This window comes from Spinacia oleracea, chromosome 6 (genome assembly GCF_020520425.1).
Source record: "Spinacia oleracea cultivar Varoflay chromosome 6, BTI_SOV_V1, whole genome shotgun sequence".
NCBI classification, from domain to species: Eukaryota; Viridiplantae; Streptophyta; class Magnoliopsida; order Caryophyllales; family Amaranthaceae; genus Spinacia; species Spinacia oleracea.
In genome coordinates this window covers 130,430,639-130,488,842 of record NC_079492.1, presented here as the reverse complement: position 1 = coordinate 130,488,842, position 58,204 = coordinate 130,430,639, and the positions used below count along the sequence as shown (strand labels likewise).

Sequence of the window (58,204 nt, the reverse complement as noted above, 5' to 3'; positions counted from 1 at the left end):
ATCGGATGTCCTTTATGTGAATGTCGTTCGCAAATGATAGAGGAGAATTATTTTGCAATGATTGTTGCACCTTCGTAAATGATTTTATGTGAATATTGTTTATTGAGGCGATCTCTATGGTCAAATCAAATATTGCTTGATATAGAATGACATGTAAGTGAGGTTTAGAACCTAAGATAGAGTATATTAATTTCAGGCCGTGTTATAGAATGACCAACAATAATGACTTAGTTGTTGTTATTCGCCTCTTGGCGGAAAAGCTGATCCAAGAGGGAACTGACCATCCCGATCCTGCCGGGGGCATGTTTGAGAGACTAGCCAAAGCTAAGTCACCATACTTTAAGGGGCTAACTGATCTTACTTTTTAGAGAACTAGGTTAGAGAGTTTGAGAAATTATTTGGGCCTGTGAACTGTCCTGAGAATATGAGAGTGGGTCAAGTTGTCATGTATTTGAAAGATGAAGCTGATTTATGGTGGAGAGAGAATAAAGTTAGGCTTAGCGCTGCTGAGAGATTCAATTAGGATTCAATTGGTTACTGCCTTAAGGAAACTCCTTTTATGAGAAAGCAAAAGGCACAAGAATTCATAAACCTTAGGATGAAATTGACTAAGTTTGTACAAGGCTAAGATAGACGTACTGTGAAATTCAGAAAGTAAATGTAAGGAACCATATTGGAAGATTGACCTCGTATAGATGTTTTGGGTAGTCCAAGAACCTTTGGTTATTTCTGTAATGCGAGTGAGGAAATTGATGAATAGGGAGCGTGAACTATTTTTCTGTAGTGTGTTAGAGGTGAATAAAGAACTTGGAGTCAAAATCGAAGATGTTGCCATTGTGAGTGAATTCATTGATGTGTTTCCGAGTGAAATTGCAAGTATGTTACCTGTTGGAGCCTTTGAGTCCACTATAAACTTAGTTCCTGGAACGACACCTATAACTAAAGCACCATATAGAATGACACCTCTCGAAATGAGCAAATTAAGACACAATTGCAAGAGTTGTTTCGTTAAGGGGTATATTAGGCCTAGTGCATCACCGCGGGAAGCTCCTGCGTTGTTTGTTAAGGAGAAAGATAAGAGTATCGAATTATGCATTGATTTTAGGAAATTAATCACCATCAAGAACATGTATCCTTTGCATAGGAGAGATGAAATATTGGATCAATTGAATTGGGCGAGTGTGTTCTCGAAGATTGATTTGTGTTCGAAGTATCACCAATTAAGGATAGCTGATAAGGGCCTAAGACCTCATTAGGACTCGTTATTGTCATTATGGGTTTAGAATAATGTCTTTTGGGTTAAACAATGCACCTGCCATAATTATGGATGTGATGAATAAGATTTTCCACGAATTCCGAATTAAGTTCGTTATTATATTGATGATATCCTGATTTATTCAAGGAATGAGAAAGAGCATGACAAACACTTGGGAATTATATTGGAGACGCTTAGAAAGAATTTATTTTATATGAATTAAGTATACGGATCTTGAAGTCATGTGTGTATAAGTAACATCGACGGAAAAGTGAAGACTAAATTGATTGAAAACTACGTTACTTAAGGGAATAAAATTAAGAGAAGATTCGAGTGGTCCAGGATCGTTAGAAATCATTTGTTGTCTTAAAAAGATGGGAATGTATGAATTGGTGGAAGTGCTAAGAGTTAAGACCAAGAGTTATGACATAAGGAGGTTTGGTAAAAAGGAAAAGTTGACCAGAAAGAGTCTCTGTAGATCCTGCTAAGATTCAAGATGTGAGTGAGTGACCTACTCCAAAGAACGTGTCCGATATTTGAAGTTCTCTAAGCCTAGACGACTATTATAGGAAGTTGTGAAAGAGTTTTCGAAGTAAGCAAAACCAATGACCAACTTGTTGAAAAAGGAATCGAAATTCAAGTGAAGTGAGAAATGGAGGAAGCTTTCTAGATTTAGTAATTGTCGCGTCAATTGAAACCTTATAAGGCTAACTATCAAACCCATGACCTAGAGTTAGATGTTATGGTGTTATCTACGAATATTTGGAGACATTACCTTTATAGAGCAACATGTAAGATCCTTACCGAGAACAAAAGTCTGAAATTTTGGCAATAAGGTCCAGTTGAATCTTTGGGACAACATTGAAAATGAATATTTCTTTCCACCCTGCAACCGATAGACAGATTGAGATTACTAACGGAATTTATGTTGAAAACCGGTGTTATTGACTTTAAGGGTAATTGGGAAGGCCACCTAGGTTCGATTGAATTTTCGTGCATCAATAGTTACCATGCAAGCATTACGATGTCACATGTTGAGGCACTGTATGGAAAGAATTGTAGAAGTCTTACTTGTTGGAATGAGTTTAGTGAGAATATTGTATTGAGGACATAATTCGTTGAGGAAGAAATACCCAAAGTTATTCCCTGAGATGAGTTACGAGGGCGTAACTCGTTTTCTTTAAGAGGGGTAGAATGCGATATAAATTCGCGCTTTTTACCTAATTTTATGGTGTTTTTATGCATTTTTATGCTTATTTTAGCAAATTATACATGTCGATGCAAGTAAATAGATTCTCCGCGTAAGAAAAAGGTGTTCATGAGTAATTCAAGAAACTTTAAGTTGGCAAAAGAGTGTACATAAATGCCACAAGTACTTCTACAATAAGAATAAGTTCAAAAGTTTGGAAAGATATGTGAATTTTCGTGTCAAGTTTCGGGACGAAACTTCTTTTAAGAGGGGTAGATTGTAATCCCCCGTAATTTTATAAATCTTATTAATACATTTTAACGTATAGTTAATTATATTTAAATAGAATTTACGAATTTTAGAAATAAAATGTAATTAACGAATATTTATTTTTATACGTTTTAAATATTTCAACGATTTATGAAATTAAAATAATTTTAGAATTTCATGTTGAAAATAAATCGAATTACGAAACCGATTGAATTTAGAGAACGTTCCTAATCGATTTTGGAATGAAATCCTAAAACTAAGTTCCTAATTCTAGCCCACTTTGGTAAAGCCCATTGTGATAAACCTAAACCCCCATAATCTCATCTCACGTGAAACCAAAGAAACAACAAAAGAAAAATCTCTCTCCTTCATCCTTCACCCTTCACGTGAACCCTCAAACCCTCAAACCTTGCAGCCGCCAGCCACCAGCCACCGCACACCGCCTGCACCACCCTCGCCGTCGGCGTCTCCTCCTTCGTCCGGTAAACCTCCCTCCTCTCTTATCTCTTTCGTTCTCCTCCGTTCTCCTTCTCCTCTCACGTTTTCCTTTTCGTGATTGGTTTTTCTTTCGTTCCTCTCCTCCTTAATGCTCGTGGTTTTGTGCAGCAACCACCACCCACCTGCGAAACTGACCGCGACAGCCACCGTCCTGTGTCGTCGCCGACCAACCAGCACCAACTTCGCAATCCTTCCACACGCAAACAGTCCTCCCTTTGGCTTGCTCCTTGCTCACGGCACCACCACCAACGACCCGAGCAACCCTCGCTGCCACCATCGACAGCCGCCACCGCCGCTGCCGCGCCATCTCCGACCGCCGTCCAACCACTCTTCATTCTTTCTTTTGGTTAATTCTTAACCCTTAAATTAATTAATGTTTTAATTACGTTTTAATGATTTAATTATGTTTCTTGAATTTAAATTATAAGTTTTATGATTTGATTATGAATTTCAAGAATTATATGTTTGCATAATTAGATTATTAATTTCAGATTATATAAATGCATTGAACTATTAATTTTTAATTATTTAAAGAATGAATTTTAAGGTTTTTAATGATTTAAATCATGGTAGGATGTTTAGGAATTATTAAATTTATTGTTTTTATGATTTCAAACATGTTAATTATGTTTCGGAGTAGTTTGAAAGTAGTTATATTGCTGGAAATTTAAAGTATGATGCTTTGAAGAGTTTTCAACGAATTTCAATAATTAATATAATAATTATGATGCTAGAAATCAAATATTCAAGTTTCGATATTGGAAAATGTTCTAATTATGTTTATGAAGGGTTTGAAGCTCCCTAATGTTGCTGAAAATTCAATATGAATTGATATGAGTCTATATTGGTTGTTGTTAGGTGGAGAATTCTCCGTAGGCGACTTTTGAATTATTAAAGTGGTCTTGCAGTTTGTTTACACAAGGTACGTACATACCTGTGTGCTTGGAATGTGTGCTAATTGTTGAAACCATGTTGAACTTGTTGGTGAACTTGGTTGTGTTGAGATTGTTGTTGAACTTAGTTATGTTGATATTATTGACGAACTCGGTTAGGTTGAAATTGCATGTTTAATATTGTTGGACGGACATATTGAACTTATATTGCATTATGAGAATTGTAACATGTTAGTATGGAAGATTGATGCAAACATGTTTGATTGGGAACACTAGATTATTTAGTATATAATTCAGATCAGTTAATTGTTGTTCCCTTTTAGCTTTTCACTACTTTATGAGGGCGGAGGACCTCATTTAGTAAGTTGAAACCTTATACCCATATACAGGGGTTGATCAGTATTAGAGAAAAGATTGGAGTTAATTGGAATGAGTCTTGTTTGATGCCTCTGTGATCACTTACTCAATTCCAAGATAAAAACAGTTATAAATAAATGTGAGTTGCATGCCTTATGTGATTGTTGAGTCATAACAGGGTGTCAATTTGTAAATCATGTAAAGTGAAACTGAGTAGCAATAGCTTTAGACTGTGCACGTCTAAAGTGACGGACAAACAGGAGTTGGGGTTCATGGTGGTAGCCCATGGCCTTTCATTCGGACCGGATTGATCACCGCGTCCTATTTTCAGTCAAACGTTCCTCGATATCGCAGGTCACTGAGGTTACGGAGTCGCGCCCGTACCTCGTCTAGCTAGAAAACTCGGTCCATTGCCTATTTCAATTAAAATAATATTATTGTTATAAAAGTCTAGTCCAGTCTAGCCTAGTCTAGTTAAGTATGGTCGTCAGATTATCATGCTTTGTCTGCCCTTAATTATGTTTAATAGTATCATGTTAGGATTATTATTGCTTTAGTATGTAGTACTCAGCTTTGCTGATTACGTGCTTTGTTTGTGTGTGTTGATCATGGCTATGCCTTATTGATCCTGTGATGACCCATCTTTGGTGAGCAGTCTCTAAGGATCAATAAGCGTTGCCCATCTACAGGTTTGAAGATGATGCATCATTGGGATCGGGATTAGAGAGCTTGTTGTTCATTTGATTTTCTAAGTTGGATTTGGTTTGTTTAAGTGGACTCTAAAACTTATTGAATTAGTAACATTAACTTTGTTTTTCGTTGATTGGTTTTTGGGATTTATTCTGAAAATGATTATTTATAAACCTACAGTTAGTTTTATGTTTTCCGCTGCAAAATTCTGAATAAGCCGTTACGTTTTCACACGGGCGATAATGCCTTGATAATTCTCTACGTTTTATATTAAAATGTTCTTTTAGAAAAGAGAGAATTGTCGGGGTGTTACAGGCGTACAATTAAGCAATAAACAACGGTCATATATTGACTATTTGGTGAAAATGACTGGTTATATACCTTGACTAAAGAATCCTCAAGTATACATCTTACTTATTCTTACCCATCACAATTAACCCCTAAAAATCAATATCTACATTAATTAATAAGAAACTCTAACAATTGGAGTAGAGAAAGAAAGATAGACCTGTTTAAAAACCAGTTTATGCGACTTCAAGTGCATGTTTCAGTTGATCAATCTCAAATGACTTCATCATGCTGCAGAAAATATATAAAAAGCTATTAGTTTAATTGACCATACACAGAAATGTAAGAAACAAACCTCGTAATTAAAAACAGACTGCTCATCATCATGATAATTAACATTATCATCATTTATATCCAATGGAATCATATCTTCTTATGAACTGCAATTTATCGCAAATCATCAAAACCCACACATTGCAGATCAAACTATATAACACAGCGGAAAGGAGGAAGCAAGAAACTATGCTCTCCCAATGTTACATACAGTTCTACTGATCGAAGATACTTCGTATATTGTTAATTAGCAGTTAGAAACATAGAGGTCCTATATACAATTTGATTTATTTTTCCATGTTTGTGAGACAGAGAGCTATAGGTTTCGCTTGATGTATATGGGCTTACATGTGTTCAAATTAAACATGTGTGAGGTGTACCAAAAAAGTACGAATCTCAAAAATTCCAGATCAAAAATTCCAGATCAAAAATTCTCCAGACCCTTATATCATCAGAGATGGGGAATCAGATAAAAAATTCCAGATCAAATTCAAGAAACAATCTCAAATTTTGGAAAAAAAAACCAAGAGCAAAATTAAAAGCAAAAATCAAATTCCAGAAACATCTCCATTTTGAAGAAAAATCATCTAATCAAGGTAAATCATCTAATCAATTGATAAAAAAAATGGCTAAGAAAAATCCCAAAATCCCTAGGAAAAAATTTTAGATTTATCGGAAACCCTAGTCAATTGATAAAAAAATTGACTAAGAACTGTAACCTAATCAATCAAATCTCCAACTCTAAGAACTGTAACCTAATCAATCAATTCCCCAAGACCTCATATCAAAACCAAATTGATCCTCATTTCTATTGACTATCACTACCCAAGACCTTGGATCAAATCCCTTTTACAACATTGTCTTTTTATTCCTCTTTTCACACAACATACCGCAAAAAAACTATACATTTTAATAACTTCCATTCCCATCAAATAACATACACCAAAAAGCATATAATAAACTTGATTCAACCAAAATACATACTAACTAAATCTAACAACAAAAATTCCCAAACAAACCAGCTCAACAATAATCAACTTTTCAAAAAATTCATACCTTGTATTTGGCAATCTCCTCCCTAACTTCCTTCAAATCACCCTTGGTAAAGATCAACCCAACATTTCCCTATAAAAATCCAAACAAAATCCAGTTAAATTAAATCAATTCCAAACAGAACCCAGTCAAATTCCATCAATTCCAAAAAAAAAAAGGTTCAAAAAAATATACCACCAACAATTGCTCGAGCTTGCGCAAGTTATCGTTACCAGTTTTCTCCGGATGAAGACGAATAGACCTCTTCATCATAGTATTCTTCCCCATCAAAACAACGGAGTCACCTCTTAGACCACTCCCGATCCCCTGGAGCTGATTCGAACCCACATTGTCGGCAGACGATCAACACTTGGCTGTACTCGTCCAAGAGTGGGCATAGCTTCTGGTCATATGCGATCGTCTTCTCAGCCTTCGTTGGTTTCACGGCCATTGTTGATGAATGATGTTTTCAAACTTTTGAACAAATCTGGGAAATTAGAGTTACTGTCTTGATTTTGTCGGGGGATTTAAACAAAATCGAGGGCAAGCAAAGTTGTGAGAACGGATTTGTCAAGGCGGACATCGAAACGGGATTTGTCAAAGCGGACATCGAAACGGCGCCGTCTCTTTAACCTCCGGTAGATTTGTTTGTCACCAAAAAGCATATAATCAAGAAGATCGAAGGAGATGATGAAGAAGATCGAAGAGGATTTGAGGAAGAAGATTGAAGAAGATCCGTAGAGGAAGAAGATCCGAGAGAGACAACGGGAGGGAGGAAGGAGAGAGAAAACGGTGGTTCAGAAAGGGTTAGGGTAGTTTAGAATAGGGGGTACATTAGTCTTTTTAATTAGGGACACGAAAAGTGTGATTACGAAAGTAACCTCAGCTGTTCCTTTATATAATAGAGATGGAATCATACATTTAATTACCCTTCTAATTGAAGACACAATAACTCAAAACAATTAGATCATCAATTATTAATGTTTACTTTTCATGTTAATAGCAGAATATTTGTAAAGATCTTCCCACATAGAAAAAATATAGAAGTCTCGCCATGTTATTATATTTAGTAAAAATGCAAAATATTTGCCGGGCTCATTCACGAGGGCCTGTGACCCATGTGGGGGCATTAAAATGGTGGAACAGCTACAGTCAAATCGTGCTGTTTGGGGACCATCCTATTATAGTTGATGCTTAGGAGCGCTCTACAACCCAACCCAACTCAGCGCGATTGACTTGTAGTGATTGGACCATCCTTTTTTTTAGGCCTATTTTCACAATGTTCTTTTTTACATGTGTAATTATTTTAATATTTATGAACACTAACTTAAACTTTGAAGATATAATGGTATTGAACACTCGGAGTACGTATTACAAAATGCAATGTATATTTTGAAAATATACCTCAACAATTAATTACACAGTAAAAAAAAAAAAGGTGGTCAAAGTTAGTGTTCATATTATTGTAAAAGTCGAATATAAATAGATGTGTGGGGATTCGAATATAAATAGATGTGTGGGGATTCGAATATAAATATGGTGCGAATGAGCCACAAGGTTATACAAATATTCTACTATTAACATGAAAGGTGTTTTTTTGGTGCGAATGAGCCACGAAGCAATACAGATTAATAATGGAGGTGCGGGGATTCAAATCTGAGAGCAATTGCACACTAACCATTAGGCAAAGAATTAATTGGTATTAAGAAGAAAGTGTGCATTTGAATTGAAATATCTGATCAAACCCTTCTCAATGTTTAATACTTTTTATGTAGATTACATGGATACTAATTTAGCATTGTAGGGAAAAGGGGCAGGTAACTTCTTGCAGAGAAGTCTAGCTTGGAGACCACCTGCACATGGGGTTCTTAAATTGAACATTGATGGAAGTTGCTGGAGGGGGGGGTATTTAGAAGCGAAACGGGAAGCTGGTACATAGGAATTGTAAGCAAGTACAATGCAGTGACACCTTTAGCTGCAGAATTGTATGCACTCAAAGAAGGACTTCAAATGGCAGTGGACTATGATATTAAAGAGCTAGAGGTAGAAACGGATGCAGAAATCATGGTGAAGCTTCTTGGATCTATGGATGATCAATACCATCACGAGTTGGCTCCAGTCTTAAGAGATGTTGTATGCTTAATGACAAGGTTTGCTTTGTTCAAGATCAATCTTTTACCACGGATGTACAACAAGTTGGCTCACTCTATGGCCCAATATGCAATTACAATGGCCGTGGGGCATAAAATGTTTCTGAACCCACCCCCATTTACTGATCTTATGTATCAAGGTGATTTGCAGCAAGAAAGAAAAGAATTAAGGGAGATGAGGGAGTCTTCCAAGGCACAAGAAGCTTCTGCATCTGTCATAGACCCGGAGGACCACCACCTGTTGAAGGAACATCATCGATGGTAGCTCAGGAGATTTTGTTTGGTACAATCCCTACGAAGGTCACAACCAAGGTTGTTAATGTGGTGAAGGATGCAGGAGGACCATCTAGGGAGAGTTCCAATACAGGGGAGTAGTTGGTTAGTGTATCCTCCTCTCCTGGGTTGGATGTTAGTTATGGGTTGGTCTGATTTGGTCAAGGGGGGGGGGGAGATCTTTTGGGTTTGTATCTTTTGGGTTTTCTTCTTTTGGGTTTGTAATAGGGAGGTTGTAGGGGCTAATACTTTGTTTTTTGTCGGGCTACAAGTTTTTGGTGTTTTGCCCGACTATCTTTTGTAAAGCTTCAACGCTAATTAACTAGTAATATATTTCTCCGTTTATGTGTAAAAAAAAGAATTGAAATATCAACTCGTTTGGGGGTTCTACTAAAGTTTGGAATCTAAATTGTATTTGAATTGAAATATCAACTCGGTCGGGGGTTCTACTAAAAGTTTGGAATCTAAATTATATGTGATGTTCGGATAAATAGGACCAAGAACATGTAATCCTTACACATCATTGATTTGACTATGCTCATGAGTTAACTACTTTTTATTTATATAAAACTTGATTTCTTCATCTAAATACGAGTAATAAATACATTAACATGAAATATTATATTAATATTAATGAATAAAATGGAAAAAAATAAAAAAAAATTACCTATTGTATTAACATGAATTATTTTATTAATATTAATATAAAATATTATATTAATATTAACTTCAAATATTGCAATCCTATTAAATTTCGATCTAGATATTCTGAGCAAATCGATTCTGATCTTAGCAAATTAGTTCTTATCTTAGCAGATCGGTTATGATCTGAGCAAATTGGTTATGATCTGGGCATGTCAGTTATGATCTAGGCATATCAGTTATGATCTCTACGTGATCCAAACACATGGTTCTGGTTTGGACATATTATCTATGACCTGGACATGATCCAGACATATCAGTTCTGATTGGACAACGTGGTTCTGATCTGGACAACTCAGTTCTCATATGAAAGACCATTTCTGATCTGGATAGGTCGATTCTGATATGTACATATTAGTTTTGATCTAGACATATCGATTCTGATCTGGACATATTGATTCTAATCTGAATACGACCTGCACCTGTCGGTTTTGTTGTAGACTGTAGACATGATCTGGGTATTATATGGAAACATCAGCTCTGATATGGGCATGATCTTGACAAGTCGGTAGATGTGGACATGATCGGTATATATCAGTTATGATCTGGACATGAACTAAACATATATAGACATATCAGTTCTCACCTGGACATATCGATTCACCTTTAGACATGATTTGAACAGAACGATTACGATCAAGACATGATCTAAACATATTGGTTTTAATCACGACATGATCTAGACATACAGGTTCTGATCTAGACATGATTTGGACAGATTAATGTCTATTTAAATGGATCAGTGCGATTTGCACATGATCTGGCCAGATCGGTGCAGATTTGCACATGATCTGGCCAGATCGGTGCAGATTTGCACATGATCTGGGTAGATCGTTTCAAATTTGCACATGATCTGGGCAGATCGGTTCAGATATCCACATAATCTGGACAGATCGGGGCATATCTGAACATGATCTAGAAAGATCAATGCCGATCTACATGATGTAGATAGATCGGTGCTGATTTGGACATATCTGGACATATCAATTCTGCACAGGTTCTGGACAAATTGGTGCTCACTTGGACATAGTAGTAATAATAATAGCGAGAATAATAATAATAATAATAATATTAACAGAAATAATAACAAAAATAATATTTATGTTATTATTAATAATATAATACAAATAATAACAAAAATAATAATAATAACATAAATTAAAAATAGAGAAATAAGATTTTTTGTGTGTCATTATATCAAATTAGATGTCTACTTATAAATCTCGAAGATTTGTGACCATTGATTTATACTTTCTCCGATTTTTCATTATTGCACCCTTTTTTACACTATTCACACAATCTATTTTGTTAGTTTTTATTTATATTTATACTTAATAAATTATATAGTCATGTTAGATTTTGTTAGATTCGTCTCAGTATAATTGTTCAAAATGTCAAATTTTTATAATTTTAGCTAAAACACAATAAGATACATCTCCATGACTAAAGTTTTTCATTGACAAATGTAAAATATCAAATGATGAAATAATAATAATTAAAAAAAATTGGAGAAAGTATTTTTATACGAAGTACTTCCTCCATTTTTATTAAATGACACAATTTTTTTGTCACGTTTGCCAATGCAATATTTCAACCATTAATACTTTTTATTATCAATGGTTAAAAATTATAAAAGTTTAATATTATAAAACTATAGGATGAGACGATTATAACAAGACCCCACATGACTATATTTTTTGTTACGTATAAATCACAATTGATGGTCAAAGTATATTATATGAATAGTGCCAAAAGTACAATTGTGTCATTTAAAAAAGAATGGAGGAAGTATATAAATAAAAAATACTCCCTCCGTCCCTTAATACTCGCACCGCTTTTCTATTCGGGTCGTCCCTTAATACTTGCACCAGTTCTATAAATGGAAATCTTTACCAATATTATACTATTTTTCACACTTACCTATTAACCCACCTACACTCCTACTCCCTACAAACAATCATTTAAAAATTCACACCCCCCAATCACCACTCCCCACCCCTTACACAATTTCCACTAACTATATTAAAAAAAATACCCTACTATCAACTAACACCCACTAAATTAATAAGTCAATTCAAGTGTCTTAAACTCCGCACCGGTCAAACCAGTGCGAGTATTAAGGGACGGAGGGAGTATTGTGTAAAAATTTTCCATTAAACAACAACCGCTACAAGATGCCGATGCCAAGCCACGTGGAGCACCAGTGCACCACTATTGGCCGAATTTTTCCACCCGAAAGCAAAGATCCCCATGCGGCCATGTCATGAGGATTTTCAATTTTTTTCCCACACCATATTTGTGACCTTAGTGGGAGTACTAAAGTGGCAGAACAGTTGTTGAACAATTCCAATAGAGCAGCAAGCCCGGGTACCACCTTGCTATATTCCTCGTAGAAGGTGAAACTTGGTGGCTCTCTCCGGTAGTCCGGTATACCACTTACATAACTTGACATGAAACGGACATACAATCTAATTAGGCTCTGTTATATTCGACTTATTTTTTCTGAACTTAACTGAACTTATCCGAACTAATTTTATCTATAAAAACTTATTTTGTCCGGAATAAACTTATGTGTATAAAATTGTCTAGAAAAACTTATTTTTTCTGAACTTATATTATCTGAACTTTCTGAACTTATTTTGTTTGAAATAAGTCAAAATAATTTGCTTGGCTGACATGGTAGCCACGCAATAACCGTACGCGACTACCATGTGAACCAAGCAGACCTTGTGCGCGGGTTTGTTTAAATTTTTATTTTTTTAACTTTTTTTTTTTTTACGTGAGTCAGAGATTAAGAATTAAGGTTAATTAAAAATAATGTGTAAATTATTGCATAAATGAGTGTTATCGATTTTAGGAATTATTTGTAAAATTATTTTAGAATATAATTTTTTAAATTATTTTTTATTAAGTATATTATTAATATACAATAATATAATTAAGTATACTGTTAATATTTTTAGTAAGTGTATTATTAATATTCGTCGTTAATATTTAGTTTATTCATATAATTTTTATTTGTCGTTAATATTTTTAAAATTAGCATTTATTAAGAATTAGCGTTCATAATGTTTATATGTCGTTAATATTAGCGTTAAAAAGTCCGATGAGTGTGATCGGAGTTATGGCGAGGGGGGCTGGGCAAACACAGGTGAAGGTGAGAGGGAGGTGAGGGTGAATTTCTTGACAAAGTGTAAAAATGTACTTTCACGCGAGGAACGAGGGCGTTAGTAGCTAATTAGGGCATTGAATAAAAACCCCCCACTTATAAACACTATGCACAATACTATGCACAACACTATGCACTCGTATAAAACCCAAATCTTCTGTACAGTAAAAGATAAAAACTGCAACCATGTGAATACTCTCGTTGGGGAAGCACTGCTGGCCTGCTGGGTATTTTTGTAAAGCAGAGTAGCACTGCCTTACACTGAAGTTTTAGCAAATATGTTTAACAAAAAATAAATTACACTCGTAATCGTTCAATGCTAAAAATAAATTACACTCAGTACTCGTTCAAAAAAAATATAAGTTGTGATGTTACAATTAGTGTACAATCTACTTTCACCAAAATGGGCATCTCCAGAGCACAAAATAAACTGTTACGTAACGTATACAGCAAAAAAAAAAAAAAAAAACTCATTCCTGGTATGTTTTTGTATCCTACAGTCCCAGTTCTCGGTTCAAATAATCCACAAACATCCTCTTTGCACTTTCTGCATCCGCGGGAGGAGGTGGACCACTTAAGCTCGATTGCCCCGTCAATTTCATAAAGGTCCTACGAAGTCTACGTAATTCAGGTAACCCGACTACACTTTGAATGTTAATAGTTGGTAAACCCTGACCAATGGAAATTCCATTAAGGGGTCCTCCTAGTGCCTGGGATTGAGCTGCTACAATTGCTGTCATTACCTCTTGTGTTGCCCTATCCAACTCATATAGGGAATTCGCTTCTGAAGGTCTTCCATTTTGCGTAGCAATTGTAGGCTGCAAAATCTTGATATCCTTTGTTCTTGAGTCTACCTTTTTTGTCAAGTAAGAGACAGCATCCACAATGGCAGGCAATGATTTGTCAATTCCATCTTTGGATGGCTGCAACTCGAACAAAGGAGAATCCCATCTATTTCTACTCTCTGGTTTCTCAAACCTTCTCACTAGATCATCAAAGATATTCTCATCATATGTTGCTTCACCTTTTTCTCTGCGTTCTTCATTCCATTTTCTACAATCAGTTTCTACCACATCAGAGTATAACACACAATATCTAACTCCTGCTGCACGTGCCAAACACCATAACTCATATCGGTAACCTTTTATGCTATTCAAGGAGTCTACTATTATAATATTGTCTTTACACACTGATCTATCGACTTCAGACCTCAGTACCCCTCTTATATTCTTCTCAGCAGTCATGTTGGCGTAACCTTGATTGCGATCTAAGTGAAACAAAGTTTCATCAATAACCCTGACAGTTAGCGTAGATTCTGAGTCTCTGAGAGCTTCTGCTAGGCATTTCGCAGCTGTTGATTTTCCACTGCATGGCTGCCCACAGATAACCACCAAAGCCATTGTTCAGAAACAGGGATTAGATCTTTGTAATCAACCACTGAAGATGGTCTTCCAATCACACCTCTCCGCTGCAGTATATTGAGGAAATATCTGAAAGACAAGCAGGCAATGAATGAAATTCCAATTAATACAATCGACCCTATTATCCTAGTTACCATTCTTGCAAATTGGTCCAAACCTACTAGATTGTGACCAGAATAAAGAAAATCTTCGGTCTCAGGAAAGGACCAAAATGAACTGGTACCATTTGAGTTGGTACTTAAACATTGTATAAGTAATTAACTTCTCTTTGAGCTAGTAGGGAAACAAAATTCAAAATCGAAAAGAGGATAAGCATGGTGCAGGGAAAATAGGGATGTGTATTGATCAGCCACCTGATCTATCACAGTTTAGCTCAACTGCTTAGAGCAAAAAACAAAAACAAAAAAAATTATCCATCTTATGTTCTTCCTTCTTCAATCTCCTCATAAGCTATTTCTTATTTAATCATTTGAATAAATTACCGAATCCCAATGCAATCCCGATTTTTCTCATTGTTCTCCACAACCCTTGAACATCCAATTACCAGTATCATTTACCACCCAACCCAACCCATAAATCGTCTATGGAAATGCCACTAATCATCGTTGCTACACCAGCATAACAAAATCCAGAAATGTGTTTCTACAACAAAGAGCATGAAAACTAACAAAAATACCTCAATATCAGCCAATTGACAAGACAAATTATTTTGCCAAGATATCAGCAATAACACTATCATATCACTCCCTTTCCAACTATCGAAATTAAGAGACGATTTTCGGGCATTAAATACACCAGTTATGACACAAAAAAGTATTCAATCTAGTCTTCCAAAAGCACAATCTTGCAATTAGTTCTTCTAGCATTAACAATAGGGAAGTCAAGCGCCAACTCAAAAGGCGGGCTCGTCCCTGAGACAGGGCAGGAGGGGCGCCAACAGGTATATACTTCGTATTTAACAATTTGAAACCATCATAGCAGAAAAATCGTATCATATGAAATCAAAGCTAACAAAAAAAAAACCAACAAAATATATTTAACAATTTAGAAAATTACATTTTTGGATCAATAAAAATAAAATCAACAGAAAAATCGATACAAAATACTTGTAGATAATTACCGATAACAACAGCAGCAGAGAAGGAGCGGTGGTTGGCAGAGGCGCCGCCGGGTAGGGATACAACTACAAGATGCTGCTTTGTTAGGGTTTAACTTTTAAGAGGAGGAGGAGGAGGAGGAGAAAGGAGATGCGGGAGAGGAGAATAGGAGATGCAACTACGCTATTTGCCAGATTCGCAGGGGCAATTGAGGGGAGTGAAAGTGAATTCTAAATTTCCAGAAGCTTTTCTATCAAACGGCCTGACGCTCACGCGCCTGTCAGGTCGTCTGTTTCACCCACGCGCGCGTCAAATCACGCGCAATTTTTTTATTTTTTTATTTTTTTTCTCTCTCTCCTCTCACTCTTCTCCTGCAGCGACTCAACTCTCCTCTAACCTCTTCTCTTCGTTTCCTCAGTTCCAGATTCTCTCCTCTCCTCTCTGCACTCATCTCTCCTCGCCGGGGACAACCACCATTTTTTCCACCAGAAATCCACGGAGCTCCTCTCCTCTCCTCGTTCCTCTTCTAAAAAAACCTAAGAAAATCAGACGATGGAGGTGCGACGGTGGTGTGCGGCTGCTACATCGATCTTGCCCCCGATCTCTCTTCGTCCTCACACTTGCCAACGATCTCTCCTCTCAGTCACCGGAGATGTCAAGAAAACCCATCGTTTTCGTTTCTTTGAGATTATGTAAGTATATTTTTCATGTTCAATTTCGCACTAAAATCGCAAATCTAGGGTTTCGGTTTCTTCGTATATATCTTAGAGTTCTTAATTACGCTGATATAATTGAAATTATTCATTCGAATATGCATGAAATTATTGATTAAATTTACATTTTAGTTATCTCTTGTTAATTTTAGTTTTGATTTGTGGTACTTTAGTATGCATTCTTAGTTATGAATTAAATTAGTTAAAAAGTTCTCATATTTAGTAATGTTTTGTGGTGTTTAGTTTTCAGTACGAATTAGTTAATCCATGGTCATATTTAGTTAAGAATTTGCTTTGTTTAGTTAAGCTTTGTTGGAGTTATGGTTAGACTTTAGTCTAAAACCAGTTAAAATGATAAAAATGTAAATTCGGAGTGGCAGACATACAGTAGCCTATGAGTTCAGAACTAAGGTTGCCTAGCAAGAAGGTCAAAGGAAGATCTATGCTTAATAGACATAGACAAAATTTGACTAGATCGAGAACCATGCTTAATTGTCCTTTTGGTACCTGAGAATTTTGTTTGCTGTAAATTTCAGAAGCTGGCTCTGCCGCTCTTGGTAATAATAGGAATTTTCATGTTCTAGTCTTCAGCATTTGAGTAACCACCTTTATATTAGTGTGGTTGACAGTTGACATATTTGTGTTATGACTTCCAAGTGCTCAACTTGAAGAACATCTTGGATAATGCTCCGTTGTATGATGTCTGAAGATTGTATGTTCACATACTTCACGAGGGATATTTTATCCTTTCACATTGCAATGAAAAAATTGTTTTACTTTTATACTTTCTGATGATAAACTTTGGAGTTCAACTGTTCAACTTCACTGCTTGTAACCTTGTTGGTTTCTGTTTTCGTGTAGGTGAATGGTGAATGCTATTCATAAGCTTTCAGGAATTATTTGTAATTGTCCCATGCCAAACTTTTGTATCTGCTCGGTGGCTTTCAGGACATCGCTGAGTGGCTTACTGCCTTACCATGAATATGGCCCCAGTGCTGTTGCTAGAGATATTCAACTGATGATGAATCTAATTGTATAGTGCCTTCAAGTTTGAACGGTGTTCCTTGGCCCTGTTTTATGCTGGGATGGCCTGCTAGTGGCTCTTGTTGGCTGAGTATTGTGTAAATAAGTTGCTTTGTAGGACATTTTATTTGCATGATTTAGTCGACTCTAGAGTAGACCAGTTTCATTAGGTCTGGCTTAATAATATCAGGTTAACTGCAGTATGAATTTTTCATTTGTTTTACAATTTTCAGCTAATGTTAGTTAAGAAATAACTATCGCCCTCTTTCAATAATTCTCTTTGCCGTGCTTAAGTTGGTACTGGAGCAAGAAAAGTAATATAGAGGGTGATTATGCCAAAGAGTTGTTTATGATGGATGATTAGTATTCAGTAAGATTGTGTGACTTGATTTTTAACAGTCTGGTCTATGGAAAAAGTCGCGCTGACTTAATGTTTCCAAAGATAAACGCGAAGTACTACCATTTCGTCAGCTTGTACAATTTTGAATGTACAAACTATGAAAAGCTTAACTAAAACTCAAAATCTATATCTATATATCTATCTATATATTATACTAAAAGAGAGGAAATCAATGTGGTGATGACAAATGTCACTCATTGATTGGGCCTCTCTTTTAGATATATAAAAAATAAAAAATAAAATGCTTGATTCTAAAATTATTTAGTTAACTTTCACCCAATAAAATATTTGATTCTATTTTCCTAAAAACAAAAGATATCATTATATACATGAGTAGTATGTTATAAAATATTTTCTATATTATGGTAACAAATATAACAATATATGATTATATTTTTATTAAAAAGTTAATCCATTATATGGAATACGTAGTAGGATATTTATAAAAATAATTAGTGTAATCTATCGAATTGTACTTACATAATTAGAATATAAATAAATTAGAAAATCAAAGTATGAATAAGAGTATAAAAACGGTTACTATAATATTGTATAATATTTTAACGACTAAATTCGGTAATTATAGTTGCCATTGATAGTAATATTTTATTACTTTTTTTTTAAAAAAGAGTATGTAACTTACTTATTCGTCTCAATGTGTATTTTCAAAATATCAACTTTTTATAATTTTTGCATAAAGAGAATTTAAGATATAAATGATCAAAGTTGTGCATTGGCATGCGTGAAACTAACAAACGTTGCGAGTATTAAAAGACGGAGGAAGTATATCTACTACTATACTACGTAATTCCTCAAATTTTTAGATGCAACTCTTTTATTTTTACACTAACTGTTATATTCACACATCTCTGCACTTTTTTATTTTTTTGGTGACTATTAATACGTATGATGAACATAGTCATGTACTACATATCATTTTGTTGGATTTGTCTAAATACTTACATAATACTACCATTTTTTATAATAATTTTTACTATTTGATAATTTTAGATATTAATAGTTGAAATTATTTACCGACAAACGTGAAAATAAATTTGGTATATCCAAAAAAATGGAAAAGTAGCAACAAGAAAATCGGTGTGCATCTAACACGTGGTCCTCTCTACTTAATAAACCTCCTCCAATTATTTAAGGTAAACAATTGAATTATATTTTAGCCAAATTTTAACAAACATCTGTATACGTAGTACTAAGATAAAAGAGGGGAAAATTCATGTGGAGCTGCCAAATGTCGTTATCTGATATGCAAATTTAATAACTATATCATTTACTGCAAGTAAAATCTCTTTAAAAACCAATAATATACTTCCAAACATTTAATATCGCTATAAAATTAGCCATATTAAATGTGATAATAAACTTTGTGTATCTTTACTTAAACCTTCTAACTACTTATGGTAATAAATCAATTACACTGTGAAATACTTATTTACTTATGGCAATAAATTTTTTAATTATTTTTAATACTACTAAAATTACATGTTGAAATATGTTAGCATGTACATCAAGATCATTGACTAAAAGTTATATTAAGAATCTACTTCAATATCACATTATTTACAATATGACAATATAAAATCTGTTTAAAATAAAAATAAAAATGTTTTCACAAGGTTGTCTAAAACATCTTTTATTTAAAATATTTAACATCTCCTAGAATGTGTTAAAATATTTCACTTAAATTTACTAATGACTAATTGTATGTATTGTCTATATTTATTTAAAATATGTGTCTTATATTGACCGAGGATATGTATAATGAATATTTACCTTTCCTTTAATATTTGAAACCGTATTTATCAAGGTTGTGTAAAACATGTTTTTTAATAACTTTGTATCTTTTCTTTCTCGGATTTAATTTCTACTTATCCTTTTATTTAATAGTTCCTTAATCTTCTAAATAAAATATAATTTTAAAAGTGATTTAGTTTCATTTTACATTAGGGTTTAGGATTTAGTTTCAATTTTAATACTTCGTAATAAATTTATGTAAATATATTTAAAAGTTAGTTGAAAGGAAAATTGCATTATTTATCGAATATAGGGATGTCAGATTGTCAGTGGAGTGATTTTTTGGAAATCCCCCGTGCATCCGTCCCAAGTGGGCGGGGTTGAAGAAAGTTTGGTGGGTGGTGGGTGGTGGGTTAAAAAATGAATTTTCCGTAGGTGACGGGGCGAGGGTGGATTTTAGATTGGACATGCTGGGTTGTTATATATATATATATATATATATATATATATATATATATATATATATATATATATATATAGGACCAGGTTTTGGTGAGAACCTCACTTAAGATGAGAACCTTCCTTATAATGAGAACCTCTGATAGTTGTTGGATTAAAACAAAACAGACGGAAAGTAAACATAAGATCAAGAAAAGTAAACACAATATCGACAAAAAGTAAACACAAGATCGGAAAAAGTAAACACAACATCGAGTAAAAGTAAACACAATATAATCAAAAGTAAACGCAACATCGACAGAAAGTAAACACAAGATCAAAAAAAGTAAACACAACATCGAGTAGAAGTAAACACAATATAATCAAAAGTAAAATATCGACATAAAGTAAACACAAGATCAGAAAAAGTAAACACAGGATTAGAAAAAGTAAACACAACATCGGATAAAAGTAAACAAAAAATAATGAAAAGTAAACACAGCATCGACAAAAAGTAAACACAACATAAGAAAAAGTAAACACAACATCAACAAACGAATAAGAACTAAAAACCCTAATTTCACTTGTTCGAAAATAAAAATTGAAAAGGGGATTACTTGGGCAACGGAAGAAACGAAAAACAAATCCCAAAATATGAATTTAGAAGAAGAAGATATGAGAAAGAAGGAGGAAGAGATTGAAAGAGAGAGAGAGAGTGAGAGAATTCGTAGGGGAGGAGGGAGGAAGAGAGAGAAAGAAATTCTGAACTTTGAGGGGTTGGGGGAGGTCATTCAACGCGGGTAAATTACCATTTTACCCTTACTAATTTTGAAATTTCAGGTAGCTTTACAGCCATTAGATTCAATTGATCAACGGCTGAGATTAGTTCTCAGTTCTCATCTTAAGGGGTGGTTCTCACCAGATCCTGATATATATATATATATATATATATATATATATATATATATATATATATATATATATATATATATATATATATATATATATATATATATATATATATATATATATATATATATATATATATATATAATTGCTACTAACTTACATATTACAATGTTTGATTTATTTACTCAATTATACTAATCAAACAAACAAATTGTTAAAGACTCTAAAATAGAGTTTTTAAAATTCAAAAATCTTAAAAAAAAAAAAAGAGTTGAGCCTAAGGATGGGTTTGAGGCGGGTGTGGATACACTGGAGGGGTGATGATAGAGGGATGAATTTTTTTTTTGTACCTCTCGAGACGGGGGTTGGGAGTGGTGGGTATCGTTCCTATCATGGATGGAGGAGATGGGGAAGAGAATTGTAGGCGGATATGGGTCTGCAGAACCCGCCCCACGTCAAAGTCATCTCTAAGTGAATAAAGTATATGGTGTATGTGGGTGTGGGTGTTAAGTGATCGCGTAATGAGGTTGATGGGGTGACCAAGTGAGTATTAAGTAGGTATTACTATCGAAGTAAAGGGTGGACGAGATAACTTTTTGCTTGACACAAGTGGTAATAAAAATAATTTTATCCATGTACCCTTATTTGTTTATATAACTAAGAAACCAAATGAGCAATAATAAATTTATCAATCCTTAGTTTTAGTTTGGAAAATATCCATAAGTACTATTTTGATGATAATTGTCTACTAGATTTCATATAAATTTACATTTGGATGATTATATCGTGCATCGCACGGGTATTATACTTAATATAATAAAAGAGAGGAAATCAGTGTGGTGATGACAAGTGTCACTCATTGATTGACCTCTCTTTTAATATAAATAATTAAATTTAAGAAAAAAATCAAAACAACAAAATTTTCAAATACCAATAATATCACGTAATTTGTGATTAACTTCCCAAAAATAGGGTTGAGATTTACATATACTTAAAAAATATATATATTTGTAAATTGATTGTGTAATTATTCTGTTAACTTTAAGATTTCGTTATATACATGGAGAATATCTTATAAACTACCTTTTCTATAATTTGGTAACAAATCTAAAAATATAAGATTATCTTTTTTATAAAAATTTAAGCGCATGTAGTCTAATAATTTGTACTTACATAATTAGAAAAAAGAGTGTATACAAATCTTAATATACTCCGTAGTACTCTATACCATTTTAACAACTAAATTCGATAATTATAACCGCAATTGATTGTACTATTTTATACGCAATATATCTATATCTATATAATACAAAGTATATTAAAAAAAGAGGAAATCAATGTGGTGATGACAAATGTCACTCATTGATTCGCCTCTCTTTTAATTAAAATAGTATATTAAAAAATTTCTATATAACATAATGACTAATCTCACTAAAAAATAGTAAAAGAAAAAAAATAGTAGAATCTTAATTAAAGAGCAACAATTTTATATTACATTCGGAGCATACGCATATCGTTTTCCTAACTTATGTTTATTTTGTAGCAATTATATATACGGAGTACTACCCATAAATAATATAATTTTTTGAATATTATAACTAATAAAATCAATTTTGAAAATTCGTAATAAACTTAAGTCAATATATTTAAAATTTATTTGAAAGGAAAATTGGATTATTTATCGAATATAGGGATGTCAGATTGTTAGTGGGGCGGATTTTTTGGTAGATCTCCTTGTGCATCCGCCCCAAGTGGGCGGCGATGGACGAAAGTTTATTGGGTAATGGGGTCAAAAGTGTTATTTGTCGCGGGTGAAGCGGGCGATGATGGATTTCAGATTGTACCGTCTGAGCCGCTAATCTTTCATCTAACTTTATAATGTTTTGTTTATTTACTCAGTAACTCTAATCAGACAGACGAATTTTCAGAGGTTGTATAATAGAGTTTTAAAATTCAAAACTCCCTTACCAAAAAAAAAAGTCGAGTTTAGGGGTTGGTGTGGATACACGGGGATGGGGGTGATGAAGAGGTGATGAATTTTATTTTGTACCTCTCGAGACGGGGTTGGGATGGGTGGGTATCTTTCTTATCGTGGATGGATGGGATGAAGATGAGAATTGTAGGTGGGTGCTGGTGTGCAGGTCTTGCCCCGCCTCAAAGTCATCTCTAGCTCAATAAAGTACTTGGTCTAGATAACTGTTAAGTGATCGGGTAACCAGGTTGACGAGTATTTGTGCGAGTATTAAGTGAGTATTAATAACGAATTGAAAGGCGGGTGAGATAACTTTATGCTTGACACAAGTGGTGAATGAGAATAAAAATAATTTTATCTATGTACCTTTATTTGTTTTAATTATTTTAATAAGCAAGACACCGAATGAGCAATAATAAATTTATCCATTATTAATTATTTTTTATTTGAAGAATATCTATGAACTTTATATTGATCATAATTTCTACCAGATTTCATAATAATTTATATTTAGATTATAAATCGTGCATCGCACGGGTACTATACTAGTATCTATACTAATATATTAAAAGCCGTTGTGAAAAACGTATATGTGTCACGTAGTACTCTCCTCATTTCGCCACATCATCATCTCACCAAGTGTTATGTAATGGATGACCAAAACCCAATACGATGAGGTTCGAACACCAGACCTCAAATGTGGATGATAACTCTCATTACCATCTTAACCAACCACCAATTGTGATTTATCTTTTCACATTAATTTATAAATAAATGTTGACATGCAGTCTAAAACAACTAAATTTTTATGTGACCTTTTGATTTCTATGGATTATTTTGGGGAAAAAAAATAAAGCATTATGACATCCATGAAGAAACATGATGTCATAAGTCTTATAAGAATTAACTATAGGATTTCCCTACATAGCTGCATATATATCTAATTTGGTGTTTATTAATTTGGCACACTTAGTTCTACGAGAAAATAAATTATTCCCTCCGTCCCGGAATACTTGACCTGTTTTCCTTATCGGGCCGTCCCTTAATACTTGACATGTTTCTAAAAATGGAAATATTCTAACAATATTATATTATTTCTCACTCCACCCCTATTAACCCACCTACCCCCTACTCCATACAAAAAATAATTAAAAATTCAACCCCTACTCTCCCCCAACCCCACCTCTTAACCCATCTCCCACTAACTACATTAAAATAATACCCCACTATCAACTACTACCTATTAAATTAAATAAGTCAATTCAAGTCCCTTAAACTCTGTGTCGGTCAAACCGAGTCGAGTATTACGGGACGGAGGGAGTATACAAATTGTAAGATGATATGATTGAAAAATTATTTGCCATGATAAATGACGTAACGTGTCTGTGTAGTTGACGAACTTAAGGATGTTTTTCATTCTATAGAATACAAGTATTTTGGTCAAATATTGAACTCAAGAAAAATCTAAAATTTTAATTATTCAATGTAACAACCGGGGCATCGCCCGGGCGACCCACTAGTTTCTTAACTAAAACTTAGAAAATCTTGACTAAAACAAATTATATTTCACTTAAACATGTAACTAAACCTTTAAAAATCTTAACTAAACCAAATTTATTCTTAACTAACCTAAGAAAATCATAACTAAAACTTCTAAAGTGTTAACTAAAACGCATAAGTATTTCTTAACTAAACTTCTAAAAATGTAACGAAACCATATAATTACATAACTAAAACACGATAATTCTTAACTAAATATAAGAAAATGTTAACTAAAACACGACAAATTTTCGGAAAAAAAAAATCGATTTTTTTGGTACTTACTAAACTAGTGTAAAACATAACTAAAAGCAATGAAATCATAACTAATTGAATACTCTCTCTGTATTTATTTAAGGGATACACTTGCCTTTTCCGACCGTATTTATTTAAGAGATACACTTGCCATTTTTAGTAACTTATCAACCCCACCATCTAATTAAATAATATATCTACACCCCATCCCCACCCCCCCATCCCCTAAAATGACATAGTCCTCACTTGTTTTACTTATTAAATAATCTACCCAACCCCACTTGTTTTATTACTTTTATTTCATTCAATTCTTTTTCTTAATACCCGTGCCCGACCAAGTGTATCTCTTAAATAAATACAGAGGGAGTAACAAAATAGTTAAGGTATAAAAAAAATAGTTAAACTTCCGAGTCGAATAGTTATGAATACGGAGTATTAAACAAACTTATTATTAACTAAAACTAATGAAACCTTAACTAATTAGTTTCAATGTTTAACTAATTGGTCTTATTGCCCGACTAATTAGTTTCAGTACTTAACTAATTTGTTCTATTGCATAACTAATTGGTTCCTGTGCTCTACTAATTGGTTCAATGTTTAACTAATCAGTTACAATGCTTAACTAATCGGTTTCATTGCTTGACTAATTGGTTCCATAGTGTAACTAATTAATTCCAGTGCATAACTAATTGGTTACCGTGCCTAACTAATTGGTTTCAGTGCTTAACTAATTGGTTACATTAATTACATTACTTAACTTGTTGTTGTCAGTGTTTAACTAATTTATATTGCTTAACGAATTGGTTATATTGTTTAATTAATTGGTTCTATTGCTTAACTAATTAATTTGAGTATGTAACTAATTGGTTACATTGCTTAACTAATTGGTTACAATGCTTAACTAATTAATTACAGTGCTAACTAATTAGTTACAATGTTTAACTAATTGACTACAGTGTTTAACTAATTTGTTACACTGTTTTATTTCATAACTATAAATTATTCTTAACTAAATATAATAAAAGTATAACTAAAACAAAAGATGACTTTAATACAAACAAATATAACTAAACTATTTTATTTCAAAACTAAATATGCCAAAAGTGTAACTAAAAAGAAATAATTCTCAACTAAAACCAATTGAATCATGATGACTTTAATGCAAACAAATGTACTCCGTAACTAAACTATTTTATTTCATAACTAAACCTCACAAAATCTTAACTAATTAGTTACAATGCTTAACTAACTAGTTTTAGTGCTTAACTAATTGAATTTTAAGCTTACCTAATTGGTTCCAGTGCTTAACTAATTGTTTCAATTGCTTAACTAACTAGTTAAGGTGAGTAACCAATTGGTTTTATTGCTTAACAAATTGATTCCGCTGCTTAACTAATTGGTTCAATTGCTTAACTAATTGTATTAATTGCCTAACTAATTGTTTGACTATTTGGTCTCATTAGTTAACTAATTGAATTTCAAGCTTAAAAAATACTTTCTTTATATCTGTAAACTTATTGGTTTTATTGATTGATTGATTAATCAGTTACAGTGCTTAACTAATTGATTTCATTTCTTAACTAATTATTCAACATGCTTAACTAAAACTCAAAAAATCTGAACTAAATATAACAAAAGTAGAACTTAAAAGCAATAATTCTTAACTAAAACAAAATAAATCTCAATAAAACAAATTCAATTATAACTAAAACAATAATCAACTTAAATGAATAACAATTTAACTAAACCATTTTATTTCTTAACTAAATACAACAAACATATAGCTAAAGCAATAATTGAGAACATATGTAACTAAACCATTTCATTTTATAACTAAATATAAAAAATATGTAACTAAAACAATGCAATTTTTAAACTAAAACAAAAATGACTTAAATATAAAATAATGTAATCAAACAATTTTTCTAAGTTTAACTAAGACGAAATTATTCTTAACTAAAATTGTTTTACATTTACAATACATATTGGGATTATAACTAAAATGAATTAATCATAACTAAAACAAATAACAACACCACCAAAGCAACATGAGCTGACACTACTCTTCAAATATTGCATCAACAACAACAACAACCAACAACATGAACTAGGTAACATCAGCAGAGGCGGCGACAGAGCTGCTACCACAGACCACCAGGCCGCACCGAATCGCCGAAACTAAAAGGAGGAGATCCTCCTGAAATCATACACCTTATGATTTATCATATGCTTACCTTGCTTTCTGCATATGAAACAAGAGCATATCAAACCACCTTCCTACCACCCTTACAAGCTTCTAAAATATGAAACTAAGAGCTTAAGTCTTAAGGCCAAAATCAATTAAGAGTAAAATGTAACCACAAAACCACAAAGCTTAACTTAAACAAAGCAAAATCCAACAATGCAACAACAAAGACGCATTGTATTTGATCAAATTTAACCAAACAAACAAAAACAAAGGAAAAATTGAAAGATCAGACAGACCTTCTTCCGAAGATGATGATGCTATATGAGACACGCTAGAATCACGATCTGTGTAACTAGGTCTAGCATTATTTCATTCACCGGAACCCTAACTTCTCGTCGGAACCCTAGCTGCATCTGGAGACGACAACAAGGCCTATATTACATCTCGCGAGGATCTTTGACCTTTAAATTTTTCACGGAATCCTAACCAGACAACCTGAAATCGTCCATATTTTCGACAAATTCCAAATAAACCTAATATAAAAAATCAACAACGAAAATCAAATTATAAATAAAATATTTTTTCTTCTCAAAATGAATCACTTACTGAAAATTCAGAAGAATCTAAATATACCTAAACATAACTTCAAGAGTCAGAACAATTGTCGCCATGGAAAGAGAGAGGCAGAACTCGCCACCACCGCGTCTAAACTCAGCGAAACTCCTACTGTCACCTTCACCTGCTTGTATCTCCTTCTCCGACCAGCCAAAACCAACCGCGCCTCCATTGATGTTGTAGGTTGTAAAAATAAATCAATAATTAGGGTTTTGGAAATCAAAATTAGGGAAATTAAAGATTTTTAGAGGAGCAAGAAAAGAGAGAGTACCAGAGATGGTGCAGATCGTGACGGAGATGAGGAGGAGAAAGAGGATGGAAGTTGTCGGACGCCATGGGAGAAAGGAGAGAGAGAGAGAGAGACGGAGGCGGAAGGAGAAAGAGAGGGGCGGAAGGAGAGAGAAAGTAGCGTTTGAGGTGAACAGTGATTTCAAAATGAGGAAAATGAATTGGCAAGCGGATTTTATACGCGACCCGATAAACAACCCACAAATTAATTTCGACCCGCGAAATTAAGTTTGACCCGCGACATAGGGTGGTCTGACAGAAAAGACGGTATTTTTTAAAAGTTTGTACTAAATGTCTAACCCAATGCCGATATTTCTAAGATCAAGATTCGCATTAGTCCGACCATAAGTTTCACTCTATCTTTAACAATTAATCAATAAATTCTACGGATATTTCATGAAATACCCCCGAGTTTTGAAGTAATTCACCAAATGCCCATCAAGTTTCAATTATGCACCAAATACCCCTGACAATTGACTTAATGCCCAAAATACCCTTACTTATAACGGTCCGTTAGTCCGCCATGAGCCTAGTTTCATAATTCACCAAATGCCCCTTTTTAAAAATTTATTTCACCAAATACCCCAATTATTAAATTTATTTCACAAAATGCCCCAAACTTAAAAATAGTTATTCTGATGTTCCAACGACTAGTTTTTTCGTTTGAAAATTAGTCGTTGCTTATTGTTTGCTTATGCCTTCTCGATCCACTAAAGTCGTGATAATATCTAAAGGCTAATTATGAACAAACGTAGTAAGAAGAGAAAATAATAATGTTGATTGTGTGTTCCACTCAATACGAAGCTACGTAATTTATAGGTATAAAAATAACAAACTAAGCCTTGCAATAAGGGAGAAAGATACTTATGAAAAGAATCCAAGCATCAAAGAAAATCAATGTTCTGACTAACGAGTGGGATATCTTGAAATGACAATTTGTACATTAAACCCAAGGCATACTCCAAACAGAAGTTAGTAGGAAAACTTATTCCTGATTTACAGCTACGATGTCAATTATGAGCTTTAGATGTATTGATGTCACAAGGAAATTTGACAAGCATCGACTCATCGTACACAAATTCAACTCAACTGCTTCAACCCAGGGACGGCAAACACTTGAGGAGAATCTCATAACCTGTTTCGAGCTCCTGCTCTAATATGGTCAGTATACAACATGTTAAATAACGAATAAAATTAACATGATGCACGGAGTTAAATCTATTAGGGTTTTAAAGGCGTTTTTTTCACCAAATATCACCAAAGTTTAACTTAATTTCACCAAATATACACGAGGTTATAATTAAATTTGTGTTTCAATCAATGTATACTCCGAAAAAAGAAAGAGAGGATGAATATTAAAAGGGCAAAATTATAATTTCCTACACTAAATATGAGCGGTTTAAAAAAACACAGGCGTCAAATACATATACACTTAATAAAATTTCGAAACTTTAATTTTTTATTTTTTAATTTTTTTTAAAGGAAAAGCACACTTAAGTTAGGAAAGCCTTCTCTCAAGACTATAGCCTAACTTATTTAAATTAATAAAATAAGAAAATTTACTGTCTATATAAGGATCAATATCTCGGTGAGTCGTAGTAAGGCCGGTGGCCTACAACAGCAACATTATATGCAACTCGGTTAGCTTCTCGATATACATGTCGGGAGGAAACTTCATCAAATTGATTCAACAGATGCTTGACATCATTCATTAGCAATCGAATCTTCCAAGGGCAACGTGATTTTTCCTGCAAAATATCAATACTTAATGAATTACGAAACTTTAATTTACGATACCCTCCTTGCATGGTCTAAATAAATACAGATGATATGTCAAAAAAAAAATTAAAAAAATAAATACATAAATAGATGGCCTTAAAACGCACGGTGGAGTAGTTAGCAATGGGAACATTTTTATTCTCAAAAAGTACACGAAAAAGTGGTATGATTCATGCCTCTATCGGATCTATCCATGCATGATCGGTCGTGATGTCGAAAAAGTGGCATGAGTTAGTCTCCGTTACTTCCTCTACTACAGACAGCAATAAGCATAATGTTGTTAGGCTATTTCACCTTAATTACTTTGGGATCCTACTGACTAGCACAAATTGTTTGTAGCTGATGGGACTACTCGAACTTGTGACCTCCAAGGTAAAAGGTGAGTTCTCCACCAACTCCACCAACTTATATGTTGGTTATTTCACCTTAATTACTTGCATTCAAGAAACTATTTATCTTATTGTGTAGTATACGAAGTATAAAAAAAAAAACTTTCTTAATAAGTTCATCAGACATGTATCATTCTCCTTTTTCGAACAATCTTCTTAAATGTCATTTACACATGCATTAAAAATTTATTCACCAAATTCGGCCATATTCGATTTCACGTTGGTCTTTTTTATAACAAACAAAATATAATATAAGACAATTAAACAATGACGTACTAGTAATAAGATTCAGCCACAATTGTTTACATACAAGCATGAATATGCATATTCACGTAACGATCCAAGCTAGGTCCAGGACCAACTAGTTGAATATTAATAAAAAATTATTACAATAATTAATTAAGTGCATTTGCAAACATGCAACATGTCCATAACTCATAGGATTATAAATATATATATGTTTAGTGCGTTTGCTTTTAAGAGTAGAGAGACAACTAGAAATGGCAATAGTAGTAGCAGATGAATCCTTCAAGAAACCAGGAGCAATCCCATTCGATTGGGAGACCCGACCCGGAGTTTCCAAGTTCGAACAATATCACAACCATGAATTACCAACACCAAAATCATTCGGATCCACCTCATTCAATTCTTCACCATCAAAAGAGCTCCAAACCCAATGGGTCCAATCCATGAGTTTAGGTTCATCTTCTAAGAGCAAGTACGGCCTTTCATCTTCACTGACCCGACTTGGGTTAGTTCCGGGTCAGAATGGTTGCTTCCCCATTTCTTGGTTAAGGTGGAAATGGGGAAAGGAAAAGAGAGTCGTGGCTAAACCCAAGTTGAAGTTGAAGTTGGAGTTAGACCCTGATTGCATTAAGGATTACACATTCTACATAGAGAAGTTGGCTTCGTTGTCCATGTTGTCATCATCTCGAAGGTTATCGTCTTCCTCTTTCTCATCGCGGATACAAAGGGCATCTCTTCCGTCTACTTCTACTGGTAGTAGCAGTAGTAGTACTGATGATGAAGTAGCTCTATCTAGGCTCTTCCGCAACTTGTTTGGGTTTCTATCAAGCCAAAATATGATAAGAAAAGGAGGAGAAAATAATCAAGTTAACATTACTATTGTATATGGTTAATTAATTTGTAACGTCTTAACTCATCTGAACTTATACTATGTATATTCGTACCTTAATGTTCTACTAAGCAGTGTAACAGCCTTATTGGACAAAGTTTCTTGTAAGAACATGACTTTGATACAACATAGGGTGGAGACTGGAGAAGTGTGTTTTCCTGTTCACTCAAAGCCTTTTCCTTCATCTGATAAATTTGATGAAAATTGAAACCTGATTGTTCTGCAAGAGCTTAAATGATATGCTTTCTTACAGTTTGCTTTGCCTTGTATCAGGAAGCTATTTGAATGTTTTGTGTTTAGTCATCCCACATTCCCACATCGAGCAGTAAAATAACGGGGTGGAATGGCCAGAAGATAAAGGCAGGTTTGTGAAACTAAACAAATCATACCTTTCTCGGCCTTTTGGCTAAGATCAAGTGTAGTATCTGTTCTTATCAGTTTAATATCTGATACGTGGGCCAATGGCCCACAATGATATTAAATTTATTTTTTAAGGAGGAAGTCTCATCACAGTAGCTTGCTACTGGGGTCTTCATGTGTCGCCCATGCTTTGCACTACTGCACGGGCCTGGCGCACTCCACCAATTCAATGTCAAGATTTACTTTCTAAAATTTTGAGCTTCTGTTGTAACCAAAGGAATTTCTCTTCTGTCACAAGTACGTGTATGGTTACTCTTCGTTGTCTCACAGTCAGTGCAATGTTTAGAACCAAGGCATTTCTTTGTCTCACAATTAAGTCAGTGCAATGTTTAGAACCTATGTTAGTGAGCTACATTTTTCATGAAATGAAATTTAATACATCAAATTATTTGTTGGGATGACATAAATTTTAAGTATGTAGTTGGGGCAATGATGATCATTCCCATTAGACAATCAGTTAATGATCCTCGTTTGCGAGGGGGAGATTTGAAGAATTTGTACTGGAGCACACTTTTGCATTTCTCTAGTGTACCGCCTGAAATAACCCACAGCATCATAACCCAAGATATTTTGTGTTTTTTAACTGAAAAGACGGTTGCATTTCTCTCAGAGTAACCTATCTCTATGTGATGAGTAAATATTAGATCATTTTGCAACTGATAAAAAGATTAGGCTAGTTAGTTTGCAGTAAGCCATATTCCAGACCAACCAATTATTTATTTAGATTTCTCTTTATACAACTAATGTATTCGTTGTGTAGACCTTTTTTAAAGTCGGAAGGGTACAGATAAGGTTCTTACTTCTGCTATGCAAAGGATGTACAAAATCAAAATGAATCCTGAAATAAATATTAGAAATCAATATGATAATGGTCCTCATCTGCGTATGTTCACTTTTCTGTAGTAACATCAGAACTGGGGTTTCCTAAATTTCCTTTTTCCAGCTAATGAAGCCTCACCCCATTAGACACAAACTTGCACAACTGATAGACACAAACTTGCACGTGACTTATTGGAAGCTCCTTTTAAGGAACTCCCTCCAAAAATAAACGTATGCTACTAAATGCAGCGAGCACACGGTATTCTTTAGTAAAAGGCGAAAGAATAGTTCGCTTTGTGCTCACTGCGTAGCTGCGTAAGTGATATAGGAAATGGCTTAAGCTATTTATATTTCCGTCCTAGATTGGATCTGATTTCTTGACTGATGTGGGACATTAGTTGTATCTAAACTTTTTGGTTGTACATTTGAGTTTTTCAGCTAAATAAAAACTTTAATTGTGGATAAAGAGATTAATTTGGCGCACTGGATAGTAAGAGTGAAATCATTCTACTTGAATGGCAGAGTTTATCTAATCTTTGTGCCCAAATTACTGAAGTTGGATGTTGTAACTTTTAAATGCCATTATCCAACAATTGATCTCCGACTAGTGTGTTTTTGAGAAATGAATAATTTATAATTAAGGTCGTACCTCGTGCACGAGATTCCCGTTACACAAATCTTGAGAGGGTCTAAATATACACTACCTTACCTTTTTTTTCATGAAGAGACTATTTTCAGGGATCGAACCTATGACTTAGCTGATAGCAAACCACCACGCCAAGACTGATGCTAAAACTGGCTTTCTTTCTTCCCATCTTGGTAGATTTTAAATTTTACTCATGTAAGCCCTAGAAAGAGTCAAGTGAATTTGGTGTTGAATTGAGCTGACACGTCCATCAAGACATTGTGATAATGACTTCTTAGTTAGACTTCGTCGAGGGAGGCTACATGGTTGATGACCAGCGACCCATTTTGTCCATACCCACCCCCCCAAAAAAAAAGGAAAAAATGGCCCACACTTAAAAAAATGTGTAAAGTTTTGCTTACTTGTTATATACTGTCAACGGTAATATAAGTATTGTCATTGTTGTATTTAAATACTATCACAGTCACCAAAAAAAAAGGAAATGAGGTGAAATATAAAAAAAAAGTAAATGGACCACTTAAATAAATGGGTAAAAGTGTAACATTTTAAATGAATGGGTAAAAATATATATGTATACGAAGTATTGAAATACTTTCATTGTTGTATCAATTACTGCCACTATTGCCGATACTGAGTACTTTATTTGAATTTTCAATGCATGAAGTGAAACTACAATTACCCCGGGTATGGACAAAATGGGTCGATGGTGACCAGCGGCCTAGCCCACCTCAGACTATACCATAGAACCGTTAGAAATTTACCAGCCTTTCGTGATTAATGGCAGTGAGCCAATTGCATAAAATTTGATGGTTCATAGTATGGCCCGTTGGCCCCTATATTAGATGTGAGACTCTGAAGATACAAGCTCGGGTGCTTCGGCTGCATGATTTGCTTTTAGCTTATCCTAGCGGATAAGACAGGGGGACACAACAGTGAGGAACAAAGGGGATACAAGGACAAGGAGATTAAGAAACACTAGCGGTGCCTCCTTATAGATAGCTTACGGAATTGGAGAAGGCCCTAAGAAAGAGGCTTAAATGATCACTTTAAATCCGATAGATAGCTTCCACAAAACTCATGTCTTAGTCTTCCATTTATGTTTTGGCTTCTTGGGACATAGATATTCAAGATATATGATTGATACAACTGCACATAATTTGCAAGGTATTGATATTCTAGTTACGTTTGTTAGTATCTCTTAAAATCTAGTCAAAGAAACTTAAAAAACGGAAATTGTATAGAATAATATTGTGAAAGTTAGAGTATCTAACAAAACACACATTTACAAGAAAAAAAATCTACCTCTTACAAGTGTTGTTTCTAAAAATAATTAACCATCTTATATTATTTTATTTTTTTTATTTTTGAAACACTACTTTGTATCTTATAACGAATTTCGTCTATGAATCACCAATCAACTACCTTATAACGGATAAATGGGCGGCATCCTTTAGTGGTTTGAAGTAGTATTTTCAAAATTGATAGATTTTCCCCCAATCCCACCTAGATGAAGTAGTACAATATTTTCAAGTAAATAAAGCAAGACAAAAGTTAATGTTCTGCTGAGCTTGGTAACGTAGGCTTGTTACCCAGGTGGGAGCATTAAGGGTGTGGAACTGCTTGTCTAGTCTTTGCATCTGTGCAGTTGGATTGTTCCGGGGTGGTATCTTGCCGGCTTCACCAAAAGTTGGTCTGGTACTATTTCGATGATAACCCAACATGTATAGATGTTTGAGGCTTTGCACAACTGAACCATGTCTTTTTAGTAGTTGGTACGAGTATTGGAGCAGGATAATAAGAATTCACTTTTTCTACATGAACCTATATCTAAACTATATATTAAAAAACGTTTGTAAGAAAATATGTGTGACACGTGGTGTTCTGTTTACGAGTCTTTCAACCCATGTAATTTTTATATACATAAAAAAAACATTAAATATGGTATGTATAAGGTTTGAACCCCCAACCTTGAGTTTAAACAATAAAGGTTTTACCACTAGAACATGACATGTCTTATGTTATTTTTGCAAAAAATTCTAACTAAATGTGAAGTTTTTAATGTAATAACCCGGGGCATCGCCTGTGCCCAAAAACTAGTCTATACTAATATATTAAAAGGCGTTGTGAAAAACGTCTATGTGTTACGTAATACTCTCCCCCCATTATGCCACGTCATACACTTGTCAAGTGTTATGTCATGTCATGACATGGACAACCAAAAATTAACATAATGAGGTTCGAACACCAGACCTCAAGTGTGGATGTTAGCTCTCCTTACCATCTTAACCAACTACCAATTGTGGTTTATATCTTTACATTAATTTATAAATAAATGTTAAATGAAGTCTTAAACAACTAATTTTTTACGTGACTTTTTAATTTTTATGGACTATTTTAGAAAAATGATACTCCCTCCGTATTTATTTAAGATATACATTTGGCCGGGCACGAGTATTAAGAAAAAGAATTGAATGAAACAAAGTAATAAAACAAGTGGGGTTGAATAGATATTTTAATAAGAAAAATAAGTGGGGACCATGTCATTTTAGGGAGTGTGGGTGGGGGTGGTGTGTAGATATATTATTTAATTAGATGGTGGGGTTGATAAGTTACTAAAATTGGCAAGTGTATCTCTTAAATAAATACGGCCGGAAAAGGCAAGTGTATCCCTTAAATAAATACGGAGGGAGTAATAATTAAAGCGTTATGACAACCATGAAGAAAACATATTATGTCATAAGTCTCATAAGCATCAACTATAGGAGTGCCATGTATAGCTGCATATATATCTAAAAATTGGTGTTAAGTAATTTGACGCACTTAGTTTCACGAGAAAAAAAAGTATAAAAATTATATGATGACCTAATTGAAAAATTACTTAATTGGCATGATAAATGACATAGTGTGTCTGTGTAGTTGACGAAATTAATATATGTTTTTCACTCTGCGCAATACAGGTACTTTGGTCAAATATTGAGTTCAAGAAAAATCTAAAATTTTAACTACTCAATGTAGCAACCGGATCATCGCCCGGGCCACACACTAGTTATTTTTTCTAATTCACTTATAAACATAATAAATTTCTTAATTTATCAATTATTACAAATTGGATAACAAAAAAAAAAAGGAAAAACACACAACTGGTTAGCTAAAGAAGTAGTGCAACAATTAACTTTTTCCGTATGATTTGAGTAATTTAAAGAAATTAAATAAAAATACGTATACTTCGTAATAGGTTATTATTCAAATATATATTATTGCCATTAAAGTTTAATATTTATAAGAATGACTTTTGTCTTTTTTCATTACTTTAGAGTCATATGTTGTATCATTCTCTAAAGATGGTTAAAACTTTACATTATGAATGACATGTCGTGAGTTCGAACATTGATACTAACATTCTTGTGATAATAAAATTGAGTACTACATGTATGCGCATGACATGGCACATCATCATTCACTTGCCAAATCATACATGTATGCACATGACATGGCACATCGTCATTCACTTGCCAAATCATAGTGACACATGGCAACATGACGTTCCTTGCCATTGAGATTTAATAATAAGTATAGATACGTAGTGTGTGTACTACCCCCCTCAAAAAAAAAAAACATATATTTTACCTCTCTATTCAACACACCTACCTACGTAAGAGATAAATTCCACAAAATAAGATAATTAGTATAGAATTTGTGTTCTTAATGTGTGCCCATGGGCACACGTTAGAAAAACCGAAAAACAACTCCAATAAAAAATATGAAGAATTTAATCAATACGAAGAATGAAAATTGTCTATTTTTATCTGCTAAAATAATCATATTATTTATGGTAATACCTTAAGTAACTTATTTTAATAATGGAATGTAATTTTTAAATTTTATTTTATAATATAATACTTAATCAAAATATATTAAAATTTACAAAAAAAATAGGTAAAAGTTATAAAAAATATGTAAAAGTTATCCCGATGTACTTATTGTACTAATTGTACACCTTAAAGTTACCCTGGTGTACTTATTGTACACCTTAAAGTTATCCTTGTACTTATTATATGCCTTAGAGCTAGGGATGGCAGCGGGTAGGATCTGGACCGGATCCTCTAGGATCCAGATCCAGATCCGTTTTTTAGACAATGATCCATATCCTACCCGGATCCGTTGGATAATGATAGTGAGGATCCATGTCCATATCCGACGGATCCGGGTCCAAAAACGGATTCAAAACGGACCCTAACTTATTTTTCCATCAAAGACCCTAATTTTCCTTTTAACCTTAAACCATAGTTAAATAAAACTTCAATAACAACGCTATTTGTCCATACAAGCATTCACTAAAATCAAATTTAATAAATCTAACATAAATAATATTAAAAGTTCAACAAACTTCAATAATGCTATAATTTTTACTCTTTATTTTTATATTTTAAATTTTTTTTTATATAAAAACGGGTAAACGGATCCGGATCCGGGTAGTGACTTAGGACCCGATCCAGATCCGTTTGTAAAGCCAAGGATCCAAATCCTACCCGAATCCGCCGGGTCCAAAATTTGAGGATCCAGATCCACTGAAAACGGATCTGGATCCACGGATCCGGGTCGGGTCCGTTATCCACTGCCATCCCTACTTAGAGCATCTACAATGGTAAGCTAATTTCTAAATTAGCTTGTCATGCCACATAATATTTCAAGCTACTTCCCTTTCTAGCTAGTTAGTACCCTAGTGGTTAGCTACTAGCTTGATATTTAATGTAGTCATATTTGTCAATTAATATTTTATTTTAATTTAATTTAGTATTATTTCATTGGCCAAGTTTTTTCAAGCAAATTAGCTTAAATAAGCTAATTTGCTTGACCAAGCTAATTTATTATTTCAACTCCAATGGTCAAGCTAGTAGCTTGGAATTTCTAAAAATTGCAAGCAAGTCCCTAGCTACAACTATTGGAGATGCTCTTATCATACATCTTATTGTCCTACATGTATAAAGTAATGTGACAAAAGTAGATGCCTTGATAAAATATGGTGTAAAATATATTTTTCTTATAAAGTACGTAATTTGGTACTTGTTACCAAGGAATTGAACAAATTTATGATTAACTCTCAATATCGTAACAACTTTTTTTTCATACTCCGTATAAATATTTATGATTAACCTCTCAATATAGTATCTCATTTATCTTTCCAGCACGAAATAATGTGAGTTGATCTTCAAAGAAAAGAGATATTAGCAGGCTGGGTACAATTACGATATTATCACTACTACAAAAATGGGCAAAGAGACCCTTAATAAAAGACCCGTTGATCAACATAACGGGTCTCTTTAGCATAAGAAATCTAATATTATAGATAACGGGTCTCTTATGAGTCAAAGGGCCCACTTAAAATTAGTGGGGAAAAAAACAGAGACCCCTTATTTAATTTAACGGGTCTCTAATATATAGAAGGAGCAATTTTTTTATATAGAAAATAAAATAAGAGAAACAAGAGACCCTTTATTCACCTAAACGGGTCTCTTATATATCACTGGACCCACCACTCTCTCGTAGAAAAAAAAAGCAAAAGCAAAATAAAGAAATACCCGTCATCTAACATAACGGGTCTCTATTTCCTTCACTTGTCTTGGCACCTAAAAAAACTTTGCGAAACCAATATTCGCCCTCTATCAGTCTATCCCTCTTTCTTCTTTCGGTTTTCTCTCGACATAGAAGCTAGGGCAAGGCAACCATTGACGAACTCATTACCACCGGCGAATCGCACTACCACACAGAGACCCGCGCTACGATTGTCGTCTTCACTATCACCGTCGACCTCACCGTCGATCATCTCTAGCGTACTACAAATTTAGGTTTTTGTTCTCATCACTCTCTTTTTCTCTTTAGTTCTTGTTTCGAATTTATGAATTTCTTGTGGTTTCTTTTGATTTTCGATTTCAATTTGTAATTTCTGCTACAAGTTAGGTTTTTTTTTTACTGAAATTTTCAACTTCAATTTCAACCACGAAGTTGGACTTCCCCCCAGAATTTCTAAAATTTCAATTGTTGCGATTTGTGTTTAAATGTTCATGTAATTGCAATTTTGGGGTTAGATTTTCCAATTTCATGGGGAAAGTATGATTTTTTTAAGGGAAAATAATTACTAAAGAGGGCACCTTCAGAAATCAAGCTTTTCTTCTATGTATATTCTCTGATGCAGGTTAGAGTGTGATAACAATATAACATTATGCTATGCGATCTTTGCATATTGGAGTTTGTTAACTTGGGAGTTTACATCTTGTTTTTTATCTTTTATTCTGGTCACTGGAATAGGATTCATGGAATGTATGGGGTTTAACTTTGCATCTTTTGACTATGAAGAAATGAACGATGTCCTTATTTTCATAAGATCAGAGTCCTGCTCAAAAATTAGTGGTACTTTCCTTCACAGTCGGCCAGTATATTACTGGAAATTTCGGAAGGTACTGAAGGTGGATACCGAAGTTAAACGGATGAGGTTGAAGAGTTCGTTGCGGATCTTAAGGCTTTGTTGAAGGAATCTGAGGATAAGGTGAAGCAAATGGATGAGAAAATGGATGAATTGGTGAAGAAATTGACAGAATCTGATAAATTGATCGGAGTTTTGATGGAGAAAGTTACAAAGAGAGAAGCTGTTATTCCAGCAGCTATGTTGAGGAGAAGCAAAGTAATAACAAATTCAAAGGATTGAAGACTCAATTACTTGTTATTTGGAGCTATTTTTGCTAGTGTTCTGGTCGTCGTCATCGTCCCTGCTTGCTACATTAGGCAGAAGTAGAAACAACTACAAAATGTAGTGTGTTTAACAGAGATAATTTTGTTTGGTTGAGAGTTTGATGGTTATTATGGGCTAGTAATAATCTAGTTATTTGTTAAATTTTGATGTTAGTTGCCGTTGTTTGTTCTCTGGCGTTTTTTGCTGTTATAGCAAGCAGATTTGGAAATATCTCCCTGGTTTGTTTCTGGTCTTGAGATTATTGAGTTTTTTATCTCAGTTTTGTTCTATGATAAATGATTATTATTGTTGGGGCCTTGATTTGGAATAGTTTCCTGTTGAATTTTTCAAGCTTGATGTTAAAAGTTTATTTCATTTATCTCATTTGGTATCGGAAATACCATGTTTGAGTTGGTGAATTATCTAATTTTGTTTCTATTTTGTCCTCGATCTTATTGTTGCCTCATTGTACCATTAATGTTGAATTTTCATGAAAATATTAGGGTCCTAAAGATTCATCGAAATGCATTCGTGTGAGGCCTAGTTCGTCAGGGAATCAAACTAAGGGCAGAACTTTCAAGAAGCGGGAAGTTCGGGATGAAAAGCCATTTGATAAGAGGGGCGCTCACTGGCCAGAGCATCTTGGAAAGTTCCTTAGGTAAGATCATTTGTCTGTCAGACTATGTCTTCCATAGTATTGATGCGAAGACTGGTTACCATTTTATATCTGTAATGGGGACATAATGAATAAGGTGCATATTGCTAATTAAAGAGAGGAGAGATAGGGTATATTTGGTTGTAATTTGCAAATTTTTCCTGCCAAACTCTTGTACAAGACTTGAATTGGATAGATAAAAACATCGGTATCTGTTCTACATTACAAACATGAGTTCCTTTTACATTTCTTTTCATTGTCTCTCTCTTCTTTGTTTGGCTACTGTTGTTTCTTTCTAGTTTTGATTTGTTTTCATGTGGTTACTCAAAGTTCCATATTGGGGCTCAGTTAGATTCAATTTGTTGTGACTTGGATTTGAGCTTATAACAACAAAATATTGGTGGTAATTTTTTCTAGAAAAGTTGTTATTGAAGATGATTGTGACAACTTATTGCCAAATCAGCGGCGTAATCCATTATTTTTTTAGTGCTTCATGTATTTCAATTGTTTTGGGGTCTTGGGGATGGATCGAAGAGGGCTGGAGTTCATAATTCTCGTTGAATGTTGTTAAGCCTTTTGCCTAATTTGAGGTAACTAGGTGTCATTTTGAAAGCTGGTTGGAATATAGATGTATAATTTAATTATATAATATGAAAAGAGTTTGAGTTATATAGGTGTATGAAATGTTGGAATAAAGATAAAAATATTATGTTATCTTTTATCTCTTATATTGTACATCCATTTCGGACTAAGATTCATTTCCTTTGGTGGTGCAGCAAGTAAATTACAGTAATGCTAGAAAATGAGAAAAAGAAGGTTGGTTTCAGCAATTTAGAGGATCTTTGCAGGTAGCTCCTAGGAGAAAGTGGCTGATGTAAGTGGACTTTATTGCTTCAAGATTTTATTATTCATTGATCATTTTTAGATTTCTAACTTTGAGTTTAAACAATTTCTACATTCTACCTCAGAAATGTAATTTACTGTTAAGTTTATTGGGGATTCGATATTCAGTTTATTATTTGGAGTTCTTTCATTTTCCATTCTTCCTTTGCTTGCTCCCTTTATTTGATGATTCAAGTTAGTTGTCAGAGATATCACTTCTCTAATAACTTAAGAATTTAACCTTTTTTGGTTTTTCTATCAATAATTTTATATTAGGGGATAAGATTTCTGAAACTAGCTGGATTTTGACTGTTGCTTGCAGTTACATGGAAACCCGAACTGCTAAATTCAATCTTGCGGAAGTTCTTGAGGCTGTCATGAGTCAGGTAACACCCTTTAGCCAGGAAAGCCAAGTGCAGCTCATGCGCAATTTGCTGGCCTGCTGGTTTGTCCTCTATGTATCTGATGGAGACAATTTGAGGCTACAACAAGTCCTTTCATATTTTTTGGCAGTTGCTATCCGTTTTACCCCTGCATGTTCATATGTGTTGTGTTCTATTTTTCTTTATGTACTAATTCCTCTACATTTGTCTAACATACAGATTTAGGGATCAGAAGCATAGCTTGTGGTTGTCCCGGCCTTGGAATGATTAGCATATCAATGAAGATGCAAGGTTTAAATGAGGCTATATTGATTATATATATTTCTTGTACTTGTACAATTTTCAGATATATATGTAAATTTTTTGGATATATGTTCATGATAGATCATGAACGATTTTGTAGAAGAGTTTTTAGTTGAATATATAATAGTTGGTGCTTTATTAAAGTTGATTTTTTAATGTAAGTTTAATAGCAGGTACTGAATTAACGTTTTTTTTTTTAAAAAAAAATACATGAAAAGAGACCCGTTATTCGTAAAAAGGGCTCTCTAGGCATAATACTAAAAAGTTCAAAGAGACCCCATATCTTACATATGGGGTCCGAGGTTATTAGAAAAGAAATTAATAAAAAAATCAAAGAGACCCCATATCTTACATATGGGGTATGAGGTTATTAAAAAATAAATAAAAAAAAAAAATCAAAGAGACCCCATATCTTACATATGGGGTCAGAATATTTTTAATAAACAGACCCCAAATCTTACATATGGGGTCTCTTTCCCTTCTAAAATATTTTCCTAAAGGCCTACGTAAGAGACCCCTTTTCTTACATGATGGGTCTCCAACTTTTAACAAACAGACCCCATTTCTAAGAGGGGGTCTCTTTTAAAAAGAGACCCCCCCATCTAGAGACCCCCTCAGAGGAGGTCTCTTATGCCTTTTTGGACGGGTCTCTTTGCCCATTTTTGTAGTAGTGTATGTTTCGCGTTGTACTTATCCGATTAATTGCAAAAACAAGATTGGGCATTAATTTTAATTTCTCACTGCATCATTGTTGAATTTTACCAATATGTATGAGTAGGTCTTAAATTGTTGTAAATTCAATATTTTAGCCTTTTAAAACGTGCAATTGCACGAGTACTATACTAGTTTATCTTAATTAATTGCTAGAATTCATTTAAATTTATTAATATAATTGAATAAAATACAAAATAGATGGAGCATGGGAGAGCAAGGCTCCGTTTGGTAGGCGTAAAAAGTTTTCATGGAAAACGAATTTCCCCCTTTTAATCATTTTACGTTGTTTGGTTGAATAAGGGATGTAAAACAATTTTCCATTACTCTCTCAAAGATGGAAAACTCTTTTCCATTTGAAAGGGAGGGAAACCACTTTTCCTTCTTTCCTCCTTACCTCCCTCTCCTTTTTTCCCCTCAATCTTCACCATTTTTTCCCATTTTCCTTTAAGTTACCAAACAAAGGAAAACTAGTTTGAAATTGTGTTTTCCCTTGAAAACTATTTTCCATGAAAAATCGTTTTACAATGAAAATGTTTTACGCCTTACCAAACGGAGCCTAAGAGAAAGACGATATGGCGTTCCTACAAAATAGCAAATTGCAAGTAGATGCCACGTCTTTATATTTGCATTGGTCAAAGCATTAAAAAATATTCATTAATGAAAGCGGGTAAAATGATCCGTCGGCTTAAAACAAGAGTGATTCATCATCATCATCATCATCATCATCATCATCAACAACAACCTGTTTACTTTTTTTCCTCAACCATCGTTCAAGCAAGAATTACAAGGATCAAATTGCATTGATTAAAAGAATTATTAAAACCTCGTATTAAGATGAGCGTGATTCAAATCCTTTTCCGGGTCGATGAAATCTGCAAAAAGTATGAGAAATACGACGTTGACAAGCAAAGGGAGCGCAATGCCGCCGGTGACGACGCCTTCACGCATCTCTACGACACCATCGAGTCCGGTATCGAGGCGGTCCTTCGTGTATGTGGATTCATTTTTGTATTTTTCTTTTTACTTTTACATGAGAATTAATAAAAGTCAATGTATTTTACATACCCTATTTAATAATTTGATGATAAACAAGATGTTTATTCAAATGATGTTATTTAATGTGAATAACAGAAATCAGAAGTGGTGGCAATGGAGACAAATAGGGCTAAGGCGGTGGCGTTGAACGCCGAGATAAGGCGGACAAAGGCTAGGTTATTGGAGGATGTTGCCAAGCTACAAAAGTTGGCTTACAAGAAGGTCATTTTATTTTGTGGTTATTGTAGATTATTTGTAGCGTAATTTCTTAAATATAAATGACATATCTAGACTTTTGATCTTTGATTTCAATATCAATGTGTGATTTTCATGAAATTTTCTATATACAACGGATAATCAATGTTGTTATTACCTAGTGAGCATGCAAAGGGGAAAAAATATAAAATGGTCTTGATACGTATTGGTAAGGTACAACTGGTTAGCTAGCTATCTTATATAGTTAAAATGTATATTTTTTTTGATGATTATAGATTAAAGGGCTCTCAAAAGACGATATGGTCGCTCGTGGTGATTTGGCTCTTGCATTAGGAGAGAGAATTGAAGCAATCTCCGATGGAGGAATTAGCAACGCCAAAAATAATGGATGGGCGAGTTCAAGCAATCCTAACAATATCAAGTTTGATATGCAAGGAGGTAAGAAAGCTCATAAAACTTATAAGTTAGGTGTTAGTCTTATATATGCATGGTCTTCCATAACAAAAGACTACATATATGATATATGAGGGCAATACGATATTCAAAATATCGATCATCTGAAGCATCGCTTGAACCACACGTACACTAGTTATTATATACTCGATCCCTACTCCCTACTCTATATCTAATAATATATAGTAATAGTTGGGTTTCATTAATGCAAACTTCAGATGGACACTTAAGCGATGGATTTTTCCAAGAGTCGGAGCAATCAAATCAATTTAGGCAAGAGTATGAAATGCGAAAAATGAAACAGGCAAGTATTGTCATAGTGAAATTGTATCATTCACGTTTGTGTATAGGAACTAACAAGAATGATTGGGCATCATCATATATAATAGGATGAAGGTCTAGATTACATATCTGAAGGACTCGAGACATTGAAGAATCTGGCGCATGATATGAATGAGGTATATTTGTATTGCTTGGTTGATAGTTTCATACTTTCATAAGGACTAGTGATTGAAGTTGTGTATTGAGTATCGACACACATAAAGTTTTAAATATTATATTGCACTTAGTAAAACACAAGGAAAATAAAAGAGTACATTGTTTTTACTATGAACATCAAATGAGATTGCTAATTCATCTATACTAAATTACTAACCCTTTTGTTTTTGTTTTCTTTATTATTTTATATAGGAACTAGATAGACAAGTACCCTTGGTTGATGAAATTGATACAAAGGTAAAAATTGTTTCTTCTCATTTCTAACTTCTTCTGTTTGATTTAGAGATTGGCATTTCGATTTGTTAAATATTTTAATTGATTTTATTTCATATAATGATATTTGTTTCGGTGCCTTTCCTAGGTTGACAAGGCTAACACTGATCTAAAGAACAACAATGTCAGGCTGAAACAGACACTTCACCAGGTACGTATAACTTAATTCATTAGCCTGGTTGACGGAAACCTTAATCATTACGTTCTACTGGACCTGATCAAAAGGCGGGGTGGACCAAAAAATCAGCCCACCATACCAGTACAAACTCTGTGTTTTTCGTGTGCCAAAACCTGCTATTTTGGCCAAAATTAGCGGTCATTTCGGGCCATTTTTAGACCGGACGAATTTTATAACTAAAATCCATTTTGTTACCAAAAATCCGCACAAAAAGATTAAAATCTGTCCGGACCCAAAATCGGACATAAATATTCTGCCCAATCTTTAGACCAGGCTTAAGATGATTAGTTCCATTTTCTACCTTAGTAAGTTTTAAGTCCAATATTCTCTTTCTTGAATTTTGATCGGAAAATTTATGTTGATCAGATAAGATCGAGTCGCAACTTTTGCGTTGATATCATCTTGCTGTGCGTGATTTTGGGCATTGCAGCTTATTTATACAAGTAAGATTTTACTTATGCTTTTCTATTTTGTTTTTTTTAATATATACGTAGTAAGTATCAAGAGGAGCACAAATCACTCAAAATATACATCAAATCTTCTTACAATCCGACCAACCAAAAAAAAAATGCATGTACCTATATATGTAATGACATTGGATCTAATGTTTAATACTGATTATTGAGTGCATGTATGCATGCGACTTACTCATTTTTAATGTGTATTCAGATTAAAAACAAACTAATCCGTAACTAACAATATATTATTCCATGTTTGTAGTGTTTTGCAGTGATCCGATTATGGAGCTTTCGTGAACTCAAACATTGATTTTTAATCTTTTTTTTATTTTACCAATTTAATTGGTCTCTTTTGTGCATTCAGTATATTATTTATGGTGTCACTTGTACTTCTAAAAAGATTATTTTTTCACACATCCTAACACTTATAAAGCCTTGAACTTCTATTACTATTCACCCAATATTGCAATTACCTACATACCCCTAATTTTCTTCTTTGTTTTTCTTTTGTCTTATTCTTATCAATAGTGTAATGTCTATTTTCACCATTCTTTTTGTCTTTGCTTTTCTATGAGATGCTCCCCCTTCCATTTTCAACCTAACCACGTTGTTAATGTTTCATGTGTAATACTACAATAACAATTTCGGAGAGCTTAAATTGCACGTGGAATGTTAAAATATCAATGAAACCTCTTGTAAACGTATTTATAATCACATTTTATCAATTACGAGCAAATCGAGCTTTAGCTTTGTTTTCCTAGAGTTCGCCATAAATTTGTAAATGTCCTTTTACGAAACAATTAAGGCTTTTATATTCATATACGGAGTACGTGAAATTTTGTTTTAATTATTCTTAATTTATACATGGATTTGTTTAAACCAAATTTCAATATTTTCTAATGATATAGTAAGCAATCTTTTCCCTTCAATTCCATCAAAATCCCGCACCCGGTTAATCCTGTCGATTCATGGAAGGTAATAGCTCAACAACAACAACAATAAAGTCTTAATTAGTTAGTGTATATGCACAAACACAAAAAAAAAAAGAAAAAAAAAGAGAGTAAGGTGATCATATGTACTAAGTAACTCAATTAATCCTTGGCCAACGTAACTCCTGTATGATCTCCAGCACCTCACTTGGCATTTTCACCTCAACAGAATCATCAACATGCTTCTCTATTTCTGAAACCACGTCGCTCTTGTTATTATGCCGACATATTTCCTTGCAATGGCTAAAACGTACATAGATACCACAATCATATCCATTTGATTGCTGAGGGGTCTTGCAGTCCGTAAACACGGGCAAAACAGAAACTCTAGGCACGACACCAGCAACGGATTCAGGTGATCAGGTATAACTTGGTATGTGGTCGTGCCCAGGGGAGGACCTTCCACCGGGGCCAGGCCCCTGATAAGTTTTTTGAAATTATAAATTATATAAGCTAAAATATACATTATAAAATGCCGGTGACATATTGATTGAATTCACTTATAATTTTATATTCATTAATATGCTTGTTACTCGTAATTTTTTGGCATAGATCCGCCACTGGTCGTGCCATATCAGTTTTTAATTTGGTTTGCTTAAGCAGTGTAACAGCCTTATTGGACAAAGTTTTTGGTAAGAACATGACTTTGATGCAACATAGGGTGGAGAAGTGTGTTTTCCTGTTCACTCAAAGCCTTTTCCCATCATGCCAAAGAAGTCATCAGAAGAACCTCTTGTTCGCCTCAACATCAGTTTTAGTAGTTGGATTATACTATCGGAGTACACGGTCAAACACCGTTGTTAGTACTAGTAGTAATTAACTTCTTCTGTTATAAAATTGAATGTGTGGCAAATGGTCTAATGATGCCTCCAACCAACTTTTCAAATGGAATAAAGATTGGGTCTTAAGTCCTAATTAATACCAAGTATTATCCTTTATCTGATAAATTTGAAACGATATTGAAAAATGAAACAAATGATCTGCTTCCTTACAGTTTGCTTCTGCCTTGTATCAGGAAGCTATTTGTATGTTTTGTGTTTAGTCATCCCACATTCCCACATCGAGCGGTGAATTAAGGGCTGAAGTGGCCAGAAGATAAAGCCAGGTTTCTGAAACTAAACAAATCATACCTTTCTCGGCCTTTTGGCTAAGATCAAGTGTAGTATCTGTTCTTATCAGTTTAATATCTGATACGTGGGTCAATGGCCCACAACGATATTAAATTTATTTTTTAAGGAGGAAGTCCCATCACAGTAGCTTGCTATTGGGGTCTTCTTGTGTCGCCCATGCGTTGCACTACTGCACGGGCCTGGCACATTCCACCAATCCTATGTCAAGATTTACTCTCAAATTTATATAGAGCTTCTGTTGTAGTAAATGGATTCATCTTTTGATTTAAGGGAATTTCTCAATAGGCTTTCACCAGTATTTGTGTGTGGAAGTCACCATCTTGTTATGTCAGAGTAGAGAAGTAGAAGTCAAAGTGGAATTAATGCAAATGATTTGGAGCTCGCAAAATAACATCCTTGTACTTCAACACCTCTTTTGTCTCCCATGTCTGTAACCAAATTCTGTAGGATACAAAAACATCAAAAAGATACCGAATTCAATTTAATGCTGACTAGCAATTAATAGAGTTATGATACATAGTATACGATTATGTTTACTAGAATTGTGTTGATATAGGGTTGTTATAGAGTTGCCTGTCTATTACAGTGTTATTGTGATGTAATTAACCAAGTTATTATCAGATTATGAAGCTTTCAAGTCAATATCACTCGTTAATATTATTCTCTTTAGTTTAACAATAGGTAGTTTGTAGTATGAAATAAATAAATACAAAGGAAATTCCCATTAGTAGTTTAGTACACCACCTTGAGCATAGTTTGTGTTTCTCTCATGAGCTTCAGCCTTGGTTATCACAAGAACAATTCCATGGTTGTTGTTTATGCCAAATTTCGTCTAGGGGCGACCTTTGGCTCGGGTCGACACTAACTAAGAAAGAATCAAATAAAGAGAGACAAGAGAGACACGACACAGAGAAGTGTTGACGCAGAAAACCCAGGAATAAGGTAAAAAACCGCGGATAGCTATGAGGCTATCAATCCACTAAGTATTCTATCTGATTATTTATGTATTTTTCTAACGATCAATATAAGAAATTAAAGAGCAAATACAAGAATTATATGAGCGCTTGATAGCTTGAGAGTTTGAGTGCTTGAGTTAACTTGTCTTCTAATATGCTACCGCTAAGCTTTTATACGCAGAGGACAACGGCTTAATTCATCGGTTAGGAGAATCCCTAAAAGATAGGGATTTTCTACTGATCGTTACCCATGACCGTTTCCAGTCTCCAACGACTTCCGTATTCCTTGGCGACTTCTAGCTTGGACCCATTCTGCTTGTATGACGGCGCCAGCTATCTTGGGCTTCGGGCTTTTGATCTTAACCTATCTTCACTTATCTTCTTCGTCGATCGTCGCTGCTCCTTTGTCGCTAGTACCGTGTCGCTAGTCTTGTGTCGCCTGGACCTCGTCGACTGTTGTCATACTCGACGTGCTCGCCTGACACGATGTTTATCTGTGACACGACGATACCTGGAAGACACGACATGATCAAACGTCAAAGCAGTTATGTCGTTAGTCCAAAAAGTGGGATAACAGTTGTGTACTCCGTATTAGTTTTACTTGCAAAAAAAGTATAAAAAAGTAGTTAAATTAACCAGAAAAATGTATCCAAACTGGCTAAGAAAATTGCTAACGTACATTGCATTGTGTTAGGTGATTTTGGAGATGGTGGATATATGCCTTAGTTGCGTGGTCACTCTCACTCACAAAAACAGTTTCATGCTTGTGTACTTCCTAAGTTCGTATATGTTAATGTACGGAAAGAATATCCATTACGAAATATTTTTGATTGAAACTAAATGTTACGGAGTCTATAAAAATCCACGTGAAACTAATTTTTTGATCTAGACTTTCAAGATATAGATTTACATGTGATTAAATCCATATCTTTAAAGTCTATTTATCTATGAGTTTAAATCCATGTGATTTTTCTGATAATATCTTTTTTCTACAACACTTAAAGTCTATGCCTTCTTCAACACAATTTCACAAGCTTATTGACATAGCTTTGTTCTACCTAAACTCATTACCAAACATCGAATTCGCCGTCTTTTCGCCCTCATTTGAAAGCATCATAATCAATTCCATCCCCATTTAATAATAAGTACAAACTTAGTAACTTCAATGTATCCATCTCCTACAAATTAATGGAAACTAGAGTTTGTTGTTCAAGCTCTTTTCTTAAATTGTTTGATATATCTATATTACATTTCAGGCTTCAATATCATTTACAATTTCACCTATTACTCACTAAAATAAAGCAACATAGGAGTATATAGAGAAAATATAAGCTACGCAAAACCTCCCTTATAACCTTATACAAAAAAGTTTCGAGAGCCGATCGACACTTATCTCATCTCCAACCAACATAACCTCACAGAAAAAGTCACTATTACGAAGCTAGAGAGTGGAAATGCAATCTTTCTAATTTGTGGCCCGGTTATACACGCTATAATTGGATACTGGACCGACTTACCTTTCAAAGATCACCTTTGCAGCAAGAAAAATCGGAACATTGAATGCACATCAAACAAACATTTGTTATTAGGCTCTTTTTTTCCTGCATGCAGAATTTACTGTGCCAAATAAAAGTATTATCCCACATTGAAATAAACCCGAACTATTTTAATATTTAAATATCAAAGTAGGCAAGAACATGTCGTCGAGCTTAGTAACGCATGCTTGTAACCCGAGTGGGGACACTAAGGTGACGGGACAGGAATTCAATTGATTGGATCGGGTCTAAAGTTGGCATTATGTTGGCCCGCCCTATCCAAGTTGAAAGTTGGTTCATGTGGGTCTGGCGAAAGCTTGATCTTTATGGGCCCTAAAGTGAAGGGGACCGCGTGAGGCTGGTTTCACAGAGCAACGAAAACCTCCCGCTCTTGTCAGTGGAAGGATAACGGGCTTGCGCCTCTTAGGCCCAATTGTATCCAGTTCAATGATCCTCCATTAGACCGTCATTTTTTTTGACCGGGTTTTATTGTTAAGCCTTTTTTATACTTATTACTCGAATATTATTAAATTCCTACACTATTACGTAGCTAGAGAGTGGAACTGCAATCTTTCTAATTTGTGGCCCGATTATACACGATATAATTGGATACTGGACCGACTTACCTTTCAAAGATCACCTTTGCAGGAAGAAAAATCGGAACATTGAATGCACATCAAACAAACATTTGTTATTAGGCTCTTTTTTCCTGTATGCAGAATTTACTGTGCCAAATAGAAGTATTATCCCACATTGAAATAAAACTGAACTATTTTAATCTTTACATATCTAGGCAGGCAAGAACTTGTCGTCGAGCTTAGTAACGCGTGCTTGTAACCCGAGTGGGGACACTAAGGTGACGGGACAGGAATTCAATTCACTGGATTGGGTCTAAATGTGGCATTATGTTGGCCCGCCCTATCCAAGTTGAGAGTTGGTTCATGTGGGTCTGGCGAAAGCTTGATCTTCATGGGCCCTAAAGTGGAGGGGACCGCGTGAGGCTGGTTTCACAGAGCAACAAAAACCTCCCGCTCTTGTCAGTGGAAGGATAACGGGCTTGCGCCTCTTAGGCCCAATTGTATCTAGTTGAATGATCCTCCATTGGACCGTCATTTTTTTTGACCGGGTTTTATTGTTAAGCAACAAAAACCTCCCGCTCTTGTCAGTGGAAGGATAACGGGCTTGCGCCTCTTAGGCCCAATTGTATCTAGTTGAATGATCCTCCATTGGACCGTCATTTTTTTTGACCGGGTTTTATTGTTAAGCCTTTTTTATACTTATTCCTCGAATATTATTAAATTCCTACACTATTACGTAGCTAGAGAGTGGAACTGCAATCTTTCTAATTTGTGGCCCGATTATACACGATATAATTGGATATTGAACCGACTTACCTTTCAAAGATCACCTTTGCAGCAAGAAAAATCGGAACATTGAATGCATATCAAACAAACATTTGTTATTAGGCTCTTTTTTCCTGTATGCAGAATTTACTGTGCCAAATAGAAGTATTATCCCACGTTAAAATAAAACTGAACTATTTTAATCTTTACATATCTAGGTAGGCAAGAACTTGTCGTCGAGCTTAGTAACGCGTGCTTGTAACCCGAGTGGGGACACTAAGGTGACGGGACATGAATTCAATTGACTGGATCGGGTCTAAAGTTGGCATTGTGTTGGCCCGCCCTATCCAAGTTGGGAGTTGGTTCATGTGGTCTGGCGAAAGCTTGATCTTCATGGGCCCTAAAGTGGAGGGGACCGCGTGAGGCTGGTTTCACAGAGCAACGAAAACCTCCCGCTCTTGTCAGTGGAAGGATAACGGGCTTGCGCCTCTTAGGCCCAATAGTATCCAGTTGAATGATCCTCCATTGGACCGTCATTTTTTTTTTGACCGGGTTTTATTGTTAAGCCTTTTTTATACTTATTCCTCGAATATTAATAAATTCCTACACTATTACGTAGCTAGAGAGTGGAAATGCAATTTTTCTAATTTGTGGCCCGATTATACACGATATAATTGGATACTGAACCGACTTACCTTTCAAAGATCACCTTTGCAGCAAGAAAAATCGGAACATTGAATGCACATCAAACAAACATTTGTTATTAGGCTCTTTTTTTCCTGTATGAAGAATTTACTGTGCCAAATAGAAGTATTATCCCACGTTAAAATAAAACTGAACTATTTTAATCTTTAAATATCTAAGCAGGCAAGAACTTGTCGTCCAGCTTAGTAACGTGTGCTTGTAACCCGAGTGGGGACACTAAGGTGACGGGACAGGAATTCAATTGATTGGATCGGGTCTAAAGTTGGCATTATGTTGGCCCGCCCTATCCAAGTTGAGAGTTGGTTCATGTGGGTCTGGCGAAAGCTTGATCTTCATGGGCCCTAAAGTGGAGGGGACCGCGTGATGCTGGTTTCACAGAGCAACGAAAACCTCCCGCTCTTGTCAGTGGAAAGATAACGGGCTTGCGCCTCTTAGGCCCAATAGTATCCAGTTGAATGATCCTCCATTGGACCGTCATTTTTTTTGACCGGGTTTTATTGTCAAGCCTTTTTGATACTTATTACACGAATATTATTAAATTCCTACACTATTACGTAGCTTGAGAGTGGAACTGTAATCTTTCTAATTTGTGGCCCGATTATACACGATATAATTGGATACTGCACCGACTTACCTTTCAAAGATCACCTTTGCAGCAAGAACAATCGGAACATTGAATGCATATCAAACAAACATTTGTTATTAGGGTCTTTTTTCCTGTATGCAGAATTTACTGTGCCAAATAGAAGTATTATCCCACATTGAAATAAAACTGAACTATTTTAATCTTGACATATCTAGGTAGGCAAGAACATGTCGTCGAGCTTAGTAACGCGTGCTTGTAACCCGAGTGGGGACACTAAGGTGACGGGACAGGAATTCAATTGACTGGATCGGGTCTAAAGTTGGCATTATGTTGGCCCGCCCTATCCAAGTTGAGAGTTGGTTCATGTGGGTCTGGCGAAAGCTTGATCTTCATGGGCCCTAAAGTGGAGGGGACCGCGTGATGCTGGTTTCACAGAGCAACGAAAACCTCCCGCTCTTGTCAGTGGAAGGATAACGGGCTTGCGCCTCTTAGGCCCAATAGTATCCAGTTGAATGATCCTCCATTGGACCGTCATTTTTTTTGACCGGGTTTTATTGTCAAGCCTTTTTTATACTTATTACACGAATATTATTAAATTCCTACACTATTACGTAGCTTGAGAGTGGAACTGTAATCTTTCTAATTTGTGGCCCGATTATACACGATATAATTGGATACTGGACCGACTTACCTTTCAAAGATCACCTTTGCAGGAAGAAAAATCGGAACATTGAATGCACATCAAACAAACATTTGTTATTAGGCTCTTTTTGCCTGTATGCAGAATTTACTGTGCCAAATAGAAGTATTATCCCACATTGAAATAAAACTGAACTATTTTAATCTTTACATATCTAGGCAGGCAAGAACTTGTCGTCGAGCTTAGTAACGCGTGCTTGTAACCCGAGTGGGGACACTAAGGTGACGGGACAGGAATTCAATTGACTGGATCGGGTCTAAAGTTGGCATTATGTTTGCCCGCCCTATCCAAGTTGAGAGTTGGTTCATGTGGGTTTGGCGAAAGCTTGATCTTCATTGGACCTAAAGTGGAGGGGACCGCGTGAGGCTGGTTTCACAGAGCAACAAAAACCTCCCGCTCTTGTCAGTGGAAGGATAACGGGCTTGCGCCTCTTAGGCCCAATTGTATCCAGTTGAATGATCCTCCATTGGACCGTCATTTTTTTTGACCGGGTTTTATTGTCAAGCCTTTTTTATACTTATTACACGAATATTATTAAATTCCTACACTATTACGTAGCTAGAGAGTGGAACTGCAATCTTTCTAATTTGTGGCCCGATTATACACGATATAATTGGATACTGGACCGACTTACCTTTCAAAGATCACCTTTGCAGGAAGAAAAATCGGAACATTGAATGCACATCAAACAAACATTTGTTATTAGGCTCTTTTTGCCTGTATGCAGAATTTACTGTGCCAAATAGAAGTATTATCCCACATTGAAATAAAACTGAACTATTTTAATCTTTACATATCTAGGCAGGCAAGAACTTGTCGTCGAGCTTAGTAACGCGTGCTTGTAACCCTAGAGGGGACACTAAGGTGACGGGACAGGAATTCAATTGACTGGATCGGGTCTAAAGTTGGCATTATGTTGGCCCGCCCTATCCAAGTTGAGAGTTGGTTCATGTGGGTTTGGCGAAAGCTTGATCTTCATTGGCCCTAAAGTGGAGGGGACCGCGTGAGGCTGGTTTCACAGAGCAAAAAAAACCTCCCGCTCTTGTCAGTGGAAGGATAACGGGCTTGCGCCTCTTAGGCCCAATAGTATCCAGTTGAATGATCCTCCATTGGACCGTCATTTTTTTTTGACCGGGTTTTATTGTCAAGCCTTTTTTATACTTATTCCTCGAATATTATTAAATTCCTACACTATTACGTAGCTAGAGAGTGGAACTGCACTTTTTCTAATTTGTGGCCCGATTATACACGATATAATTGGATACTGGACCGACTTACCTTTCAAAGATCACTTTTGCAGCAAGAAAAATCGGAACATTGAATGCACATCAAACAAACATTTGTTATTAGGCTCTTTTTTTTCCTGTATGCAGAATTTACTGTGCCAAATAGAAGTATTATCCCACATTGAAATAAAACTGAACTATTTTAATCTTTAAATATCTAAGCAGGCAAGAACTTGTCGTCGAGCTTAGTAACGCGTGCTTGTAACCCGAGTGGGGACACTAAGGTGACGGGACAGGAATTCAATTGATTGGATCGGGTCTAAAGTTGGCATTATGATGGCCCGCCCTATCCAAGTTGAGAGTTGGTTCATGTGGGTCTGGCGAAAGCTTGATCTTTATGGGCCCTAAAGTGGAGGGGACCGCGTGAGGCTGGTTTCACAGAGCAACGAAAACCTCCCGCTCTTGTCAGTGGAACGATAACGGGCTTGCGCCTCTTAGGCCCAATAGTATCCAGTTGAATGATCCTCCATTGGACCGTCATTTTTTTTTGACCGGGTTTTATTGTTAAGCCTTTTTTTATAATTATTCCACGAATATTATTAAATTCCTAAACTATTACGTAGCTAGAGAGTGGAACTGCAATCTTTCTAATTTGTGGCCCGATTATACACGATATTATTGGATACTGAACCGACTTACCTTTCAAAGATCACCTTTGCAGCAAGAAAAATCGGAACATTGAATGCACATCAAACAAACATTTGTTATTAGGCTCTTTTTTTTCCTGTATGCAGAATTTACTGTGCCAAATAGAAGTATTATCCCACATTGAAATAAAACTGAACTATTTTAATCTTTAAATATCTAAGCACGCAAGAACTTGTCGTCGAGCTTAGTAACGCGTGCTTGTAACCCGAGTGGGGACACTAAGGTGACGGGACAGGAATTCAATTGATTGGATCGGGTCTAAAGTTGGCATTATGTTGGCCCGCCCTATCCAAGTTGAGAGTTGGTTCATGTGGGTCTGGCGAAAGCTTGATCTTTATGGGCCCTAAAGTGGAGGGGACCGCGTGAGGCTGGTTTCACAGAGCAACGAAAACCTCCCGCTCTTGTCAGTGGAAGGATAACGGGCTTGCGCCTCTTAGGCCCAATAGTATCCAGTTGAATGATCCTCCATTGGACCGTCATTTTTTTTTGACCGGGTTTTATTGTTAAGCCTTTTTTATACTTATTCCTCGAATATTATTAAATTCCTGCACTATTACGTAGCTAGAGAGTGGAACTGCACTTTTTCTAATTTGTGGCCCGATTATACACGATATAATTGGATACTGAACCGACTTACCTTTCAAAGATCACCTTTGCAGCAAGAAAAATCGGAACATTGAATGCACATCAAACAAACATTTGTTATTAGGCTCTTTTTTTTCCTGTATGCAGAATTTACTGTGCCAAATAGAAGTATTATCCCACATTGAAATAAAACTGAACTATTTTAATCTTTAAATATCTAAGCAGGCAAGAACTTGTCGTCGAGCTTAGTAACGCGTGATTGTAACCCGAGTGGGGACACTAAGGTGACGGGACAGGAATTCAATTGATTGGATCGGGTCTAAAGTTGGCATTATGTTGGCCCGCCCTATCCAAGTTGAGAGTTGGTTCATGTGGGTCTGGCGAAAGCTTGATCTTTATGGGCCCTAAAGTGGAGGGGACCGCGTGAGGCTGGTTTCACAGAGCAACGAAAACCTCCCGCTCTTGTCAGTGGAAGGATAACGGGCTTGCGCCTCTTAGGCCCAATAGTATCCAGTTGAATGATGCTCCATTGGACCGTCATTTTTTTTTGACCGGGTTTTATTGTTAAGCCTTTTTTATACTTATTCCTCGAATATTATTAAATTCCTACACTATTACGTAGCTAGAGAGTGGAACTGCAATCTTTCTAATTTGTGGCCCGATTATACACGATATAATTGGATACTGAACCGACTTACCTTTCAAAGATCACCTTTGCAGCAAGAAAAATCGGAACATTGAATGCACATCAAACAAACATTTGTTATTAGGCTCTTTTTTCCTGTATGCAGAATTTACTGTTCCAAATAGAAGTATTATCCCACGTTGAAATAAAACTGAACTATTTTAATCTTTACATATCTAGGTAGGCAAGAACTTGTCGTCGAGCTTAGTAACGCGTGCTTGTAACCCAAGTGGGGACACTAAGGTGACGGGACATGAATTCAATTGATTGGATCGGGTCTAAAGTTGGCATTGTGTTGGCCCGCCCTATCCAAGTTGGGAGTTGGTTCATGTGGTCTGGCGAAAGCTTGATCTTCGTGGGCCCTAAAGTGGAGGGGACCGCGTGAGGCTGGTTTCACATAGCAACGAAAACCTCCCGCTCTTTTCAGTGGAAGGATAACGGGCTTGCGCCTCTTAGGCCCAATTGTATCCAGTTGAATGATCCTCCATTGGACCGTCATTTTTTTTGACCGGGTTTTATTGTTAAGCATTTTTAATACTTATTACTCGAATATTATTAAATTCCTACACTATTACGTAGCTAGAGAGTGGAACTGCAATCTTTCTAATTTGTGGCCCGATTATACACGATATAATTGGATACTGGACCGACTTACCTTTCAAAGATCACCTTTGCAGGAAGAAAAATCGGAACATTGAATGCCATCAAACAAACATTTGTTATTAGGTTCTTTTTTCCTGTATGCAGAATTTACTGTGCCAAATAGAAGTATTATCCCACATTGAAATAAAACTGAACTATTTTAATCTTTACATATCTAGGCAGGCAAGAACTTGTCGTCGAGCTTAGTAACGCGTGCTTGTAACCCGAGTGGGGACACTAAGGTGACGGGACAGGAATTCAATTCACTGGATCGGGTCTAAATGTGGCATTATGTTGGCCCGCCCTATCCAAGTTGAGAGTTGGGTCATGTGGGTCTGGCGAAAGCTTGATCTTCATGGGCCCTAAAGTGGAGGGGACCGCGTGAGGCTGGTTTCAGAGAGCAACGAAAACCTCCCGCTCTTGTCAGTGGAAGGATAACGGGCTTGCGCTTTCTAATTTGTGGCCCGATTATACACGATATAATTGGATACTGAACCGACTTACCTTTCAAAGATCACCTTTGCAGCAAGAAAAATCGGAACATTGAATGCACATCAAACAAACATTTGTTATTAGGCTCTTTTTTTCCTGTATGCAGAATTTACTGTGCCAAATAGAAGTATTATCCCACATTGAAATAAAACTGAACTATTTTAATCTTTAAATATCTAAGCAGGCAAGAACTTGTCGTCGAGCTTAGTAACGCGTGCTTGTAACCCGAGTGGGGACACTAAGGTGACGG

General features: G+C 35.1%; 2 protein-coding genes, 4 long non-coding RNA genes and 3 other non-coding genes across 10 annotated transcripts in view; 5 read left to right on the top strand and 4 right to left on the bottom strand.

Moving 5' to 3' along the window:
• LOC110775876 (uncharacterized) overlaps positions 1–7,289 on the bottom strand; it is a 12,401-nt gene extending 5,112 nt beyond the window's left edge. The window contains exons 1-3 of the long non-coding RNA XR_008924811.1: positions 7,001–7,289; positions 6,830–6,898; positions 5,661–5,731 (exon numbers count right to left, since the gene is read on the bottom strand). This is a non-coding gene — a long non-coding RNA (uncharacterized lncRNA). The remainder of the gene's footprint in view (positions 1–5,660; positions 5,732–6,829; positions 6,899–7,000) is intronic.
• Positions 2,956–5,188, top strand: LOC130464410 (uncharacterized). Its single transcript, XR_008924810.1, has 4 exons — positions 2,956–3,196; positions 3,321–3,558; positions 4,071–4,134; positions 5,118–5,188. It is a non-coding gene; the product is annotated as an uncharacterized lncRNA (long non-coding RNA).
• Positions 7,290–13,408: 6,119 nt separating the features above from the next.
• Positions 13,409–15,797, bottom strand: LOC110788789 (protein KTI12 homolog). The gene is made up of 2 exons (XM_021993429.2): positions 15,641–15,797; positions 13,409–14,589 (listed from the first exon to the last, which is right to left on the bottom strand). The coding sequence occupies exon 2, from the start codon at positions 14,497–14,499 to the stop codon at positions 13,594–13,596; it is 906 nt and encodes a 301-aa protein (XP_021849121.1). The 5' UTR covers positions 14,500–14,589; positions 15,641–15,797; the 3' UTR covers positions 13,409–13,593.
• Positions 15,798–15,976: 179 nt separating this feature from the next.
• On the top strand, positions 15,977–17,567 carry LOC110788790 (uncharacterized). Its single transcript, XR_002533455.2, has 2 exons — positions 15,977–16,309; positions 17,192–17,567. It is a non-coding gene; the product is annotated as an uncharacterized lncRNA (long non-coding RNA).
• Positions 17,568–26,495: 8,928 nt separating this feature from the next.
• On the bottom strand, positions 26,496–27,865 carry LOC110788766 (uncharacterized). Of its 2 annotated transcripts, XR_008923487.1 has the most exons (4): positions 27,693–27,865; positions 27,440–27,587; positions 27,103–27,339; positions 26,496–26,860 (listed from the first exon to the last, which is right to left on the bottom strand). It is a non-coding gene; the product is annotated as an uncharacterized lncRNA (long non-coding RNA). The 2 variants fall into 2 exon arrangements; XR_002533444.2 differs by having other exon boundaries at positions 27,440–27,863.
• Positions 27,866–31,397: 3,532 nt separating this feature from the next.
• Positions 31,398–31,594, top strand: LOC110788767 (U2 spliceosomal RNA). The gene has a single exon (XR_008924983.1). It is a non-coding gene; the product is annotated as a U2 spliceosomal RNA (small nuclear RNA).
• An 853-nt stretch (positions 31,595–32,447) lies between these two features.
• On the bottom strand, positions 32,448–32,564 carry LOC130464767 (U5 spliceosomal RNA). Its single transcript, XR_008925117.1, has one exon. It is a non-coding gene; the product is annotated as a U5 spliceosomal RNA (small nuclear RNA).
• A 10,661-nt stretch (positions 32,565–43,225) lies between these two features.
• Positions 43,226–46,159, top strand: LOC110788768 (syntaxin-72-like). The gene is made up of 9 exons (XM_021993408.2): positions 43,226–43,551; positions 43,693–43,818; positions 44,088–44,250; positions 44,484–44,569; positions 44,655–44,723; positions 44,956–45,000; positions 45,125–45,187; positions 45,581–45,657; positions 45,935–46,159. The coding sequence occupies exons 1-9, from the start codon at positions 43,396–43,398 to the stop codon at positions 45,945–45,947; spliced, it is 798 nt and encodes a 265-aa protein (XP_021849100.1). The 5' UTR covers positions 43,226–43,395; the 3' UTR covers positions 45,948–46,159.
• A 1,628-nt stretch (positions 46,160–47,787) lies between these two features.
• LOC130464637 (U2 spliceosomal RNA) lies at positions 47,788–47,984 on the top strand. Its single transcript, XR_008925007.1, has one exon. It is a non-coding gene; the product is annotated as a U2 spliceosomal RNA (small nuclear RNA).
• The last annotated feature ends 10,220 nt before the right edge of the window (positions 47,985–58,204 follow it).

Coding starts and splice junctions, on each gene's coding strand:
- LOC110788768 (XM_021993408.2), top strand. CDS start 43,396: ATGAGCGTGATTCAAATCCTTTTCCGGGTCGATGAAATCTGCAAAAAG. Junction 44,570..44,654: donor AAATGCGAAAAATGAAACAG/GCAAGTATTGTC, acceptor CATATATAATAG/GATGAAGGTCTAGATTACAT. Junction 44,724..44,955: donor TGGCGCATGATATGAATGAG/GTATATTTGTAT, acceptor TATTTTATATAG/GAACTAGATAGACAAGTACC.
- LOC110788789 (XM_021993429.2), bottom strand. CDS start 14,499: ATGGCTTTGGTGGTTATCTGTGGGCAGCCATGCAGTGGAAAATCAACA.